Genomic DNA, 72,089 nt, shown 5'->3' with positions numbered 1-72,089 from the left:
GATCTTGAAAAGGTCAACAAACTTGTCCTCAACGACCCCACGTATGAAGTGATATCTCACCTCAATGTGTTTCCTCTTTGCATGGAAGATTGGATTCTTGGCTAACTAAATAGCACTCATAGAATTCGAATGCACTGTAGGGATAGCATCAATACCAAGGTCAGCAACCAAACGACCCAACCAAATGGCCTCCTTGCAAGCCTCAGTGGTTGCAACATACTCTGCCTCTGCAGTAGAGAGGGCCGTGCATTTCTGCACCCTGGATATCTAAGAAACAACACCTCTAGCATAGGTGAATACATAGCCGGAAGTGGACTTCCTACTATCTGCATGTCTTGCATAATCAGAGTCAGTGTACCCCACGACTCCTGTATCGTGGCTGCCATAGCATATACACATATCTGCAGTGCCCTTCAGGTACCTCATGATACCCTTCATGGCATCCCAATGCTTTTGGCCAGGTGTAGCCATATAGCGTGCCACAACACTAACTATAAAGGCAATATCTAGACGAGTGGCTATCATGGCATACATAAGACTACCCACTACGGATGCATAGGGAATCTTGGCCATCTTGACTCTCTGCTCATCTGTCTGCAGACAATTAGCTTGTGATACTTTCACATAAGAAGGCAATGGATAGCCAATAGGCTTTACGTCCTGCATGCGGAAGCACTCAAGGACTTTATGAATGTACTCCCTTTGTGACAAATAGAGGAGTCCTTGATGCCTGTCACGTCTAATGTGCATACCAAGTATGTGAGAGGCATGTCCCAGATCTTTCATCTCAAAGATCTTCTTGAGCTGAGCCTTAAGAGCATCTAGCTCATCATGAGCTTTCTTTGCTATCAACATATAATCCACATAGAGTACCAAAATCAATAAAGAACCATCACGGGCTTTCTTCGTTTAAAGACACGAATCCATAGCACTCCTCCTGTAGCCCTATGAGTGCATAAATGCATCAAACTTATGATACCACTCCCTAGGTGCCTGCTTCAAGCCATAATGATTTTTCTTCAGTTTGCACACTAGGTGCTCCCTGCCAGGTTCTGCAAAGCCCTTAGGCTGCTCCATATAAATCTCATCATGCAAGTCCCCATGTAAGAAAGCTGTCTTGACATCCATCTAGTATAAATCCAAGTCAAGCTGAGCAACCAAAGCCAAGACTAAGCGCAGGGTGGTCATCTTAACCACAAGAGAAAAGACCTCATCAAAGTCCACACCATGCTCCTACTTAAAACCCTTTGCTACCAATCTAGCCTTGTACGCTGGCTTGGGGTGTCCAGGGGTACTTTTCAGCTTGTACATTCACTTGCATGGCAAAGCCTTCTTGCCCATAGGCAAGGAAACCAAATTCCAAGTCTCATTCTTATGCAAGGAGTCTATCTCAGACTACATAGCCCTCTTCCAAGAGTGACTGTCACCCCTGCGCATAGCCTCATCATAAGTGAAAGGCTCTCCTGCATCTGTAACCAAGACATAATGCATCGAGGTCTGAAATGGATCAGGTAGACATTTGTCTCTAGTAGACCGTCTCATGGCAGGCTCTGTTGCCTGCCCAGCTACTTGTCCAACACCCTGGCCATGAGCATCTGATGCAGCTGTAGGCTGTCCAACTGGCTGTGCGGGAGCCCTTGGCTCTTCCTAAAATATGACCTTGCGGATCTCAACAACTCTCTCAGGTTGCCTATGCATCTTGTCTTCATGGAAGACTACATCATGACTGCGGATGACTTTCCACGCCTGTGGATCCCAGAGATGGTAACCCATCTTGCCTGCATTCCCATAACCAAGGAAAATGCATTTGACACTCTTAGATCCAGCTTACTTCTCTTGTCCCTGGGCACATGGCAAAATGCCTCACATCCAAAGACATAGAGATGCGCATAAGAGGGAGGTTTTTTAGTCCATACCTCCTCTGCAACCTGGAAATCCAAACCACTAGAAGGTGATCTGTTTATGACATGCACAACTGTACTAACTACCTCAGCCCAAAAGCTCTATGGTAGGCCTGCATGGCTAAGCATACTGCGTACATGCTCCTGGATGGTTCTATTCATCCGCTCAGCCAAACCATTTTGGTGGGGGTGTAGGGGGCAGTCAACTGACGCTTAATACCCCTCTCATCACATAACTGCTCAAAAGCACGTGAGACATACTCACCCCCATTATCTGTCCTTAGGCATTTTAGCCTATAGCCAGACTGGTTCTCAACCAATGCAAGCCATCTTTGAAACACAGTCAAGACATCGGAGTTCAGCTTAATGGGATAAGCCCAAACTTTCCGTGAAAAATCATCTATGAAAGTAACAAAATACTTGGCACCACCCATAGATTGACAAGGCATGGGCCCACAGACATCCGAATGTACCAATGCCAAGGGCTCACTCATACGTGGCCTACCAGACTTCTATGCGTAGACCTAGTCTGCCTGCTATAAAGACAATGCTCACATGAATCAAAACATGCATAATCAAGGGATGTTAAGTACTACAAACCAGAAAGCATTTTCATTCCCTTCAAAGACATATGGCCCAAATAGGCATGCCAAAGAGATACATGTGGGATAGAACTCACAGACAAAACATGATCAAGGGAAGAAGCGGATAGAATCAAGGGATAGAGGCTGCTAGCCTTGGCACCTCTCGCAATCACAAGTCTGCCATGAGTGATCCTCCATGCAGAGTCTCCAAAAGATACATGATAACCTGTGTCATCAAGCAATCTAGCTGACATGAGACTGCGTGTCAAAGCAGGTACATGACGTACATCCTGCATAACAAAATTGCTGCCAGAAGGAAACTGCAGCCTAACATCACCAATGCCCACAATATCAAGAGAGCTGTCATCACCCAAGTACACAGAACCCGAAACAGTACGATATGAATGAAACCACTCTCGGCAAGGTGTCACATGAAAAGATGCACCTGAGTCTAAGAGCCAACACTGTGCATGCATAGAGTGTATCTCTGTCATGTGCGAAGCACTAGAAGAAGCTGCAAGGATATAATCATCATCAACATCCTCACGCTACATAACATTGATCTCTTCAATTTTAACACTGGACTTTGCAGGCACTATGCTGCGATCTGAAGACTTATCCTGCACTTTGTCTTTACCCTTATCTTTGCACCTTTCATTGCGTAGTTCATGACATTGTGGCCTAATATGGCCCTTTTTTCCACAATGGTGACAAGTGACATCTGCATTCCTGCCATGGGATTTGCTATGTGACTTCCCACGAGACTTGGACCGAGATTTCTGAGAATCCCGTCCACGGCCACTGCCACTGCCATGCTTTCCATATCCATCATTCTTGCCTCTAACTGTCATAGCATGCAACACACGAGAGGCATCCAAATTCTTATGGTTAACCTCTTCCTGCAAAAGAGCACTCTCAACATCAGATAATTTCAAGGTAGCAGTAGAGGCACATAATGCAGTGCGGAATACATCCCATGACTCATTAAGAGTACCAAGCAAGAAAAGAGGAGTGACATCCTCTGCAAAAGTGATGTCTTGCGAAGTCAAGTTCTTGAGTATAGCATGGAACTGGCTCAAGTGAGCAGACATAGTCACATTCTCCTTCATGCGCAGATCCATAAGCTGCTTCCAATACATCTGACTCGCTGGACTTTTCTTGTCATAGAGATTCTTGATTTTATCCCAGAACTGTCATGCACTCTGTTCTTCCTCAAATACATTGTAATGAACTTGTTTTGTGAGAGATAATACAATAGTGGACTTGCATAACTTATCAAGCTCAAGCCATTCCTCATCTGCCATAGTTGTAGGCGGATGCCCGCTCAACCTCAATGGTTTGATCTGCAATTTCTGCACCAACACCTGCCAAATCTGACTCTTCCAATAAGATTAATTCGTACCATCAAGCTTAGTGATGTTGAAAATATCATGATCAGTGGATGAACTCGCCATAATGCAGGCTGGAAGACTGCAGACAGTTCAAGACTACTTGTTGTTTACTGTAGAGAATGACAAAAAAATCACCAAAATCGAGAGAAAATGGCGAGGAAAGTGTAACCAAAGCTGCTGCCCACCAAGTACTAGTGAAATACATCATGTCAGAATATTTCAGCATGAAAAATCCATGTCAGTCCGGAGTTATATGCTTATTGTAATAAATGATAGCAGGGTACTGTGAGAGTCAATTGCTGACTAAATCACTGCACCAAGTCAATAAATGACAACCAAGACATGACCAGCCATAAACGGGCATAAATCACCACCAAACAGTCATCAAGACCCTGAGCAAACACCCAAACATGTCACCAAAGCATCCTCAGTGAGTAGGCATACCCCCTGGACAGTAGGGCAAAGTATACATTACACTGGCAAGACCTGACACTAGTAGGTGTATGCTCACAAGAGTGCAAAGCCCAAGCTCAGGTCAAAAGAAACTCCAAGATATCAGTGCATGAACCATGCAACATTTAAGTGTAAGGGATCCCAAAGTCTCAAGTATCTGCAAAATGCTCAAATAGCATAAACCTCTTGCTCAATGTCGGTCAAGCATACAAGATGCTCCTGTTGGCACAAAAGGTGGACAAACGAGCTCAACAGCTCAATCAAACCAAGTCAAAGTACCAAAGATAGGTAACCAAGACAATGCCTCAATAGCATCCCAAGAGCATGACGGCTACACGGCAACTGTAGGTAGCATCCATGAGCAAGGCATACATCCCAATAAAGATATATGGCAACCAAAGTGACATCCAATAAAAAATTTCAGAATAGCAAATGAGAATCCAAGCCAAGTCTTCAAAGAGCACTAAAGCTCAACAGGTACATGGTACACTATGCCAAGACAAATACATCAAGCCGTAGGCGTCGAGTAAGTATGTACCCAAAGAGCATATATCTGCCAAAGCACTGACCACTGTCAAGCACACACTGATGTCAATAAGTGGACGCTGAAATAAGCTCAAGCTTCCAAAAGCATCCGGATCCAATGACAAGCTCGAAGTTGTCCCTCGATGATCAATACATCATAGCATAACCCAAGACATACACCCCAAATCAATAGGCATATGTCAAAGCATGAAAGATAGCTTCAGCCCAAGAGTATTTAGCATGCATTTATTGTTATAAACTGAGTATTTTTGGCCCCACAATCAGGCCAAAATCATAGCATTACATGTAGCTTCAATCCCCCAATCAATCGAGATGCAATAAGCATCAAACCGGTTATGTAGTCAAACCAATGCCTAATCTCAAAGGATCAATGCCAAGTATCAATACATGAGCAAGAAGCTCGGAATGTAGCTCGAACAAGTGCTGAATGCCAAGCTGGAGCTGGAGCTAAAGTGGCTGTCCAAAAAACAGGCACATATTTGTGTGTTGTTGCTACTCCTGCTGGTCCACGTGGCAGATCTAGAGAGGTTGGAGGGCTCAGACATGAGCCAAAGAGGCCTAGGTAACAAGCCTCTAGCAGCCCACAACCAGTGGCAAGGAGATATGAAGGTTGGAAGCTTCAATGGTGGCTGCCCTGTTTGCCTAGATCTGTGGACTAAGATAAATCTCTAAAAAAATGAAGCAATACCTCAATGTGAATGCCTTGATGGTGCCTCAATAGGCCGGGAAGAAGCTCAAGAAGCCAGGGAGTGACGGGAGCTCAAGAGAATGAGCTATGGCTGCCGGAAAGAAGGAGACCCAATGCGAGTGGGGAGTCGATGGGAAACTGAGAATGCCACGAGCCAAGTTCAAGAGTCGAGAAGCCGTGCTCTGATACCAATTGAAAGGTGAGAAGGGTCGAAGCTTGCACGTGAGAGCTATGGCGAGAGAGCAAGAGCAAGAAAGAGAGATACAAGAAATGGGAACTCCAACATTCACAATGTGTGACCGGGTCTTCCTTTATTCAAACTATCACTAAAAGAATAAAGAATAAAGTGACGGTGACGGGCGTCCGCCACCTGCAATGTGCAGTGGCGGTGACTGTCAGTGTAGTAATACACAGGCGACTAGGCGGAGGCACCTTTACCCCCAACACTTTATCCAAAGACTGAAAAATGTATTTTAATTAGATACTCTTTAAAGCAGAAAGGATATCATTGTTATAACCTTGTCTGTCAATCGGTGAGTTCAAAGTGAGCATAGATGTTATTTTTTATGAGATGAGAAGTTGGTATGCATCTAGTGGTGACATATTGGATGATGATGATCATGATCATGAGAGTTGTGTGCAGAAAGAAAAGTAAGAATCAAGGAGCCTTAGTGGACTAGAAACATCATCTGATATTATATTTACAATCAGCCCTTTGTTTGGGAGACCAAGGAGTAGTCCCCCATCTTTAGGTGCATCTACTAGTATCGCAAGTGGAGACAAAGGGAAGAAGAAAGTATCAGATATGGTAATGATGCATCTGCTAGTTATTGGGGATAAAGGCACTTATACCTAGCCACCCATGTATTAGTTACATTAACAACACTTGCACATCTGTACACTATAGGTGGTGGGTGCCCATCACTGCCACTTTATTCTTTATTCTTTTATGGAAATTTGAAGAAGGGAAGGCTAGTCACACCTTGTGACTATTGGAGTTCCCACATCTTGTGTCTCTCTCTTACTCTTGGTCCTTCCACCATAGCTCTTTCTTTCACTTGAGTGCTTCCACTCATAGCTCACTCCCTTCAACTGGTATTAGAGCCATTGCACTCAAACTGATACTATCTTAGCTTATATTCAAATACCTTCAATAGTTCACAATCATTGGCAACCATAGCTTCAACCTTCAAGATATGACTTGATCTTCCATTGCTCCAACACTTACTAGAGTCCCATGAAGCTTGTTCCAAGGCTTCATGTGGCTTGCCTGAGTATCTTAGAGTGCCTCTAAAGCTTCACCATCACTAGCATAAGCAATTCTAGGAGGGGATGTTTATGCTTATTGTCCCTACTCTTCATCCTAGCGCACTCAATTGCCTTCTCACCTCCTAGACACTCCTCTGAAGGCTCCCCATTAGTGTTGACCACCCGTGGCACTAATGCACTACATTTGGTACTAGCTTTGAGTTCCCCTTCACTCCTATTTATTGTCATTAACAATAGATCTACTATTACAGGTTTGTAATAGGGCCTCTTTTATAGCTTGGAGCTCATATATGTATTCATTCATTCCTCTATGCCATCACATTGATGATGGGATGCTATGGTAATGTTTTATAATGCTATTGGCCTTGTTTGAGCTTGCATTTAGCTCAGTTTATCATATATTTTCATTGCTGGAATATTTTAGGGTAGCAAGCATTTGACAATCAGAGCTTATGCCTATTTTCACTTGATGCTATTGGGGTTATCTATTGGATGTATTGATATCTATGATGGATGCTACATGATTGGTTGTGCTCATAATATGTTATTGAGTTGATTTTGAAGCTCAAATAAATTGACATTGGCTTTCACTCATTGTTATGGATGCTTCATTGAGTATTACTACTCAGAGTTTTGTAGGCTATTCAGGTCAGCTACTTTTGGATGTATGCTCTATGGATCTTGGATGTATGGACGACATCCCCATGATGTTTTGAGCTTTGCTTACTCATTTGACATTCAACTCCTATTTCAGTGGGAGCTATTTGGATTTATGTATTGAGCCACCTTTGACACTTGGATGTACTACAGAGCATCTAGTTTCTGCCATTGAGCTTGAGCTTATTATAGTGAGATAGTGGGATTGAGTGTGACATGTACATAGTTTTATTTTGGGCAAGCACCTATCTCTATCACGCTATTTTCAATTATGTATTCATCTTATATGGCTATGTATTGAGCTCTGTTTTCATTGGTTAATCAATTTTGCCTTTGGTAGGTCTCTTTCGTTATTTGTGAGACCTACTATATGCATGATGATCCTACGTATGGGATGTATCTCGATTTGACACATTGACCTTTGACAGTTCTAGATCTAGTTATATAATCACTCACTAATGGCTGTAGTTCTATCCTAGCAGTTATAGTTTGCACCTTGTTAGTGATGGATCATACTTGGCTTTGAATTCTTACTACTGTACTCTATTTTTTGCATGTTTTAATTGTAGTTTACTACACTATTTTAGTCATCTCTTGATAGTCTTTTACTTTCAGTTTGTGGACAACCCATTACTTTGTTAGTATCTCTTGTCTCCCACTTGATTTGGTAACGATTTTGGGATTGATTTGTAGGAAATTAGAGCATCCTATTTTTCCCTTCTATACACTTGCTTGGTCTCATTATGGTTGGTGGTTCTCACAAGAGTGATATCTTCCATATTAAGAAATTGGATAGGACCAACTAGAGCTATTAGAAGACCAATATATGATAGGTTTTAGTGCAGAAATTACACGTTAGGTCACTAAAAAATGAGGGTGTCAAACTTGAAAATATATGATAGGTTTTAGTGCAGAAATTTTAGGTTAGACCACTCAAAAATGAGGGTGTCAAACTTGAAAACATTGCGGCTAAGGATTGGGATGAATTGCATGAGCTATGCAAGTCAACAATCATTAGAGTTCACTATGATGTTGTAATTGAAAATCAAATTTCATATGAGCTTTGGATACTGATTAAGAATCTTTATACCAAGAAGGTTTTGTATCTTAAATGCATTGGTTGAAATAGTTGATGGATCTTCCCATGAAGGAAGGGACTTCTATGTTTTCACATTTAAATGAGGTTCACTCCATCATCATCCATCTAGCTTCACAAGAGATTAAGTTCAAGGATCCTTTGCATCCTTTATTTCTGCTTGATACTCTAGAGTTCTGGGAACTTTCCATAAAGCTTTATGTGCTAAGGATGGATTGAAATTGCGAGATGTTGAGAGTGCTCTCTTGATAGAAGAGCTGAATCAAATGAATGTAGATGCTTCTCGTACATCACATGCATTGATTGTTAGAGGATGGCAGAATGGAAATGGCCATAGTAGAGACTCTCAAAGGTCTCAATCTAGGACACATGGATAGTCTTGCAGTAAGTCATGTGGCCGTAAGTCCTATCTTACTTGTCATTATTGTGGGAAAGAAAGTCATATTCAGCCACATTGCCATAAAATACATGAAGAAAAGTGCAAGGAAAAGGAAAAGGAAAAGTGTAAGAAAAGAATAATGATCGCAACATTGTGCCTAGCAAGTTTAGCATCAAGATTGAGAAGACTAATGTGGTGTAGCCTAATGTATCCAATAATCTCATATTGGCTGCCCCTTCCTTCGATGCTTCATAGCTAACTGATGCTTTGTCATGATATACTTAGTGTTGGTTGATACATTCAGGGGCTTCCTTTGTGGCCTCTCATAGAGAGTGGTTTCACTCATAGCATAGTATGATTGGATCTATCCATTTGGATAATGACCTGACATAGGAGAAGGTTGGTATTAGTGATGTCCAACTCCAGATTGTGGTTCTGGAAATATATATACACTTCATGATGTACCTCATGTATCAACTCTCACAAAGAGCCTTATCTCTACTAGGACCTTGGATGATGCAGGTTATTGCATGTGATGCTAAGTCTAGTATCATCTGTCCGTTTCTTATATCTGGAACAGTTGACTATGTTTTGGCTATTGCTACAATTCCACATATATCGCTTTGGCATCGTCACCTTGGGTACATGTCTTTGAAAGGAATGAAAATACTTACTAGTTTGCAATATCTTCCATCCCTAGACTATAAGTGTTGATGCAGGTTATTGCATGTGATGCTAAGTCTAGTATCCTCTGTCCATTTCTTATATCTTGGTCAGTTGACTATGTTTTGGCTATGGCTACAATTCCACATATATCTCTTTGGCATCGTCACCTTGGATACATGTCTTTGAAAGGAATATAAATACTTACTAGTTTGCAATATCTTCCACCCCTAGACTATAAGTGTTTTGAGTCTTGTGATCATTGTTTATGTGGTAGGTAGACACGCAGTATGCATACAAAGTCTGGCATGAAGCACATGGGTGAGCCTTTGGCTCTTGTTCATTTGGATGTATGTGGTCCCATGCCCTATTAATCGCTAGGTAGTGGAAAGTACTTTGTTACCTTCATTGATGATTACTCACATAAGGTTTAGGCTTACCCTATTAAGTAAAAATCGGATATACTATCTATCTTTTAGCATTGGCTTACTCTTGTTGAGAACTAGTCTAGGTATAGACTAAAAATCTTAAGGTCAAATAATGTAAGTGAGTACATCTCAAAATCTTTTAAGTAGTTCTGTGATGAGTAGGGTATTAAGTGCCAATTGACTACCCCTTACTACACCCCTCCCCAGAATGGTATTGCCATATGCATGAATAGGATGATTCAAGAGGGATTTTGCAGTATGCTTAGCGAGGTATGTACCACCGTACACTTCATTAACATGTCCCCTTACACTACTATTGATTGGCATGTTACACAGGACGTATGGACTAGGTAACCTCCATCATATGCTCATTTGTACATCTTTGGTTGTGAGCCATTCTACCATGTTTCCAAGGACAAGCACAATAAGTTGTATCCTAAGTCCATGAAATGTATATTTCTTGTAAAACTATCATTAAAAAAGTATGCCTTGTTGAAATTGAGATTTACTTTGTTTGGGTGTAAACAATAGTACGAGGCATAGAAGTGAGCATGTGATATGGACCCACTACTACTCCCAATATCTCTCTTGATAAAACATGTTAGACACATGAATTCCAAATAGTTATAGCATCATCAATGAGTTTGATATAGGATGTGGACTGTTGAGAAATGAAAAATGATGTATGCTCCAAGAAGAGATCTCCTAAATCCCATATGCACAGTGAGGAGAATGGAACAACCCAACTACTATAAAGCATTGTACTTGAGTATCACTTTTAGTGTGAGTAATGCAATATCATGATGCTTTATAATTTCAGTCATAGTGTCATTGTTATTGTTAGTCTCTTACAAAATATTTTGTTTATGAGTCCAAGCTTCCATCTTGGAACGTAATTCACTTGTGTAATAGTTGGTCTATTCATTGTCCATGTCACTATGAATCTGGTTTTCATCTTCCAATCTCCATAGCTACCATGCTCTAGATCCACAAACTTTAACATGGTATCAGAGCTCAGTTGAGCATGGTTCAACTCTCCTCTCACTCCTCTCAGTCTACTCAACCTCATGTCAGCTCAGTTTGAATGCATGACTTCAGTCCTCACTTGAATCTCACACTCACTGTTTGGCAGCTATAGCCAGACTCAACTTGCAGCACTTGGATCCTTCATAACTATCTCCATAGACCATATCTCAACTCGATTTCTTCTAGAGAGTTGCTCTACAATTCAAGACGCTTCATCCCATCACAAAAATTGAGCTGACTGATGTATGGAGCAACCAACATGATTTTTTCGTCGATGTTATTTTGCACCACCAAATTCCTATCGTATGGCCTGATCTAACTCTACATGCGACGATTCACCCTGTGCATATAGGGCTTTTGAAGGCCTATACATAAGCTATCTCCCACATAAATATTGTAGCAAATGATCCACTTTAGCTCCTACTATAAGCAAAAAACCAGATCTGCAGGTAACTCTAAAGCAGGGACTCCATAGCCTTGAACTTCAAGCTCAAAAATCTCTCCAATTTCTTATCGTTCTTAGTTAATTGGAGTTCCTATCATTCAGATCTAATCAATTCTAGTAGGAGCAACTTCAAGAAGAAGATCTAGAGAAACTCACCTAAATTCAAGAAGACCACGTAAAATCAAGCAACATCAAGCCTGAAATCAAGCTAGTATCGCTTGATACTAACCTAGTGTTTCTTGGCACATGTGTTTCTTGACACATCCAAGAACAATTCATTTGATGGTTTTACTTTAGTTCTTGCAATGACAAACGTGAATATTTTTAATGTGGAATGCCCAACTAATTAAATCTCTTGTAAGCTTCAATCTCATTGTAATGCAAAAGGACTTGTGGGACCTGTTTGAGGATGATACAGATAGTAAGAAGGAAGATGATGAAGATGGGTTCGTTGAAGAAAACCAACTAGCTCAAGAAAAAGGAGTGGAAAAATATGAACAACAAGACTCTAGGAATCATTGTCTGGGGACTAAGTGATGATGTGCTACATCATATCTCTAGCATCAGAGATGCTAGAATTGCTTGAGAGGAACTTGACAGGATGTTTGGTACCCAAGCAAAGAACTCGAAGGTAAAGTTAATCATGCAGTTTTATAAGCTAGATATAAAAGACAGTGCTTCCATGAACATACACATTAACAAGTTCAAGAGCCTAAAACCCCAGCTTGTAACTCTTAAGAAGAATATTAATGAAGATGAAGCAATAGCCATACTGTTTGCAAGTGTAAATAAGGATCCATATGAGAATCTTGTGTCCTCCCTAATGTTCCAAGTTTCTCACTTAAAGATATTGAGCACTCTCTTCTTGATGAAGAGAATAAATAGAAGAACAAGAATGAAAAAGATGGTGTAACATCATCTAGGGAAAATCTCTTATACACCAAAGGAGGTGCTGGATCCAAAGGAAGTGGCTGAGGATTCAACTCCGACAAAGATCCAATGACATGCCATTATTGTGGTAAAACTAGCCATATAGCCAATGAATGTTTCCACCGTAAAAGAGCACAACCAATGCAGAATGGTAACCACCAGAATTAGTTCATGAATGAAAGAGAAGAAGAAGAAGAAGAAGAAGAAGAAGAAGAAGAAGAAGAAAAAGAAGAAGAAGATGCTTCTTCCATCAACAATAACTTTGACAGATTGGTTTGAAGAAGCTATCTTTTCCATAGTGGATTTTTGTTTCCCTTAGTGGATTTTCTTTGTAAAACAAAACCCTTACCAAAGATGTAAAGTTTTACGCTTTAACTTGACTAGGCTGCCTATGAGCTAGTCTCCTGGTCATGTTATCATGTAGGGGGGGAAAATCCAACAAGTGTAGGAACTCATCATTTGAGGGGGGGTGTTGAAAGATGACAAATGATGTATGCTCCAGGAAGAGATCTCCTAAATCCCATATGCACAATGAGGAGAATGAAACAACCCAACTACTATAAATCATTGTACTTGACTATCACTTTTAGTGTGAGTAATGCAATATCATGATGCTTTGTACTTTTAGTTTAGTGTCATTGTTATTGTTAGTCTCTTACACAAGATTGTGTTTATGAGTCCAAGCTTCCATCTTGGAACCTAATTTAGTTGTGTAACAGCTGATATATTCATTGTCCATGTCAATATGAATCTGGTCTTCATCTTCCAACCTCCATAACACAACCCAAACCAAACTTTTGAATAATATCTTCAATGAACTTTGTTTGATGTAGTAATAAAACACCCTATTCTCAATAGCATTGAATCTAAATACCAAGAAATGAGTGTATGTCTCCAAGATCCACCATATCAAATACAGAAGACAAAACCTTCTTTACTTGTTGAAGAAAGTTGAGATTGTTAAAAACAAGTATGGCATCATCCACATATAGGGCAAGAATAATAAAAATTTCATTGCAATGCTTGACATATAAGTTAGGATGATCTGAAGAACAAGAGATAAAACCTTGTTTTGTAAGAAAGAGATCAATCTTTTGATACCAAGCTCGTGAAGATTGTTTGAAACCATAGAGTTCTTGATGAAGTTTGCAGGCAAGATTTTCCTTATGTTTGACTACAAATCCCTCTGGTTTCTCCATGCATATCTCTTCCTTTAAATTTCCATTAAGAAAAGTAGTTCTAACATCTATTTGGTAGACCTCCAAATCAAACTCAACAATATAAAGCTAACAAAGCCCAAATACTGGTAATACAAAAAAATAGGTGAGAAAGTTTCTTGATAATCAACTCTTGCAATTTTTGAGAAACCTTTGGCAACTAGCCTTGCTTTGAATTTGTCAAATGTTCCATCTACTTTTGTTTTAGTCTTATAAACCCACTTGCATTTAGTAGTAGTATGTCCAAGTGGTAACTCAGTTAGAACCCATGTACCTTTAGAGAGGAGAGATTCATACTCAGCTTCCATAGCCTCATGCCATTGTTCCTTTTGTGGGGGTGACATGGCATTACTATAAGAGATATGGTCTTCACAAATAGTGAGAGAATTCTCTCAAGAATATCAACATCATAAACATGAGAGGTAGCATGCTCATTATCAATTGAAAGATTAACACCAAGGTCATCATTAGCAATAATAGGCGCAGGTTGTGAATCCTGACTTGAAGAGTCAATATTATCCTATAAAGGAGGTTCATCATCATATAGAAAAGGAAAAGCAATGAATAATGCTTTGTATCATCAATGTCCTATAGTGACCACGTCCTCTTAACATCCTCTTGAGACCATGTGCTGCCCATAAGTTGCTAATTGAAAATTGCATCACAACTTATTATTACCTTAACTTGGAGAATGGATCATAAAACTTGTAATCCTTAGAAAAATTTGAGTATCCAACTAAAATAACTTTCAGACCAAGAGGATCAAGTTTTCTACGAGTCTCTTTGGGTATATGAATATAAACAATACATCCAAACTAGGTTTGAAAATATGAAAAAAGGAATTTCACTTGTCCAAGCAATAATCGATATTTTACCAAAAGGAGTAGTCGTGAGAATATGATTTTGCACAAATACTACTGTTAAGACTACTTTGGCCCAGAAACATCAAGATAAACTAGAATGAATGAGCATACATCACATGGGTCATGTTTTTACGTTCAATAATACCATTCTATCGAGGAGAGTTGGGAACAATAATATATCATGATAAATACCTTGATTATTACAATAATCATCAAAAAAACTTTGCAATGATAATGGTGGGGAATACATTTTCAATGATTTTGTCGTAAAATACCGATCTTGAGATTTCGATGGAGGAAAAGGTCCACAAATATCAGTGTTGTGAATAAGATCAATCAAATCTCTTGAATGAGTTGTGGTAAAAATGGAAAAGGGTTTACGAAAATGTTTTCTGAGTGCACAATATTCACAAATACCCATGTGAGGACGAGCTTTGAATTCCATACCTTGAACAAGGTCATGCTGATAAAGATCAACAAGCTTAGAAAAATCAAAGTGAACAAAGCAATGATGCCATATTTTGCTATTAAGATTGCCATGAGCTGTAACAACATTTGCAGCATCTTCATTTAAAGATAACTCAATATCATTTTAAGGAGCAACATCTATGATTTGGCTATCTTTCTCAATGCGACAGATGGTATGGTCAAAACTGACAAAGAGACCAAGATCCCCAAGTCTTGTGCATTGACAGAAGATACTGTTGTAGATCTAAGATATTTAAAACTCTACATAGAATTTTTGTTGAAGAAAAGTACCGAGATATAAATCATCTATACCTTTGACTTTACTGGTTATGTCATGAGCAGCAAGATAAACCAATTTCTTGATAGGAATTGAATGATAATTATGTAACCCTTGGGACTAATATGCCATGTTTTGATAGCACCCGAAATCAATAATAAAAAGAGATCCATCACAAACATGAAGTATCCTTTCCAAAGATATAGAACAACCCACACAATTTGCTTCTTCAACAATGTTATCATATATAACAACATATTCTCTAGTACGATCTAAATCAAAACACCTCTTGAAACATAGATAGGTTGGATTATCACTCTTTTTGTATAGCCATTAAGGAGAATAATCTCTAGATAAACATGTTTTTTTATTTATAATACCATATTCTTCATCATATTATTTTGTCTAGCAATCACTTGTAGTGTGACCTTTTTTTTTTGCAATAAGAACAATGTCTATTTAGGAAACTTGAGACGAGATAAACTACCACCACGATGACTCATATGTGTAAAGTGTGGAAAGGGATGCCTTCAAGCAAGTAAAGCTTGGTCGATTTGTTCTGACTATGTGTCCTCTTGTGAAATCATAGTTTTTCCTTGATTTATGTGTCATCATTCATGTCGTTGTGAATATTCAATCAAAGATATACAAGCTTTAATCAAAATTGATCCCATATTATTAGATAACATGGTAACAATATTATCATAAGCATGATCCTTTACAATGTCAAGAAGTTGTATAACCAATTGCTTTCGTGGAATGACATCACTAACAACAACAATTTGATTAATAATGTTCTTGAATTGATATGTGTTGTTATAGAAGTTCCAATGTTGTATTGTAACTCAGTGAGCTGATTACCAATATAAAGTATTCCTGTAATAGATTTCTTCTCAAATTTTGCTATCAACTAATCCCATATAGCTTGTTAGGTTGAAAGATTACATACATCAAGCATCATAGAATCTTAAAGAGCTGAAAGAATGTACCAACGAGTTGCTTTGTCGTGTTGTCTGACCTAGTCATTATAAGCAGTTTGTCATTCTTCAAAGTAGGTTTCCTTCAGTTACAAAAGTATTATTATGAGCGTGACCAATTGGTTGAGGTGGACATTCATAATTATCAAGAACAATATCATGCAAGTCATTGCCTTCAAGAATTAGCAATATCTTTACTTTCTATCCAAGGAATCCTTATCCTTGAAAGTGAGGGACAAAACATTGTCTAGAAGGAGATCCATTGACGACTATAGAATTTGATGGCTAAGAGAATACATACAATATGAGATCACAAAATTTGCACACCATATACGAAATGGTGAACAAAAGTGCAGCACAACAAGTCATACCCAGAAGCCATGCTATAAAGAAAGACGTTTAGTTCAAAAAGCATATGCCAAAATAAAGTGGCCTAAGATAGACGAAATGTGGGAAAGAATAAAGTGGCCCAAAATAGACGAAATGTGGGTGTGAATAAAGCAATCCAAAATAGATGAAATGTGTGTGAGAAACGGAACCTCAAAAGTGAGTAATCGTGATGAAACATGTATCGTAAAAGTATGTATGAAAAGCTATTGTCATGTTTGTTTCCCTATTTCAAGTCCAATTTACTTGAATTGACATAACTTTTAACATATAACTCCAAATTGAGCACGGATTTGCTAGGAAGAAAGCTTGTGAGTCCTTGAGAAATCTTGTGACATAGAACTCCAAATTGAGCATGGTGTTCTTGAGAAAGGTGTTTTCTTAAGAGTTTTCCAAATATAACCTTTTAGGGTGTCCAAGCAAGGCATATCTACAATTCAACATATCTACAATATAAAGGATAATCAAGTGAACTTCTTCTATGCTTAAAATTCAAAACATAAGATGCTCATAACATGCACAATATATCAAATTTAATCATGAAAAGAACATGAATCAAGAATTCAAGAGATACTACATGGATACACTTTCTGATTGTCTTCTTTAAGGAATTGGTTATAGCTGATCGTGATAGCTTTGATACCATATTGAGATGTAGAGAGAGAAGATATGTAGAGACACGAGTAGAGAGAGAGAGAGAGAGAGAGAGAGAGAGAGAGAGAGAGAGAGAGAGAGAGAGAGAGAGAGAGAGAGAGAGAGAGAGAGAGAGAGAGAGAGAGAGAGAGAGAGAGAGAGAGAGAGCATGTACACTCCCAAAGACTATATCATATTGATCACAATCTACATATATATAGGTGAGACCTAGTTTAGATAGGGTGAGCTGTATATGGCTCCAACATTACATTTCCTACAAAATTAGCATGTGCATACCCAAAGGTAGATGCATCCTTCCTTCCAAAGCATATGTACATAGCTCTAGTGTCACTCAAGTATCTCATGATACTTTCCACTACTTCTCAATTCTTTTTGCTAGGGTTCCACAAACATGCTTACCACTCCTAATACATAGGCAATATTTAGATTTGTGGAAACTATAGCATATATCAAGCTGCTAACCACCAATGCATAATGTAGCATGGAAATTTTAGCATTTTCATTAGGAAAAAAATGAACTCACAAATGGGCCCTTAAAAATAATATAGTTTAAGATGTGGGCCTTTTGGATTGTCCAATAGGAAGGCTAGATGTTGAGATCCATGGAGGGTGAATATTTTCTCTCCAAATCTTGGGTTTTTTATTAAAAAAAGGGGTAGTGGGGGATTAAAAAAAGGGAGAATGAATAGTACATAAAATTTGAGTTTCTCTCACCTGGTATTTCCCCCCTTTTTTTCGGAGAATTTTTAATTTTGATTTTTCCCCTCTTATGAAATTAGTTTGACCCAAAAGTTGAGCAATAGACCACTTTCCCTCTCTCCTCTATAGTCATGAATTTTCGTCTCCATTGAAGCTCCCTACTACTGAGAGTAATTAGGGTTTTGAGCATTCTACTTACCTCTGCACTTTCTTCTCCACGGAGCTCCAGATTTTGGGCAAAACATAGGTGCCCATCTCTCTTTGCATTTTCTCTTGTTTGCTATTTTTTCAATAGGATTTGATGTCGTTTCTTACTATTGTTGTTGTTTTATTGCAGAGGTTGTTTGGGACAAGAGACAGAGATGCTCATCTCTCTCTCCTTTCTTTTCCCCCTCTCTCTATGTGTTGTTTCTCTTTTATGTTGTGTTTTCAATAGAATTTGATGTTGGTTCTAATTGTTGTTTTCTTGTTGCAGAGTTTATTTGGAGCAAGAGGCAAAGGTGTTAATCTCTCTCTATTTGTTTTTTTTTTGCGGATATCACAATGTTAGTTCTAACCCTTGTTGTTGTTTTGTTGTAGATATCATTTTGGGTGACATTGCATAAGTGCTTATCTCTCTCTCCCTCTCTCTTTCTCTATCTATGTTTCCTCTTTTCTACTATTTTTTCAGTATACCTTCATGTAAATACTAACTCTCGCAAAATTGTCTTTTGCAGAGATCAATTTGGGCAAGATTGGATAGGTGCTCATTTCTTTCTCTCTCCCGCGTACTCACACAAACTCTCTCTTTCTTCCTCTCTGCATTATCCCTTTTCTACTATCTTTACAATAGGGTTTGATGCTAGTTCTAACTTAAGGATCAATTGTTGTTGCAGCACTTAACACAAGGTAGAGCAGAGATTCTGTAGCTCAATTTACAAGTAAATCTACCATATTTTGTGGTGCTAAAATTTATTCATTTAATTAGTGACTTTTACATTTTATGGGATTGATGTTTTCTTATGTCCATCATTTGCAATGGGTTTTGATTAGCAATGATTCAATCTTATCTTCAACAAATTAGCTTATAGGTAAATAGGTCCTATTTTGTATTGCTTCTATTCATGCATTTATCTAGATATTTTTTGCTAAAAGGGATTCATGCAATTATTTTTGTTAAAACGGATTCATGCAAGTGCTTTTTGGTACATGCATGTATTGTACAAGGTTTAGGGGAAGCATATAATTCTCCATCAACTATTTTGATGTGGTGAGTGATTCCTTTGTGTCAGATGATATGGATCTGCTAGAAATCGATGGTCCTATGTGTCCATTTGGATCTCCATGCCAATTGGCAATGATCCATGAAACTCTTGTATCATATCATCCATATAACACACGATGTGTTGAGTCTTAGAATATCTCAGGTGTCAATCCAATGTGCCTATTAAGATTTGCATGCCATGTGGCTGCTATTCTTGTAACAACTACTCTATAATACCCACATTTCATACAATGTATTGAGTCAAATCACACTCCTCTTCCTTATAATAAAATTTATTTTGGTGAAATTCTCTGAGTATTCTTGTGCTATTCTTTTCATTATATTTCATGTAAATGGTATGATTAAAGTGATGTCTTGAAATTAAATCTATACTTTGTGTTGATGTATATATCCACATGCATTTCGATATTGATGTTTATGTCTGTTTACAAAAGTGTAAACATCTCTTAATGCCATGTTGATTTGTATGACATATTGGTAATTACTGAATAGACTTAAAATGCTTATTATTTAGGGGTTAATACATACTTCTTTACATCTAATGCATAGGTTATAATGCCTGAGAGAAGAACAAGCATTCTCTCGATAGAAGTATGTAACAGAATGTGTGGGTACATATGCGTCCAAGTATGAAGGGAGCTTTCAAGGTGAAAGCATCTGCAATTGCAGATGTATTAAAGCACTGGAAGGGTAAAATTTTAGCTCTCAGACAAAGGAATGTTGACTCTCACCTTATAAAGAGGCGTTTGTACAACATGTATTCATGCAAAAACAGATACACATTGCGCCCACTGTGCCCTTTCAATGAAACATTGCAAACAGTAAGTATTTGCAACTCATTGAGAATGAGAACTTTCATGATACCTATGTAACAACTTGTCTTGTATTTACAGAAGTATACCCTTCGAATTGCTGTGAATGGCAAAATGTTGAGAGTTTCACTGGTTCTTTTAAGTGTTACCACCTCGAAATTGGTAGATTTCTCTTTGAGGGGCATACAACTAAGCAACTCGTAGAGGACCTTGTTTTTTTCTATGACTCCAAGTATATATTATCCAAGGGGAGTCGAGAATATGGAACCCTTGAGTCTATGCACATATCGAATCTCAATAGCATAGAATGGCCATTGTGTAGCAGTGACATTTTGCACATGTGTAGCACAAAAATTTCAATAGACATATTGAATTCTATGAAGCCAACCACCGGCTCAAAGAATGTACATCTAAGCTGGTTCATACCAATTGCAAGTTTTGCACACATGTTCAAGGAATATAAGGGTTTGAGATGTACCAAAAGCATGTACATCATAAAAAATACATAAGACGATTATGTAACAAGGATTTTAGGCAAAACCTGGATATAAAAAATAACTCACAGTCATGACACAGTGGAGTGTCGAGTCACAACAAGGGACATGGCTTTGAGGTAAAAATTTTCTCTCTTAGTTGACTATTATCTTACTTTGGTATGAATTGGCTAACTTTCCTTTCCAATTACAGGTACTTTGTCACACGACAAACTTTATGCCTAGTGTTCAAGTATCGTAGATGGAGGATGCTCAAGGGTAAATGGTTGTGCCTTGATCAAGACATGCGTGAAAGTGTAGCTATGGATGTTACTGTCATTTGTGAGGGCCATGAGCTTGTTGCAAATGGAGAATGATTGGCCCTTGAGTATAATGCGCCAGGAAATTACAATGTTAATGCAGAATCCACATCTATTTTAAACTAGATGGTAGGAAAATTCGAACTCGAGCTGAGGATACTGTTACCAGCGGAAAGTGTGTGGCTCCACATATTTTAGAAATTGTAGAGTCTCCCTAAAAATCCCAACACCACAAGTTGTAATATCCAACACTTGCAAATTTTTGGAATTTTTTAGCCAATAGAATATTGTCACTTACAAACTTGTAATATTTAAAAATTATGGTATTTATGCAAAATCATACACTTGTTATACACTTTCCACATCAACACATTTACATATGCATGTAAACTTTACAAAGATGTAGGTAAAGCCATAACTAAATATCGTATGCGAACAACCCTTAATGGTTTACAACTTAAGGTTTTTAAGGTAGAACTAGTTTAGTTCTTGTTTCATTGTTTCATTTCACACTTTCTCTCTTCATCTCTTTATATCCACCACATCCCTCCTACTTGCTACGATGGATGCTCGCGCACACTTTGATGAGTGGATCCACGAGACTATCTTTGCCAGCCAGGGTAACGAGATATTCCAGGTTTTCTCTAAGAACTTCAACCTTGAAAGCGTGCTCTCATCGCTAGATCTCCCCCTTTAGATTTTGGAAGGATTTGTGAGCACCATTGCTACATGCACATACTCCATTGAGGATCCAACATGACTTGGGTGCCTCTGGAACATCTCATGGTATTTCAAGTAGGGAAGAATCACCAAAAAGTGGTGAATAGGTGTCTGGCCTATGTAGATCCTTCACATAGAGTATGCACTGTTTCCATGGGAAGTGCACTAGGTACACCACCTTTGGATCTTGTCGAGTGTGATTGTGCATTGGCAATTTACCTCCTTGCATTGGATACACCCCTAGAGGAGGAGAGTGATGAAGATACAACTCCACAGGTTGTTTCTATCACATACATGAGAGAAGAACCGATTGAAGAGCTCATACATGTTGAAGAGGAACATCGAGTGGTGACAGAGCAAGGGTTGGCTCTCATGGTGCCATCTTCTTCAGAACAGCCATAAGTCGACAAACCCAACCTTGCCTTCTTGACACTCATTGAAGTAGATGGTGTACAATACTTACTTCTATCAGATGTACTGCAATACTTGGAAATGAAGGCAAAAGAGTTGTTTTCTATCCTAGGTAGGGATTCAATGGAAGACCTAATCGATTATGATTACATGGATGTGCATCCAATAATGGCAGAGATTGGAAGATATGATGGCACAAGCTTAGATACTGTGAGTGCAATCATAGCATCACAGGAGCATATTACCTCGATTGAAGAACATTACCTTGTGCCTGATGCTGAATTTGAAGCACTACAGCATGATTTTTTCGGACCAAGGGCCTAGCTTCCTAGCAAGGAGTTTGTAGATCCCTCTACTCAAAGAGGTGCCTCCTTGACACACGAGGAAATGAAGATACAAGATGATCTAGAGAAGGTGAGATTTCTAACTACCATATATTTTTATGCAATGAAACTTGATGATAGGGTGTATGGGGTCCCCCGAAGTCCACCGGTGAAATCTTGGCAAAAAATGATGCCTGTAGCTGTCCTATCCGAAGTCTGGCGTCTGGGGCGTGGTGTCTGAAGTCTGGCGTCTTCGGACAAGGCAGCTGTAGGCATCATTTTTTGCCAAGATTTCACTGGTGGACTCCGAGGGACCTGACGCACCCTACCATCAAGGTTCATCACTTTTTGATAACTCTAGGTTAGTCGCTAAATATATTGTTTGATTTGACTTTGTCATTCAGGACATATTGTATATAGATGAGTTTGCATCAAGGCAAGAGGAGCTCAACATGCGGATCGACATAAGGATTCAGCTCTTAAAGAGTATATTAGTAACCTTGTTATAGATTTGGTGGTCTTCCGTAAGAAGTGCTCACCGGGAGGGCAAGAAATAATCATAAAAATTCGAGCTTTGACTAAGTTTGGACCTTTTCGAGCGATACTTGTGACATCTAGCTTGGAGAAGGTGGTGCTAATCAAGCGGTCAAAGCTTCTTTACTTGTTTGATCAAACGAGTGGTGGAGCAATGTGTGTGCTTGCGACATTAGGCGACATTGTGTAAGTGTGATAATAATGTGTGGTACGTGAATGACACATTCGCATATATTAACATAATTCAACGCGTAGTATTGTACTTGCGATTGTGCATAAGCAATAACGTAACTTGTATCCATACGTATTACTACTTTTGATGCATTCGTACGTTAAACAAAAATTAAGAGTTATGCATTTCAAGAAACAAAACAAAACAACTTTACTCAATTATTTGAATTCAGTACACATCGCATGAGATATTATGTATATATAAATAAATATTCCAATGTGGCAGAGTATACAAAATTTTTTGGGCTTCCAAGATGTGGCGCTGTAACACTCATTACAAACCTTGCATCATTAATTTAGTAAACTATGGCAGGGCCCCCTTGCTGTGTCGAAGCCGAATGATAAAGTACATGTCTTTATCTGTGATTGTAACATGCTTTGCATGGATGGCTGCAAGTTGTGTATCATCGAACAAGTTTGTAGGGCCTCCATGGCTGCAACAGTCCACCTTCCTGCTGGTGGGCCATCCCGCACTCGTGCCCAAAATCTTCCCATCTCTTTCAGCTCCAAGTCTTGCATGAATTCTCGAACAACTTTATGAAAAAAAAATTTCGGGATGAGAAGCTTGTATCCGCGTTGGATTCTCCTTATCTCTCGAAGGGCGACAATGCCCGGTTTCCATCTCCTCTTCTTCTATGGTGGTCCTTGTGCTCTATGAGGAGCACCTATTGCTACACTAGAGGAGGCTCCACCTTGTGCTCCATGTGGCGGGCCTTGGTGTGATGTCTTTCGAGGGCCAAAACGACGACATGCTTGCTTGGTCTGTGCCATGCAAGCTCAAGGAGGACAAGACGGAGAAGAGACAAAGGTTGGGGATATGAAAATGGAGAAAGCAAAGAAATCAAGATGTGAAAATGAGAAGAAGAATGAACTTTTAACCCATTTAAACCCCAAAATTGGGTTAATGCAACTTCATACGCCCTGTCCATCGTGTGGTTGTAAATCCATAACCTTCTTTCGAAATGCGACGAAACTTCACACGTGTACTCGTTAGGTGGCCAAGAGCCCTTTTTTTTTGGAAAAAAAGTGTCTGTAGACCCCTGGTTCGAAGTCTGGCATCTGGAGTGGCATTCCGATACAATTTAGTATTTTAAAAATTATCTCACACCAAAATTATGGATGGATTGATAATTGAGAAATCAACATTGCGACTACTGGCCCTTAGAAACTTCGCACCACATGAACTATACAGAGGCATTAGGAGTAAAGTCTACAAAAAGAAAATGTAAATTTTTGCATGTTATTCCTATTGAAATTGACAGTGCTAACAAAAACTGTAAGTAAGACTTGAAAATATAGCGAAGATGCACAGTCAAAGTTGAGAGAGAAGGACAAGTGTAAAATTTAATTCATATTTTAAGGGCACATACAATAGTTTTGCACTGGGGCATAGTCATATGTCCAATGCACGAGGATAACACTATGCCAAAAAAGATAACATTGCAAACTGTGTTCATTCCATTGGAACGAATGCATCCTTCACTGCTTGAAGATTTCTTACAAGTTGGAAGTCCTTGGGAGTTACAGTGATGCGATTCGCATGTATTGCACAACGTTGAGTATCAGTCATCAAGTAAACTAAAAAGGCCTCTGCAGCACACTGTAGAGCATGAAGACATTCTTTTGTGAAGCGATTAGGTCTATCTTGACCTTGTGCCAAAAACCACCTCCTGCTTTCTTTGTGGTAGAGGTCTTGCACAATCTCGCGAACAAGTCTCAAGAAGCTCGCCTTCGGAATGATGAGATTAAAAGAGTGTTGACACTTTCTAAATTCTCTCAAGGCCACTGTACATGGCTTCCACTTGCGTTTCTTGTGGGGATGCTGAGGAGGACCCTTGTAAGGGCAACTTGAGGAAGGTGGATTAGGTTGAGAAGGGGGTCCATCTGAGCTAGTAGATGCTCCATGGGGCTGAACACGATATGGGGCTCTGAGCACAAGCTTATTTGCAACTACCTTAGACCTAGCCATTTTTCCTGCACAAGAGATGTGAGAACTCAATGAATAAGATAGAAAGTGAAACCCTCTTTTATATGACCCTAAACTGTGAGACTCATTCACATTGATGCACACTCTCTCTTTCTCTCTTAAACTATGAATTTCATTCATACTGACTCACATTGTTCATCTTACTATCTTAGCTCTTTTTGAACCCATTTGCTACCTTGTCGAAGCCTCGTTTCTAGCCACTTGGCATAATTTTCTTTGGCACTTGAGGCTTCATAACACACTCTTTTAGTGACACGGCGTGATTCCATCATGTCTGCAGCCGATTCATCAGCACTTTCATTTGCTCTCTTTTTGTGAGAGTTTAGCTTCATTCGCTACTATAATCCTATACCACCAAGATAGCAATTGGATCATTGGATTGCTACCATTCACCCCTCCACCATGATTAGTTTTTCTTTGGTATGCACCACGTGCTATTCAATATGAATTTCCATCCCTTGTGTGGACCAAATTCTAATCCTTCCCGGCACATATCACACATGAGTAAAACTATGCTCAATAGTTTGTACAATTCATACAATTTTAAAATATTAACTTAGTACGCACCATGTAATGTGCGATAGAGCTTTTGCCCCATGCTTTCACCATGTTTTCGTAGAAGCTATGCACAACATTGATAAATTTTTGCTTATCTTCATTGTTAAACACCATCTTGCAAAGTAAGGTGTAACGTGTCCGCTTGTCCACTTGTGGGACATGTCTTAGCAGCCCATCGGGAGGGGAGTCTAGAAAGCGCCACCTGGCACTCGCAAGGAATGTCACAGGGTTTGCGATCTAGGTCTTCCCAAGTCTGCCCCGAAGCGGAAGTATCTGACCGTTCCCACTTAGGACTGACCTGAAGTCACGATTTCTTTCCTATCAGCCAAGTCTCTAGGAAGTAGCTAGCATCGAGCTCCAGACGAATCACTTTGTGTAGAAACAACATAGTTGAAGCGGATTTATGCTGCACTTGGTTCATGGAGAATGGGAAACGAGAGAGATGCGAAGCTCAACCTCTTTGCCCATAAGGCATAGTCCCATTCCACTCCCCTAAAATAGAATAAATCTGGATTCTAACTCAACTGACTCTAGGTCTTCACAGTATCGTTATCACGTCTTTTGAGAAAAGTTCCCAGCTAACCGGGACCACCCTTCCGTAGGATGGTCAGACCCAAGTCACGTCCACCGCACTTTCCTCGGGTTGCTTAGTTATCTAATTACCTACCACATTATGTTTGACATGCAAAAGCAGCTTCCTTAATTAATCAATTTAAACACAGGTTCCTTCACGCAACTTAGGCACTTACATAAAAAAAACAATGTCAAGCAAGTTTCTTTTCCAAAATATTTGACCTTTATTTATCATAGTCTTGGAATACATCAAGTATCTTGCCCGAAGGCTATCCCAGCAAATCAAGAGGATTGTTGCTCCAAGTTTCACCCATAGACTACTACATGGGCCTCGAGATCCCATCTCGAGTCACGTCGGTCTCTTGTGCGGGATTCAGAGGCAAGGAATTTATGGCCAGAGCCTCCCCTGACACCCAGCATCCTCCTGCTCCAAGCAGCACCCATTGAGAGACCTCTCGCGGCAAGTTCGGTCTATGTACCCAGCGCGGTTAACAACCCCCTTGGATAGGGCCATGTAGGCAGTCAGAGGTAACTGAACCTGCCTCTCCCTCCAGGCTATTAACTTGAAGCATTAAGTGTTTGGCCTTGAATTAGTTCCTTGAGAAAAGAAGTTCAAACAATGTACTTGATTGAGGAGTCTCTTTCAAGTTGAGAGGCCTACATGGTGAGAATAACCACAAAAAAGTGTGCCTTCAAGATAGTCTGAAACAAATATGGGTAAGGAAGAATAGAGATCATATGAGAGCATACATGTTGGTTGTGTACCCAAAAGAGATAAACTCCCTTCAATTAGTTATTGACTCCTCCTAGGTCTTTTTTTCCTCCTTCAGTGTGAACAACAACTAGCCTACTACTTCACTCTTCTCCTCTCCTCTCTCTCCTCTCTATTCTCCTCTTGCGTGTAATTTTAATTTGTGCAATTGGGTTGTCAATTTGTGGTTTAAGGATCTATTCAACAACATTGATATTAGAGTAGAGGTTTAATTGGTGGAGTCATCATTATTAGTCCATGGGTTCCATACATGCATAAGAATCATAATCATCAAAAATTCCTTCTTTTATCTACTAATTCAAGTCTTTATCCCTCACTTTGTGATTCCAAACTTCTCTCTCATATTTAACTCGGGATTGCACTCCTCTTTCCAAGACAAACAAACATCCTTTACATTCATAAAATCAAAGGCTTATCTCAAGCCTAGTAATCAAGTTTATATGGGGGGGATTGATTTCATATCTATCCACATAGAAGGGGGAGGTATAAAGTCCCTTTCAATTTTAATTTTTTTTAATAAAAAAAGTGAGAGCAACCAATGTAGATGTACTCTATGTGATTTAGCCAAATAGGGAGGGGTTTATCATTTTCAAACCCTTCCCTACAACCATCAATACTCGTGCCATCAAACTATTTCTAAATACACAACCTTTTACATAGAGGGTGCGGGAATTATAAGTACTGTGTGATGCAATTTAAAACTTTCACAAATATTCCTATGATCTTTTTAAAACAAAGCATTCAATCATAGTAAATTTTCAATACAATTAAGACTACCCTATGCGAGTTTATACTTATTGTACCCATATCATGCGAAAATGAAGAAGGTGAATTTGATGGAACCTGAACTGCCGCAGGAGGGGTATTATCGGCTTTTCTGCTTTGGGTGGGGACTCCTCCTACATGTGCCCCTCTTACTCCCGCGTGTGCTCCTCTCATGTGGCGCTCTGGGGCCATCGAAATCGGGGCTTGGGCAGGTGGAGGGTGTGCTAAAATTCCCTACAACTAGCAGTCCTTCCCTCTCACAAGCGAACTCCCTTCGCAGACGAATTGCGTCCCTTACGCGATTCCGCGGGTGAAGCACCCTTAAGAAGGCTCTTTATGGGAGCTTCTAGAAGCTTCTTGAAAGCTTCTTTCTTTCCTTTTTGGTTTCTAATAGGGGGCGCCGTGCTGATGAAGACATGATGATGATGATGATGAGGGAGGCGGCGATTCAGGCGGGGCAGGGGGGTTGCTGTCAGGCAGAGGGGAAGGTGGCATTGTAGATCACGGGGGGGGGGGGGGGGGAGGGGCATTTCCTGACGACGAGGGGGGGGGGAGGCACTGCCTTTTATAGTGGGGGAGGGGGTGGTTTACGAGGGGGGAGAGAGCCGTTCAACGGCCGCCACCCCTCCACCTGGGGGGTGCATGGCCCCCTCTCCACTCATACTCCCTCTCTCTCTCTCTCCCCCCGCCATGCTGTCGGTAGGGGGGAGAGAGAGAGAGGTAAAAAAATTTAAAAATTTTTGAAAAAAAGGGGGGGTTCTCATGGGGGAGGCACGGGGGGGGGGGAGATATTACATCCTCTCCCCCTTAGAGGAATCGAGATGTCATCATCTTGAGAAGATCTGGGGGTATTGTTGGTTGAGAGTATTTTCATCCATCCAGGTGGCATCCTCTTCTGGATAATCTTTCCACTGGATGAGGTATTCTCTCAGGGTTCTTGATCTCAAATGCCTCTCCCTAACATCTAGGATTCTATCATGCCGTAGCTCAAGGACTCCTTGGCTAGGCATTACAATTTTCTGTTCATCAAGTACATGACTCGGATTAGTTAGATACTTTTTCAATAGGCTAATGTGGAATACATTATAAATCTTTAGAGTTGCGGGCAGCTGTAGTTTGTAAGCATTAGGCCTTAGGCACTTGATGATCTTACAAGGTCCACAATACCTCAGACTTAGCTTATTGTACTCTCCCAAGGACAGTGAACTCTTTTTAGGGCGTACACGGATGAAGACCATATCACCTTTGACGAAGGATCTGTCTTGCCGTTTTAAGTCAGTGTAAGCCTTTTGTCTATCCTTGGCAGCTTGAATGTCTTGTCTTATTGATTTGATTTGATCATCCATGTCTTCCAACATCTGTCTTGAAGCTTCTACCCTCAAAGTTGGATCCGAGAAGTTCAAGGGGGTACGACAATCATCCCCATACAATGCTTGGAAAGGGGTCATCTGAATACTTTGTTGGTAAGAAGCATTGTAGGCAAACTCAACCAGTGGTAAGTATTGAATCCACTTTTTGGGTTCGCGACAACAGTATGCCCTAAGCATATCTTCAATGACTTGATTGACTCGTTCTGTTTGACCATTAGTTTGGGGATGGTAAGCTGTACTGAAACAGAGTTGAGTTCCAATAGCCTCAAAGATAGCCCTCCAGAAGTGTGATGTAAAAAGAGAGTCACAATCACTAATGATTCTTCTAGGTAACCCATGAAGTTTGAATATTTCCTTGATGAATAATCTTGCGATGTTTGAAGCTTTATAGTTCGTCTTGACATGGATGAGATGTGCGACCTTGGTGAGCATATCTACTACAACCAAAATAGAGTTATATCCTCCCTGAACTTGGGGTAAGCCAACAATGAAGTCCATACTAATGAACTCCCATTTCATTTGTGGAATGTTAAGTGGTTGCAATTTCCCAAGCATTTTAACATGCTCTGCCTTAATGCGTTGACAAGACAAACATTCCGTGACATATTTGAGTATGTCTCCCTTGAGCCTTTCTCAATAATAGCTCTTTTTGATCGTAATAAGGGTCTTGGCATAACCAGGATACCCTGAGAAAGGGGAGTCATGGGCTTCCCAAAGTAATTTCTGCTTGAGAGATTGGCTTGGAGGGATACATAATCTTGTCCTAAAGTAGACAAGCCCACTACTGATGGAGAATTCTTGATACTTCGTGTTTAGCTTCGGGTCTTGATCCTTGGTGGGGATCTCCCTTAGCATTTTCTGATAAATTGGGTCATGATATGCCTCTTCTTTTGCTAGCTCAAGAATCAGGTTATTTGGCATTGATACCTTTGTGGCTAGAGACCTTGCTGTCGATGGATCTTGCAAAATGAGAGAATTTAGAAATGCCTTGTGACTAAGTGCATCGGCAACTACATTCTCTTTTCCAGGCCTATACTTGATTTCAAAATTATATTCTTTCAGCACTTCGATCCATCAATATTGCCTCATATTGAGCTCATTCTGAGTGAAAATCCATTTAAGACTCTTGTGGTCCGTTGTGGGAGCTTTCACTCAACTGCCAAGACCCACAGACCGCTTATTGTTTCAAGCGTTCCAAGTGAGCTCTAATGGCTACCTCTCACATAGCCGACGTGCCATCAATCCTACGAGTGTAGTGAGCTTACCTTGATGCCGATATGAGTTGCCTTCTCTCTCTTGCACACTCTGGTAGCTCCACGATCCTAGATGCTAGCTCAAGCATCCTCAAGCCTCCTCCATCTCCAAGCTCCATCCACCATAGCCGCACACTCAAGAGAAGAGAAGAGGAGAGGAGAGAAGAGGAGATGGTGAAGAGCTTCACCCTCTTGATCCCTCACTCCCACTCACTCACTCCCTCACACTCTCACACTTCCTCTCTCAAGAGCACACACAAGCAAGAAGAGGAGAAGAAGAGAAAAATAGAAGAGCTCTTGTTGGGCACACACCAAAGAATAAGCTTCCATTCACTTTTTGAGCTTTATATATACAAACCTAAAATCCCACGGGCACCCATCCCTTTTTACATGACTAGCCATTGTGGCAAGGTCCCTTTTTCTAATTCCCTCTTTTTGCTTCATGCCCTAGGCCTATATTCGACTATTCTTTTACAAGTGGCCTAGGAGGGAGCCTGGCACTCTTTTAGAAGATTTTTTGGAGTTTTTGAGGCGCCTTTTATTTAAAACTACGCTTTTGGCCCCGGCTTAGCTTTAGAGGCCGCGTGTGTGTCTTTGCTCCTTTTCCATCTTCTTTCCGCCTTTTCATTCATTCTTCTACCTTCTCGGCTTGGGGTTAACATTACCCCCTCCGAGATGGGTGCCAGTCCCATGGCACTCTTGTCAACTGTTGGTGTTTAAGAGGCAGTTGGAGAAGCAATCATGTAAGGGCAGGGCAACGTGTAAACTCAAGTGCTCGTGGAAGCGTGGTAGTAAGGTTGATTGGAGAAGTCAAACGGATAGCAAGTGGTTGACGAGGGCCTCCGAAGTTGGTGGTTGGTCGCTTTGGTGATGCTTGAAAGGACAGGGTGCGATGCTCCACCTAAGGAGGGGGTGTCTATTTTATTGTATAGTGCATTGTGCCCGTGCTAGTGGAATGGGGAGTTGGGTCTAACCACATGGTAGCCTGGGTGATATCCCACGCTTGGGGGCCCCATTCGTGCCAGAGGTGCAGTGCGAGTAGCTTAGGGTGACATGTCTAACCATAGGCGAGTGGACCTCCCTAGGTATGTCTTGCTCTTGATGGGCCCTAAGCGTGAAGTGGGGGAGCAAAAGGGCTAGGGGGTTAGGGGTGGAGCCAGCCAACCGAAGCCACCGGGTACGCCTAACTTGAGGACCCATCGGTGTAGTGATTGTGCTTTATGTGGTGCTAAGGGCTTGTGTAAGTAAGTTTTTTGGTTATTCCATGTGTAATGTTCCGCTTGCTCTTCCTTTTTTTTTTTGGTATTACACTAGTAGAACGACAGCCTGTACCTACTCTTCCTTGTCTGATAAAGGCAAAGAAGGGGGTCGGATGGATTTGCTCAAAAGTTGATGGCTTTGCATGTACCCCTTGAGGTTCATGCGGACATGGAGGGAGGTGGTGGAGAGGAAGGGATGGTTGCACCTAGTGGACTGGCTGTCGTTCATATCCTCTAGGAGAGCTAGGCAAAAGGAGGGAAGAAGGCTAGCTCTCATCATTAAACACACCATGGTGCAGCTGTCAATGGCATTAGGGTCAAAAAGGAGGGGAGGCAAGCCACGCTCTTGTGGAATCGGGTCCTGCTTGAGTAGTAGCTTAAGTAGCCTAAGATAATTACAGGTAGTTATGAAGGCTGGATAGGGGCATGAAGAGAAGTCTACGAGAAAGCGCGTCATGGAATCATTTAGGCTTCCCGAGTCAAAAAGGAGGGCATGCTTGAAGGAGGCGGCATTGGAGTTGTAGATGATGGGGAAATCATGACGCCCATGGAGGGTAGCAACAAAATCCACACCTACCCTACAAGGATACGCCATGAATGTGGGGTCATTTCTCTCATAGGGTAGGGTGTTGCAAAATGCCATCCAAGCGAGCATGCTAATATCGCATATTCGCCTCCTAAATAGGGGTTGGCAATTGTAGCCCTGTACAGTATGTGGTATTTCAAACACCTTGTCTTGCCAAAACTCTGCTTCCTCCATGCCCCACAAAGTGGGGGTCTTCTCCCTTTCTTCCAGCCATTTTTGTCCCAGTCGGCCGCCAGTCGTGATCACCTCCTCCATCACCTTGATCGGTAGGACCCTTCGCAGGTTGTTAGGCATGAGGAAGCTGAAGGTGAAAGGGTCATTTTCGTTTTCTTGCATTCCCAAATCACCAGCTCCGTGTGAAATCCAGTAGGGAGGTCATCGGGGCACGATGGGAGGGGTGTGGATGGCCACACGACTGGTTTGACTCTTAACTACCTCTTGGTTTCTTCAACTAAATTTCTCAGTCTCTCCCTTAACGCGGTTTGTCTTTCTGAAGGCGGATCAATCTGTTGCTATTCTTGAACATGCGGCGAGGGGGGTTGTGGGATTATCTCTTCGCTGGTTCTCCTCATGGTGAATTCAAGGGCAGCCTCCTCCACCTGCCGGTCTTCTAGTTGCGCTCCTTCCTCAAAGCCCAGTGCGTCCACTTCTTGGGGGGTTAGGCCGGCCAGTAGCAGGTACTTTTGTTACTCTTCTAAGATTAGCCTAGCCTCCGCAGGTTGGGGTGGCATCTATAGCCCCACATGCAGGGCCTGCGTGCTATGCTCAGTTTTTTTGCACCACCTCCAACGACTTCTTTCCCTTTGGCCGGGTCATATCCAATAATGTGTTGAGGAAGGCCTGTTGCTGGGCACTGAAGGTTGTCTGGGCAGCGTCTGCTTTACTTTTTGCAAGGATTTTTTCTTTCTCCACCAAAGCAAGGCACCATGCCAGTGTCTTCACCCATTTCTCATTCTGCGCGGCCTATTCCTCTACTCTTTTGTTCATTCCTTCCATGCTCTCCCCCTGCTTCTGTGCTAGGGTTACGAGCTTCTGTTCCTGGGCTTTGAGTTCTCTGCTCATATTCTCGTGCTCTTTCCTTCACAGGTGCAGTTGATCGGTCATAGACTCTCGATCTCCCTTTGTTGCTGCTCCCTCTCTTGCTTTCTTTCCTCCTCTTGGCATTTAGTTCCTCCATCATTTGCTTTATGTTGGTGGTTTTTGCCTCCAATTCCCCATGTTGCATCAAGAGGAGCTTGTATTCCCGCTGCATCTGCACCAATTCTTGATTTTCATCCTTGAGCCGCTGTTTGTAGCTTTCTTTCATGTCTTCCTTGGCCTTTAATTCCTGCTTGAGGTCAAAGATTTATCGTTTTTGCATGGCTATTGTGAAGATTTTCTCAAGCTGGAAGGCGGCTACTAACTCCTTTTCCACCACCAACTCAGCCACAGCCATCCTCTTTTCCTCCTTTGCCCTCTCCAATTGGGAGAGCAACTCGATGATGTACTCGTCGTAACTGGTTGGTGGCTTCATTGTTGTGTGGGTTGGGGTGGTCGAGGCTTCCACTCTCGGATGCTTCTGGTCCTGTCTCGACTTAGCATCTGCGGTTGGTCTCTTTTGCCTCGTGGCCATGGTTTCTGTGCTCTTTCCCTAGGCCATTTCTTTACTGATAAAATATTGCATCCAAGCCATGAAGTTGGAAACCTCCATGCTGGTGGGGATGCTAGGGGTAAGGATGGTTGGTTCGGTGGAGGGTGGGGATAGGATGGAGGAGGGCCTTGCCTTTGCCTTCAAGGACAGCGAGCGGTGCGAATTCTAGTACCTGCATGCTAGAGCTAGGCCCTTCTTCCCTCAACTAGCTCCAGGCTCCCGGATCATCAGCCCTGCACTGCTGCTCAATGGACCGACGTGTAGCTTCGGCCAAGTCCTCCTCCTCCTTCCTTCTTAGTTCCTCTTCTTCCTCCGCAGCTCTTCTTTGCCTTTCTTTTTCAGCTTTCCTGTACTCTTCCTCTAGTTTCTCCTTTTCTTCCCGCTCTTCTCTTTTTCTCTTCTCAGCCTCCTATTTTTACGCCTTTTTAGCCCTCTTGACTTGTTCTTTTGTTTCTTCTTCTTCCAGTTTCTTCTTCTTCTCCCTCTCCTCCGCCTCTTTGAGGGATTGTCTTTTTTCCTTTTCCAAATCCTCTTTCTCCTTCCTGTGGTCTTCATCTGGCTTCTTTTTCTTCTGCGTTGTCTTCTTCTTGGGTTCCTTAACCTGTTTTTTGCTTGATTGCTCTTCTTGCCCCTGCCCTTCCTTATCAGTCTCGGTCCTATCACTGGACCTCTCTTGGTCCTGATGAGGGGGTGACCTGTCGGACATTTCTCCTTCCCCTTCTTCTGCATCTTGCGTCTCTTTCACTGCCTCCTGGATGAGCACAGTCAAAATGCTTCCATAGGCAATGAACGAGGCCTTGGATGAGGCCTTCTTTCTTTCCGTGGCCCTAGAAGCTGGAGACTCTCCTCCTGCGGGTGTGCTTCCTAAAGCCAGTGCTTTAGCCGCCTGGTCGATAGTTTTGCGCACATAGCCATTCCAGTCAATTTCATGCAGGTTATGAGCCGCTACGTTCTCCAGCACAGGCACACTAATTTGGTGCATCAAGGCGTTATAGCGCTGGCTAGAGAAGAGCGTGTGTACTAGTTTTTCCTGCAATCTAGTTTTCGCATCAGGGATGTCCTGGATGTTGATGCCGTCATTTGTCAGCACGTCCTCCTTTCTCATCTTTAGCATGGCGTACACATTCCTCTTTTGCTTCTTCTCTATTTTTGGCTCCAGTCCCAACGCCTTCTCCACCAAGGCAGGGGTTAAGCGAACCTGCACCTATTTGGCATTTTATTCCCTTCCTATTGTGACAGTGTCGTACTCATTGTCGGGGTTGTAAGACCCGAGAAACTCCACACACTTTGTGTAGTCAGGTTCTTGCGCAAATTTTTCAAAGTACTTGGTGAAGTTGCATTTTTCAAGGACTCTCCTGGCCGCTTCCTCCTTGGCCACCAAACCTTCTATGTTGTGAATGGTTCGGAACTTTAGTTGGTTGTAGGCGCGGCTCTTCAGAGTGATGCTGTACTGCGCTCTTTCCTCTTTCGTGAACGGAAGTCGGTGGGCATGGTCTTGCTACGACATCTTTTGTTCCTGTCATAAACCCCAATTTCCAAACCCCAGTTTCCATCAGTGCTTTCAAATTAACAATTTGCAAGAAAATTCATAGACTAAAAAGGAAAGACTCTATGTGTTTATTGAATGAAAGCATTAAAATCCTATCCAATGTGGAGTCTTCCCTTTCAGCTTTAACTTTTTTTCCTTTATTTCAAAGTTATCTTGACATTTTACTACCTCCCTCGTTGTCTACGTGCTTATGCGTTTTGCTTGATTTTCATTGGTTTTAATTGATCTCTTGATTCACCTCACTCCCCTTCCCTTCCCAGCTTGAGAAGAATCCTTACTAGGATTGAAGGTTTTGGAGGTTGAGGACCTTCGGTAATGGGTCTTAGGAGTCACCGGCGTAGGAACCAAGTGTAGAAATCAGGGTTGTACTCTAGCTGAGCTGCGCAATCGAGATCAAAAGGGTGAGTGCCAACATGTGTTATGTAAGTGAGAACATCTATTAGGAAGTCACCGGAGGCACTGCGGCTAGCAATGTGTATCTCTTCCTCAGTCAGTAGGTGAACGAGGTAAGGGTGTCCCTTGATGTGCTCTTCTAGGGGGTGGATGCGAAGAGTGGTTAACACTCTATACGAGGTTGGCGCGATATAAGTGGGATCGTACTCTGCTGTTTTGATTGCATAGCATTGCTCCGTGTTGGTCACATGACTCGGCATCCCTCTACTTCCCATTGCAACCTAAGAGTGTACCAGTGCCACAAGAATGGGGATTCAGTCCCAGCAAGTTGGGATAATTTTGCAATTTCTTGGTCGGTGATGGCAAAAGTGGTTCACTGATCGTATGATGTTATGAGGCACTGTTTGAGGGCTTGCTTGTTAGAGACCTCGATGTTGAGCAATACAACAGCGGAATTTGCTGCCTTTGCGAAGGCAAGTTCAAACATCTCCCAAGAACAAGGCATCGTGCTAATTTTGGTTGCAAGAGGCTCGGGCAACAAGCCTAAGTCCAAGTGATCATAGCTTAGAGCTAGCTCTCTGAAGGTGGCATCGAGCCGTCTAATGCAATCAACCATGTCATCCCCTATATCTTCGGCTAGATCTGAGGCCAGTGTCAAAAATGATTTCCGCTCGTAGGAGGGTTTAAGACGTGCTGGTGGTTGGGACTTGATAGCACTAGAGCCTTTGATAGTGGATAGTTGTGGTTGCAGGTGTGCCTTAGGTTGCGGTTGGGATTCCTTTCTTAGGGCTAGAAAGCAACAGCTACTTCTAGTGGATTGCTACCTTCAAAGTGGATCATTGTAGCCAGATGGGATCTAATGGGTGATGGGTCATGCAACGGTGTCTGTCGTTTGGGCCGGTAGGCTTGTTCGACTCTCTCAGGCATATGTGTGGATGGGCTTGATGGATGTGGGCCTGGGGAGCACTGCGGTTTATGGTTTTTGAGGTTTGATGGGGCTGGGGGTGATCAAGCTTGGAGGTAGCATACGAGTGGTGGTCTTGGCCATGTGGGCTTTAGGGATCCATAACCAGGCAAAAAAATTCCCCTCATAGTAGCCTTGTGCATGCAGGAGGGCTTTAGGGACCCACCTTTGCCTGATCATGCATTGATTTCTGTAACTGCGCCTTGTTGTCCTAGGTTTAGAGCTTTGGGTCTTATGAGGTTGTGTGAGACAACTCCTAGGTGGTGGTTGCGACTGTTTAGGCCTCCATTGGAAACTAGGCTATTGAGCCTTAGCTTTTGTTACCACGAGCAGCGGTTCTTGAGAGGTAGTGGGTGGTGGCCGAGCACTACCCTTCTCCTTAGATTCGGATGCTAATAGTTCTATTGGTGGCCGTGGGGGTTGTTCCATCGCGCAATCCTTGCTAAAAGGTGTATCAATGCGGATGTTGCCTATGGCGAGGTGAATGCGCTACAACTCATAATCGACGTGGCAACGAGCTTGCTTCTTGAAGGTTCGCCCTAGTAGCGTCTTCGTGCCTATGTCCTTGGTGTTTGGCAGCACGTAGAAGATCATTACAGTTTCAGTCCCAATAGAAACGATGGCCCTGCACTTACCGAGAAGTGCATAGGAGCGGCCTCCATATGGATTTAATCTGGCATTAGTGGGTTGTAGTGGTGGTTTGCCAAGTTGGGTCAAATGATCGTGAGTCAAGACATTGAAGTCCACTCCCTCGTCAATTAAGGCATTGAAGACGCATGTTCGCTTGGTAGTGACCGTGATGTGTAGGTATGCAGGTTCCACGATTTCCTCATCCTCATCATCGATTTCGGTGATGGTGGCTACTCGGACATTGACTGGTGGTTCCAGCATTGGTGGTTCATGCAAAGGATGTGTGGGGGGATAGTATTTCTTGATACGACTACCATTGAAGAAGCCTATTCCTTCGCAGGCTAGAGTCTCGAGCTCGACGTTGCCCATTCGGCTGATCGCACGGACTCTGAAAGATCCAAGCCCCCAAAACTTCATTTTTTGCTTGTGTCCCTTAACTGAGTATAGGAGCACTAGGTCGCCTTGTTCGAAGTTACGTTGCTTGACATGCTTGTCAAACTAGCTCTTGCATCGTGCCTTCTCACATATGAGTGCATGAGTGGCTAGAAGGCGACTCTCCGAGAGGCATTCGAGCTCTACTAGGCGTTGCGTCCATGCCTCCTTTCCTTCCCATCGCTCCTGAAGTACAACTCGTAGGCTAGGCACGGAGAATTCTATGGGGAGAATTGCTTTGGTTCTGTAGGTCAACCTAAAGGGGGTCTGTCTAACGGCCGTTTTGTAAGCTGTGCAGTAAGCCCACAAGGCCGCCATCAGCTTGTTATCTCAGTCGCTGCGTGAGGCTGAGACTACCTTAGTTAGGACATTGACAAGAATCTTATTTGTGGATTCTACCTGGCCATTTGCTTGAGGGTAGTATGGAGAGGATTTCCGATGGATAATTAGGAAGGTGGATAGGAGACGAGTTATCACTTCATTGATGAAGTGTGTCCCCTAGTCACACTGACTAGTTCGATGGGGCATCCAAATCATGAGATCACCTGCTCGCACAAGAACTTGGCAGTCGTTTGAGCGTCGTTCTTTCGGGTTGCTCTCGCGTCTGCCCACTTTGTTAGGTAGTCTGTGGCCACAATGATGTATTTGGCCTAAGAATACTGTGCAGCGGGGCTGATGGGTCCCATGAAGTCGATTCTCCATTTTTCAAAGGGTTGTCGTACAATGATTGGGGTCAACTCCATTTGATCCTTGCGAATCGAGACCTTTGTCCGTTGACATTTGTCACAATACTTAACAAATCGTGCGGCATCACGAAACAGCATTGGCCACCATAGTTGAGACTGTAACACCTTGCGGGCCATTGTGTCTCCGCTAAAAGTGTCCACTAGCAATCCAACTGTGTGCCTCTGAGAGCATGTCGTGCATCTCATGTTCACACACGCATTTGCGCAACAATCCATCTTGCCCTAAGCGATATAGCTGGCCTGCTATCAACTGGTAGGGTTGGATTTTGAGAATAAGTCGCCTCAGTCTTGCCTTCTCTATTGGTCGTTTAGGCAGTCCGTGCTCAAGCACTTGGACTATGTCATTTGACCAATATGGCGTTAGATCGGCCTTGAATAAATCCCTCCCGCTTTAAAGAGGTGGGCGTCTGGCAATTCATTGGTAATGCCTTCTCTAGCGGATTCTCCTGTGGGGATGCGTGATATATGATCAGGCATGTAGTGTTGTTTTCCCTTCTGTACAACCACGGAGAAGTCAAACTCCAAAAGCAGAAAGAGCCACCGAGCTATGCATCTATAGCGCAAGGTTTGTTCACTAGGTATAGCAAGGCTTAACGATCTACAAAGAAGGTAAAGGGTGTAGGCAATAGATAATGCCGGAACTTCTTCACCAGAAACACCATGGCCAAGCCCTCTCTTTCCGTCGTCGAGTAATTCATTTCCGTCTCCGTGAGTTGTTTGCTAGCAAAGCTCACTGGATAATCTAGGTTGTGCTTGCCAGGTTGGCACAACACTACCCCCACAGCAATTTTAGAAGCATCAATATGCACATGGAAGGTTATGGCCCAATCCAGGGCTTGTAGGATTGATGCTGTGGTTAGAGCCTTCTTCAACTCTTCATATGCTCGTTGGCATGCTTCAATCCATTCAAAGACAATCAGCAGCTTGTATAAAGATCTAGCTATCAATGCGTCATTCAACACAAACCGTCGATAGTATCCCATATGGCCTAAGAAGCATTGAACTCCCTTGTAGTTGGTTGGGGGTGGAAGGTTGACAATAGCCCTGACCTTTGAGAAGTCATTGTCAATGCCGTTCTTCGATACCACATGGCCGAGGATGCATCCATGCTTCACCCAAAACTGGCATTTCAAGGGGTTCAAGGAGAGACAATATAGGTGACACCGGTCAAAGACTGCATGGAGTTTGTTCAAGTGTTCCATCCAGGTCAAGTGAACGTAGAGGTCATCAACAAAGACTTCTAACCCCTTGTGAAGCATGTCTTTAAATATGGTGCACATGAGACGTTGAAAGGTGACAGGGGCATTAGTCAACCCAAAAGGCATGACTATGTACGCAAAGACGCCCCACTCAGTGGCGAAGGCAGTCTTATGCATGTCGGCAGGATGCACGTGCACTTGATTGTGTCCTGAGAAGCTGTCCAGAAAACTGTAGGCCTCCTTGCTTGCCACTCTTTCAAGCATGTGCCCGGTGTATGGCAATGGATAATTATCCCTCTTAGTAGCAGCATTCACCTTCTTGTAATTGACACACACTCTAATTTTTCTGTTTTTCTTCATCACAATGACTATGGGTGATACCCAGTCCGTGTGCTCAATTTCGTAAATGAATCCTGCTTTCATCAGCTTATCAATCTCTTCCTTGACAGCATGAGCGTGCTTAGGATTCATTGGGTACGGTCGCTGCTTCATCGGCGCTGCATCTGGTGTCATGGGTTTAAGCTCTTCCAAGGACCATGCGAATATGTCTACATACTCTTGCAAGAGAGCGACAAGACTTGCTTCTTCTTCCTCGGTCAAGTCATCGGCAATGAAGATTGGTCGGGGTGTCTCCCCTTCCCGGGCTAAGTTCACCTCTTTGACCCTGGCTGGTCCCTTGATTGGTTTGCTCATTTGCCCTTGTCGTTTGGCACCCATCAAGATCACTACCCTATCTCCTTTCTTGAATTTCATAAATCATTTAGGAAGGTCCCATGGTTTTCGTTGTTCATCTATTCGGGTGTCCCTGGGTTGGTTCGCCCTTCCTTGCTTCAATCGTCTGTGCCTCAGGTGGATAGGTAAGTCCCCAGTTGTGCGTCAAGTATTGGGCGGCCTAGGTATTTCTAGATCGCTATCGGAGCTCACCACTGACTTAGAGTCGAACTCACTGTCTAGAAGAGGGGGTCTCCCCTGGTGGTCGCAGTTCAGATGGTGATTCTGCCCTAAGCAGTGGTGTCACTCCTGGTTGAGCTAGGCCTGCTTGCTCAAGGTCTATGGCTCCTATGTGTTCTAACCAGGCGCGATCACAATTTATGTGCATGAGTCCTCGCTCTGTCTTGTAGGCACTTCTTTTTTGCGGCTTGGAATCCACCCGTATTTGTTCTATTTCATGTCCCTCCGTGTCGCATTCTACCGAATCCATCTCACCCTCACTTCCATCACTGAAGGGTTGGCAGTCTTCATACTCTCGTTAGAATCCTCTGCGCCACACTACTCATCGTACCGTAGGGCTTTGTACATCTCTTGTCGTCGATCTGGGACTAAGGCCCAGTTGTACATAAGGTTCAAGTCATGCACCCTGGTCCATTGCCACTTGGATTTGCCTAAGAGATCCTGGAGTGGTTTGAGGTTTGCTACTGAATTGTCAGCCAGCTTGTTTATTAAGTATTCCAGGGCCTCCTGGAGTTCTCTCTTGTTGCCTGGCACTTGGAAGGTGATGGGCTTAGGTCTCCCAAGAAGGGTTCCTTCCATCATGCAAACTGAAATAGAGGGCGTGCTGTCGATCGTGCCCATCATCTTGATGGCTTGCTCATGCGCCTCTTGATCCAAGAATGGCAAGTCGACTGTAGCAAGGACATGCATCCAATCTCGCTCATCCTTTGGGCATGGGATATACTTGGTCAAGGGCCCATAAGACTTCTTGACCTGACTGTCTCCCTCGAGCATGGAGGAGGTGGCATCCAAGTTGACTAGTGAGGTCTTCCAAGTGTCCATCTCTACCCTCACAGCTTTCGTCCTGTTGCCTAAGAATATCAAGCCATTACCCCAATCTTCAATAACTTTGGCATTGCATATCCAGGGCCGGCCTAACAGGACATCGTAGTCCACCCCCTTCATGACTATAAAGTTGACAGAGAACTGGACACCTGCGATTTTCACTGGCTAGTTTTTAAGTACCCCGAATGGCCTCACCCTCATGCCGTTTGCTAATGTGACATTAAACCAAGCAGTCTCAATAGGTGGGTTTCCCCAGGTCTGTAGTACTGCATGGCTTAGCATACTAACCTCGGCTCCCATGTCTACGATCCCATTTCTTGTTGTGTTTCCTAAGGCTAGGACTGGTAACACTGCATGCATCTCGGTGCCTTCCCAGAAAGCATTAACATGCAAGGATTTTGGCACAGAGTGTAGCGTTAGACTCGATATTTGTGTTTCTACGTCCTGATCCTGTAGATCCATCGCCTATTCTCGTGATTTCTCGACCCACTGCTTGAGGTTTTGCCATAGGGTGGGATGTTGCTTAAGCAGGTCTCCTAGGCTTAACGTCACTGGGGTGGTCACTAGCGTGGTAAGGAGGTTGTCAGCTGCTCGTCCCTCTCCTATGCCGAATTGTCTTGGCCAATGGTGGTGACTGATTTGTGGGCCTGTAGCATCAAGGCTTGCCCTAAGGGGTATTGTCTGCGGTGTGGTTGCATCTCCTGACTTTGGTTGAGGGGGTGAGACTGCCATGTTCATGCTAATAATATCCTCGCTCTCGTCCTCTAGGATGGGCTCAGCGTCCCTTAAGTGCTCTTGGGCCTCTTTTACCCAGTCCTTCACTTTCTCTATGGCCTCGAGTTGGCACTTTAGATGCGGGTACTCCCCTACCTTGGCACTTCCCTTTTCGATCGTCTTGGGGGCTGAAGTTTCTGTCTCTGCATCCTCGACTTTCTTTCCAACAGGCAGAGTTGTAGCACTCTCAGTTTTTAGTGCGATCTTAGCCTCCAGCCTCCTCTTCCTTCGCCTACGGCTCTTCTTCCCTGTCGAGGCTGCATCGAGGTTGCTGGGTCCCGGTAGTGATATGCCGGCTTGCTTTGTGTGGGCACAAGTCATGACCCGCAACGGGATGGGTGTGGCCTCCCCATTAAGGTTCTCGACACCAAATAACCCCAATGGGACAGATGGTACTTCGCTTGAATTTGCAGAAGGTTTATCGCTTTGGGAAATCGACAAAGAGATGGGTGATTCCACACTCAACACACCTTAGGTCAACTTTGTCTCTGTTCTGCTACTCCCTCTCGGGGCAACGTGATGAGACATGGCATGGGTGACCACAAGTCCAACAGATGATTGGATCCTACATCTGCCCTCCTAGGCCTCTACCTCGTCCTCTCCCTAATGCCATCACTGGCACTGGTAGATAGTCCATAAGGACGGCGTTGCCCTCGTCATCATGAGAGACATAAGGGTATAATTTAGTCTCTTCCTCATTTGGCTCTTCCACATAGTGGACTGGAGCATCACTCGATGGATGGGTCACATAGGGACCGGGGGGCCTAGGTATACTTGTAGGGTTTATGTCCATCCTGGGGACAGGCGGCTTAATGCCGTTAGGCACAGGAAAGGCCTATGGGGCTCCCCTTCCGAAAGTGGCTGCGGTCTGTTCGCTAGGTAAGGCTGACCATATGGTTGGGAGTACGGAAGTCTCCTAGGCAATCTGCAGTGCATAATGTCATGACCAAACCTACTGCAATTAGCACAAGGTCTCGACCGAGGGTCTTGACACTCGGCCGGTAAATGATTTCCGCCATAGTACACACATTGGACGTGTGGCTGCATTGGTCATCTCCACAGGTCTTGTCACTTGACTATCTCCATCTTGATATCAGTCAAGTCATCTCGGTGGCCTTCCCCTTATCTTGGGATGATGGGACTGGTCGCTCACCAGAGGCTGATGCTCTTTCCAAACCTCGCGAGATGGTTTCTTCTGAGTTGGGGCTCCTAGAGCTCCTCTCTTTTAGTTGATCGTAAACTCTGATAGCTTCCTCAAAAACCCTAGCTAGCGTGTCTCGCTGCAAGCTCGAGTTGGCTACCAAAGCCTTATACAGTTCCTCGTTTTGAATTCCGCTGATGAACACAGTTGAAACTGCTCTTTCAGTCCGTCGTTCACCTATAGGGATTTTCTTGAAGAGGCTCCTTACGTGGGTTATGTAATCGCGAATGTCCTCCTTCTCTTTCTACTTGACATTCATCAGTTGTACTAGTAGATTATCGAAGTATCCAGGCTCGGCAAATCTCTTAATGAAGAGATTCTTGAGGTTATTGAAGTTTTCCCGCTCTGCGGTGTCTAAGCTTGTATACCAAGTCCTATCCTTGTCACCTAAGCAGAGGCCGAACACTTGAGAACACCGAGTCAGTTCGCTGAGGCCGTTGGCTTCGCAAACTTGCTCGAACTGCTCTACAAAGCTGTATGAGTCATCATGGGGTTGGTACTTGTCGAGTTTCTTTGTGACTATTGGGATTTTAGACTAGCTCTTAGAGCCTTGGGTTGCTCCTAATCCTGCCAGTAGTGAGGTTGCCAATGCTGTGTTATCTAACAATCGCTTCATAATAAGTTCACTCAGCATTAAGTCTCCTTCTAGGGTTCTCTCGTGATCCATTTGGTTTCTGCCAGCTAAGTTCAGCACTCGCTGTATCTCACGCAACTCCGTGCTTTTCCTTTGACTCCTGGCCTACTGGTCTCTATTGTATGTGGCTATGCCTTGCAATGTCTTATGGGCTAGCTTCCTCTCTTCTTCTAAGTCTGCGATGATAGCATATGCTGTCCAACCGTGGTGGTCATACTGGGCGTGCACATCATAGCTACTAACCAGTTGCTGAATAGCCTCTGGGAAGACGCCCAAGTCGAGTTCCTCATTAGACCTGCGGTCCAAGCTTTCCTCTGCCGTAGTCGAGTTCTCGTGCTTCGCCAAGCTATCGATTAGGTTGAGTGGGTTTGTCAAATCCCCTTTGTTTGCGCCGCTTGCTTGGTCCTACTTTGTGTGTTGATGGTTTGTCTCTGTCTGTGGGTTCTCTCCTATTCGTGGGTTCCTTGAGTGGCTTATCTGAGTGAGTTCCTTGACTTATTAAATACAGTCCTCAAGTTATTTCGACTCCGTGCATGTGTTCTTTCTAGTGCACTTGTGTTCAATCAAGCTTTCAATTTTTCTTAAGTGCACTTCAAGTGCGGAAATTCAAGGTGAGTGTGGCAAACAGTCTCTAAGCGTCTCATGCACCCTCGGGTATGATAGGCTTTGTAGATCAATTCTCTGGCTGTCTAGATAGGATTTAGGGTCTTTTGATTATGTTGCCTTGCCGTTTTTGGGCTCGATCAGAGTTTTATGGCTCAGCGGATTGCCTCTAGGTCTTTGGGGTTCTAGTATCGCAACAGCCCACTTAAACTGTTAAGCGGCTATGCCTTACGATTTTGTTTACTCGGTGCACTAGAATCAGGCTCTGAACATCAGGAGGGCTTATGACAGGTTGTGTTGCTGAGCTCTAGTTGGGTCAGGTCAAATTTCTGAGAAATTGAGCTAGACACACGCTCGGCCCAATTGGTCCGAATTGTAGGGGTCCAGCGAGTGACTCGGACGAGCCGAATCGCACTTGTCCGAGTGCAAAGAGTTTTTCGCAGGCCAAGGTCCGAGTGGAGTAACTCAAACGGGCCGAGTCAAATGTTGGGCCAAGGGCTGAGTCAGGTCTTGGGTCGAGTGGACTTCGGGCCGAGTGTCGGTTTGGTCAAAGGGCCGAGTGGCATAACTCGAACGGGCCGAGTCGAATGTTGGACCGAGGGCTGATTAGGATTTCCGGGTCGAGGTCCAAATGGGCGGATCCGAGGGCCGAGTCTAGGATTTGGCCTAACAAGGGCTGTTCGGACGGGCTGAACACGGCGCGACAAATGCCACGTGATGACGATTTCGATTGAATCTCCCGAGTCAGGCAATCATCCCAAGCACAAACTTCCAGATCCTGGCTAAGGCACCAAGGGAAGTGATTGGTATACCTGGGGTGAGCGGTAGGCTCTCCGATGACGAGATCGAATCGAATCTTTGCAGGGGCTCTCACTCTCACTCTCTCTCACACACACACACACACTCTCTCTCTCTCTGTGCAACGGTTGCAAATGAGCTCTCCCTTGGCCTCCTGGATCTTAAACCCCTTCCCGAGAAGGGCTTTGACACTTTCAATCACTCACTTGCCTACATTAAGCATCCCAAGCCAGCTTTTTGCCATTTTTTGCATGATTTATGCCCTGTTTTGCCCTGTTTGCAACAGTAAACCCTACCTTTCCCGATTCGATTTCCTAATCCTATCCTGTACTAAATGCAACGAGAATCGAAAGCAACAAACTGAAATGATTTCTCCATGTTTTCCAATCATCAAACAAACTAACTAACCCAAAATACTTACTTGTTTTGAAGATCAAAACACCCAACCTTCCTACCTACCTTAAGGTTCGTTTGGGGGAGAATCCCTTACTTTGATGCTCGATATGGAGTGCACAAGCGCTCGAGCTTGAATCTATTGGTCTTGGAAACGGAACCAAAATGTGGGAGCTTTCACTCAACCGCTAATACCCACGGACCGCTTATTGTTTCAAGCATTGCAAGCGAGCTCTAATGGCTACCTCTCACATAGCCGATGCGCCATCGATCCTACGAGTGTAGTGAGCTTACCTTGATGCTGATATGAGTTGCCTTCTCTCTTGCGCACTCTGGTAGCTCCACGATCCTAGATGCTAGCTCAAGCATCCTCAAGCCTCCTCAATCTCAAAGCTCCATCCACCATAGCCGCGCGTTCAAGAGAAGAAAATAGAAGAGAAGAGAAGAGAAGAGAAGAGGAGATGGTGAAGAGCTTCACCCTCTTGATCCCTCACTCCCACTCACTCACTCTCTCACACTCTCACACCCTCTCTCAAGAGCATACACAAGCAAGAAGAGGAGAAGAAGAGAAGAGCTCTTGTTGGGCACACACAAAAGAATGAGCTTCCATTTACTTTTTGAACTTTATATACAAACCCTAAAACCCCATGGGCACCCATCCCTTTTTACATGACCAGCCATTGAGGCAAGGTTACTTTTTCTAATTCCCTCTTTTTGCTTCATGCCCTAGGCCTATATTCGACTATTCTTTTACAAGTGGCATAGGAGGGAGCCTGGTGCTCTTTTACAAGAGTTTTTGGAGTTTTTGAGGTGCCTTTTATTCAAAACTATGCTTTTGGCCCCGGCTTAGCTTTAGAGGCCGCCTACGTGTCTTTGCTCCTTTTCCATCCTCTTTTTGCTTTTTCATTCATCCTTCTTCCTTCTTGGCTTGGGGTTAACATCCGTTACTAAGGAAAATTTGTTACCTAGCAAGTAATGTCTCTAAAGTTTGAGAGCATGGATGACAACCAATAGGTCCAGGTCGTGGGTAGCATAATTCCTTTCATGGCTCTTCAATTTTCTTGAAGAATATGCTACGGAATGACCTTGCATAAGTACACATCCTAAAGCAAGTGAGCTATCATCAGTTACTACTTTAAACTCCTTACTAAGATTAGGAAGTTTCAAGATGGGTGCTGATACTAAGCTTTGCTTTAGTTTGTCAAAGCTGGTCTGTTCAGCAGGTGACCATGCAATTGCTACTTGCTTCTTTAGTAGATCAGTTAGAGATGTTGCAACCAAGGCATAATCTTTGATGAAAATCCTGTACCACCCTATCAACCCAAGAAAACTACGTATTTCTTTGACAAAAGTTGGTGTTGGCCATTCTAAAACGTCTCTGACCTTAGTTTGGATCTACTGAAATTCCTTCTGCTAATACAATGAATCCCAGATATTCAATCTGTCGCTTGAAAAATGTGCACTTCTTCTTCCTGGCATAAAGCTTGTGTGCTCTCATTGTTTCAAGAATAATGCGAAGCTGGGGTTCACGATCTTTTCCTTGTTTTGAGTAGACTAGAGTATCATAAAAAAAGACGAGTACGAAATCATCAAGATAGGGCCTAAAGATATCATGCATTAATCTGTTGAAGGTAGCAGGAGCATTCGTCAGCCCGAATGACATCACTAGGAATTCGAAGTGTCCATACCTTGTACTGAATGCAGTCTTCGGGATATCTTCTTCTTTGATCCTTATCTGGTAATATCCAAAACTGAGATCTATCTTTGAGAAGATCTTCGCCCCTTGAAGATGGTTAAGTAATTCATCTATTCTTGGAATGGGGTATTTATTTTTTATGGTTGCTTGATTCAATCCTCTGTAGTCAATGCATAGGCGAAGCGTTCGATCTTTCTTCTTTTGGAACAACACTGGAGCTCACCATGGTGAATTGCTAGGATGGATGTAGCCTTGATCTAATAGTTGCTTGAGTTGCTCTTTCAGTTTGATAGCTTTCGGAATGGACATCTTATATGGCCACTTTGCAACCGGTGCAGCTCCTGGCACAAGTTTGATTTCATGGTCGACTTCCCTTTGGGGAGGAAGTTCCATCAGATCTTCAGGGAATACGTCTGCGTATTCCTTTAACCATGAAGGTTCTTCTCCGAATTCCTGATTCTGATCTAGCTTATTCAGTTTAATCAGATAGACAGATAGACCCTTTTGCACTCCTTTTATTATCCGTGTTGCTTTTGCCAACTGTTTTTTTGGCTTACCAGCCTCACCTTGAGTCATGACTAGTTCCCCTTCAGAATTTTGGAAGGAGACTTGGCCCTTCCCACAGCGGATGTGGGTATCATTGGGTATTAGCCAATCCATTCCGAGTAAACATTCATGGACACCTAGGTTCATTATCCTGAATCTCACAAAAGTTGGCTTCCCACCCAGTAGGAATTTCACATTAGCAGTTTGCCTAGTACAAGTGACCTCATGACCATTTGCTAATTCCACAAGTAAGATAGGTGCATCTATTGTGGCTATCCCTAATCTTTTTGTACAGATTGGTGAGATGAAGGAATGTGTACTGCCATAGTTAATCAGGGTTTGAAGCTTTTACCTTGATATTCTGATGGAGTTTGAATCACCAAGAATTGGTGATTTGGACCCTTCTTGTGAAGAGTGGCATGAACCATTGCCCTCTCAATGTCAACATCCATGGATGGATCTTCTTCATTGTCCAGCTCCTTGTTGGAGACATTGGAGGTTCTCCCTTTGGCCATAACGGTGGTTCCTTGGCCATGAGCAGCTCTATTTTGACCTTGGAATTGCCCCTGGCGATGTCCTCTGCCAAGCTTGGGATACTCCCTCTTGAAGTGTCCGGGCTCGTTGCAATGGAAGCAACGTGGGTTACAATCATTGCTTAGTGTTGGAACAAAGTTGTTAATAGCATTGACCGTAGCTTTCTTTCTTTGGCCCTGATTCTGACCCTGCGCTCTCTTAGTCTGAGCCTTAGACATGCCCTTATTGTGATCTTTGTATGGCCAAATCCTGTTGTTCCTTGGTTTGGTCCGCACCTCGTGTATTATTGGAGCAGCTCGAATGAGTGTATCTTGTAGGTCCATTGGGTGCATTGATTCCAATCGAGTGTTTATGGGTGGATTCAACCCAATACACAATTTTGACACCTATTGTGTCATATCCATTGGGGGTGCATACTTTAGGAGTGAAATGGACTTCGAATAATATGCTTCAAAGGATAATCCTAGATGCTTCAAGTCATAGAATGTATTCATCTTTTGTGTGCGGTAGGCAGGTGGCAGATACCTCCCTCTCACAGCTTCCTTAAGCTTATCCCAAGTGATTGTCCCCTACGAGATTGCTCAAAGTCTCGCTTCACCTGTTAGCTTAAGTTTGGTGAGCATGGCTTGGTTAGCAGGTGCAATTCCCGCTGCCTCAAAATTGTCCTCCATGGACTCAATCCAGATCTTGGCATCGGCTTGAATAGTCCTTCCCTTGCCATCAAACTCGGGTGGCTTAATTTGTTTGAGAAGGAATTTCTTCTCTTGAACCACAATTGGAATTAGTGTAGGAGTCGAATTTGGAACCTGCGCTTGGGGTTGCGTCTAAACAAAAATATTCTTTACATTAACATCTTATCATACGTTCTCATATTACGTTAATATGACTAGCACAACTTTTTAGCTAAGTGATTTAATCACTTAACACCTTAGTTAACATTTATGATCAAGGTAGATAATTGTTAAAAGCCTTATTTATTCATGAGGGCATAACCCTTTGAGCACATTTATTTGGATAAGTAGGATAGGCTGATTGATACATCAGTTTGGGAAAAATAGGATTGTGTTACAATTGACTACAGGGATGGAATAATAATATGGAGTGGGGTCATGGATTTTCACGAAACGGTAAGTCATAGGAAGCTTGGGGTATCCCTTCCTTTGATACCCATTCTTCTCATAGCACCCTAACACTTTGATTCTGTCTCAGCAGAGATCACCCGGGTCACTTCTTCATAGACATACTTGTTCTGCTTGACTTGCCGACTGCTAACGTGCAAAGGTGTGTTTACGTGAGCTTTGACAAAGATGAATAGCTTCACGATCTTTAAATCCTCCATCCACTTGATTCTCTTCAAGTTGGTTTAAAGGTACGCGAGTCGGTGGGCTGCTATGTAGTATATTCCTGAGGCTCCCATCCATCTCCGCTCCACATAAAAGGGCGAAGGATTATAGATGCGGTCCAAAATATCCATCATGCCAAGCCTCTGACGATAATTCGAAGCATGCATTGTAGTCATGAACATGACTTGGAACACCAAGAACTTGCTCCATGCTTCGTGACTCTACAAACCCAGCATCCATAAGTGAGTAAAGAAATGTTTTCAATAGAAAACATTGCTCTGTTGCACTCACCCTCCCCTGTTTATCCCCTTATTTCCTTTATTTTCCTCCATTAAGTTCCCTTACCACCTTTAGATCTCGTTGGTTCGCTCTAATACCAACTGTAACGTGTCTGCTTGTCCACTTGTGGGACAGGTCTTAGCAGCCCATCGTGAGGGGAGTCTAAAAAGCACCACTTGGAACTCGCAAGGAATGTCATAGGGTTTGCAATCTAGGTCTTTCCGAGTCTGCCTCGAAGCGGAAGTATCAGGCCGTTCCTACTTAGGACCGACCTGAAGTCAGGGTTTCTTTCCTATCAGCCAAGTCTCTAGGAAGTAGCTAGGGCCGAGCTCCAGATGAATCACTTTGCATAGAAACAACAGAGTCAAAGCAGATTTATGCTGCACTTACTTTATGGAGAATGGGAAACGAGAGGGATGTGAAGCTCAACCTCTTTGCCCATAAGGCATAGTCCCATTCCGCTCCCCTAAAACAGTATAAATCGGGATTCTAACTCAACTGACTCTAGGTCTTCACAGTATCGTTATCACGTCTTTTGAGAAAATTTCCCAGCTAACCGGGACCACCCTTTCCTAGGACGGACCCAAGTCACGTCCACCGCACTTTCCTCGGGTTGCTTAGTTATCTAATTACCTACCACATTATGTTTGACATGCAAAAGCAGCTTCCTTAATTAATCAATTCAAACACAGGTTCCTTCACGCAACTTAGGCACTGACATTAAAAAAAACAATGTCAAGCAAGTTTCTTTTTCAAAATATTTGACCTTTATTTATCATAGTCTTAGAATACATCAAGTATCTTGCCCGAAGGCTATCCCAGCAATCAACAGGATTGCTGCTCCAAGTGTCGCCCGTAGGCTAGTACACGTGTCTCAAGATCTCATCTTGAGTCACGTCGGCCTCTTGTGCGGGATCCGAAGGCAAGGAATTTATGGCCAGAGCCTCCCTTGGCACCCAAGTGTCCTCCTACTCCAAGCAGCACCCACTGAGAGACCTCTCGCGGCGGGTTCGGTCCATGTACTCGGCATGGCTAACAACCCCCGTGGATAGGGCCAGGCGGGCAGTCAGAGGTAACTGAACCTGCCTCTCCCTCTAGGCTATTAACCTGAAGCATTAAGTGTTTGGCCTTGAATTAGTTTCTTGAGCAAAGAAGTTCAAACAATGTACCTTAGTGTACAATCACAATCATTTCAAAGGTTGTTCGTACGACCAACTTCTAAGGTGTGATTCCTTCTTCCTGAATACTCCCAGCATTCGATCCTAGATTGTTCGCGACTTGGAGAGATTCCAAGGGCTTGGGAAGATAGGTTGCTTGTTTCCCCTTTTTCTTTGGGTTAGGGTTTTTAGGTAGTTCAAGCTCTCAAGTAGTCTAAGCTAAGGGCAAACAATCCATAGTGGCCTACTTGATTGAGGAGTCTCTTTCAAGTTGAGAGGCCTACATGGTGAGAAGAACCACAAAAAAGTGTTCCTTCAAGATAGTCCCAAACAAATATGGGTAAGGAAGAATAGAGATCATATGAGAGCATACATGTTGGTTGTGTACCTAGAAGAGATGAACTCCCTTCAATTAGTTATTGACTCCTCCTAGGTCTTCTTTTCCTCCTTCAATGTGAACAACAACTAGCCTACTACTTCACTCTTCTCCTCTCCTCTCTCTTCTCTCTATTCTCCTCTTGTGTGCAATTTTAATTTGTGCAACTGGGTCGTCAATTTGTGGTTTAAGGATCTATTCAACAACATTGATATTAGAGTAGAGGTTTAATTGGTGGAGTCATCATTATTAGTCCATGGGTTCCATACATTCATAAGAATCATCATCATAAAAAATTCCTTCTTTTATCTACCAATTCAAGTCTTTATCCCTCACTTTGTGGTTCCAAACTTCTCTCTCATATTTAACTCATGATTGCACTCCTCTTCCCAAGACAAACAAACATCCTTTACATTCATAAAATCAAAGGCTTATCTCAAGCCTAGTAATCAAGTTTATATGGGGGGATTGATTCATCTCTATCCACATAGAAGGGGGAGGTATAAAGTCCCTTTCAATTTTAAAAATATTTTTTTAATAAAAAAGTGAGAGCAACCAATGTAGATGTACTCTATGTGATTTAGCCAAATAGGGAGGGGTTTATCATTTTCAAACCCTTCCGTACAACCATCAATACTTGTGCCATCAAGCTATTTCTAAATACACAACCTTTCACATAGAGGGTGTGGGAATTATAAGTACCGTGTGATGCGATTTAAAACTTTCCCGAACATTCCTATGATCTTTTTAAAATAAAGCATTCAATCATAGTAAATTTTCAATACGATTAAGACTACCCTATGCGATTTTATACTTATTGTACCCATATCATGCGGAAATGAAGAAGGTGAATTTGATGGAACCTGAACTTCCGCAGGAGGGGTATTATTGGCTTTCGTGCTTCAGGTGGGGACTGCTACATGTGCCCCTCTTATTCCCGGGTGTGCTCCTCTCGTGTGGCGCCATCGCAATTGGGGCTTGGGCAGGTGGAGGGTGTGCTAAAATTCCTTGCAACTTGCTGTCCTTCCCTCCTGCACAAGGGAACTCCCTTCGCAGATGAATTGCATCCCTTACGCGATTCCGCGGGTGAAGCACCCTTAAGAAGGCTCTTTATGGGAACTTCTAGAAGCTTCTTGAAAGCTTTTTTTTTCCTTTTTGGTTTTTGACAGAGGGGGGTTCGTGCTGATGAAGACGTGATGATGATGATGATGATGAGGGAGGCGGCGATTCAGGCAGGGCGAGGGGGTTGCTATCAGCTAGAGGGGAGTGGCATTGCAGATCACCGGGGGGGGGGGGGGGGGGGCTACCTTTTATAGTGGGAGAGGGGGTGGTTTACGAGGGGGGAGAGACAACTGTTTAACGACCGCCACCCCTCCATCTGGGGGGTGCATGGCCCCCTCTCCACTCATACTCCCTCTCTCTCTCTCTCTCCCTGCTATGCTATCGGCAGGGGAAAAGAGAGAGAGAGGTAAAAAAAATTGATTAAAAAATTTGAAAAAAAGGGGGGGGGGTTCTCATGGGGGAGGCACGGGAGGGGAGATATTACATAAGGGAGCCAATTTGTTAAGACTTATCCAAACCTTAGCTTTGGGCAATCTTGTTTTTTCTCCATTACTTTGATCAGGAACTGCAAAATATAACTTTTTCCACCCATCTAGTCCTGCGGCCTATGAACCATGACATTCCCTTCCTCATTGATGGGTACTGAGAGAAACTTCCTAGCCTTTGCTCCTCCAAAGCAAGGCTTTTTTGGCAAGTTACCAGATTTTCCTGATCTCTTCTCATCTTTTTCAATCGTCACTTGATGCTTGTGTAGCCCAATTTCTGATAGCACTCGCTCCACATTCCTACACGTTGTAATGGCTTCTTTTTCTGGTTGCATCCTATAAGCAAAGCAAATGTATTCATATACAAGTTTCTCCATGATTTTGACAAAATCATGCAATAAACAAATGTGAATACGATCCAAGGGAATGTTGAAGATGGGCTTCCAAGAGGGATCTTCTCTATTGCATGTCGGTGCAGCACTTGTCACCTTTCGCCAGTTCTTATTTCCGTCCTTTCCTTCCACCCTCTCTGCCAAGCAATATAGGCATGGATTCTTTGTATTTGCACCATTGGAGATTCCACACATGCATTTTAAAGTTTTCAAGTCTCCTGCAAGATGCCATTCAACCAAGTATTGACCATACCCTTCAACCGAGAGCATCTCACCATGTTCCTGATGATTGATGATGCTTGGAATGCTTGTGTGTATAAAGAATAGCTGCAACATCTCAAATGTTTCCTTAGGAACTTCAAATGCAGCAAGCCACTACACATGGCACTCAGATTGAACACTAAAGTTCCCCGGGTTGTTCTTGTCGAATTGTAAAGCTCTATTCATCAGAGTTACACTAACTCTTTCAAGCTTTACTCCTTTGATGGCCTCACTTTCATCTAATTTTATAACAATCTGCAATTTACCATTACATTCCTCAACAGACATATTGTAGTACATTACCATTGCCGACTCCACCTTGTTCAAATCTAAATAGTAATTATTGAGTTCAGTGAACTTCACCTCATATGCATTTTTGGTCCCAACCTTTAGTGTTTCCACACATTGAACATGCATGGGATCTCCTATCAACTCCAAAACCTTTGTATTAAGTTGCCGTTGGGCCTCTATTAACTTTGAAGGTTTCCAGTTGTGCCTTTGCCTCCTCATATGAGATACCAATGTCATGGATAGTGTCTTGCATTGAAATAATTTGATTATTTTGTTGAATTATAGTGTCATTCAGTTGTACCACTTGTCCTATGAGCTGATGTATATGAAGTTGATGTGTAGCGATCACGTCATGGCAATTTTTTATGGTTGCTTGGCAAGTTGTAAATACTTTGAACGCCTGATCATTGAGCCGCCTAGTATAACCAAGTAACCCATTTTCACCCTCGCACACATACTTCAGCAAATTTGTGATTCCTAAGAAAGTTGGAGGTCTATTGTTTAAGGGGTCAATTGGGTAGATTCCCCTATCAACCCACAAATCCACATGTTTCAATCCCATTTGCCTATAACTCTGCAAAACCGAAGGGTTGACACTGGTACATTGGGTTCTTTTGAATAATGGGGCATATTCAATCTCTACCTCAATATGCAGCTCCTTCTTTCATGCATTCATATTACTATTAATAGAAACGGGGAGCCTACTTGGTTGTCACAAGAGGTAGAGTGGAGATGCACAGAGAGGCACACAAAGGTGCCAAGGGAAAGGAGGGTGTAAGTAATTCACTTTGTTAATGAAGGTTGCATAAACACAGAGAAGAGGTCACAATAGAGCCATGAGAGAGTATAGATATGGGGGGAAATAGCTCAGAGGGTAGGGATGTCCAAGACTTTTCGTATTTAGATATTTCTATTTTGCCTCCAAAAACATCTCCAAAAAATATGAAATTTGACCAGTTGGTTTGTTTTTTGACCAAAAGCTAGGATATAAAAAATCCCCAAAATATCTTAAAAGAAACTTCCGAAATTTCATTTTCCTTGTGCTCGATTAAAGATCAATTACCTTGTATCTACTAATCATTTTGCATTGAAAATGAAGCACCACACTCCCATAACTAACTCCTTTTTTAATATAAAATTTTGTTGAAAAAGACTTCTTGAATGAGGAGAGAGAAGGAATCTGAGTATATCTTTGTAGATAATATAAAAAAGGCAAAACGAGATTGCAAAAGTGGAGAGAGAGGAGGATTATTTTACTATTCTTCTCTCCTCTTTTCCTTGTTTTAAGAAGGAGAGAGGGGGGGCTAAAAGGCCCATTTGTGAGTTCATTTTTTTCTTAATGCCTTATCTAATTTAGGGATGTGATCTTCATTAAGTTTCAAATATGGAGGAAATGGAGTATTGATAGCCTTCACCCTCTCCATATTGAAACACTCAAGTGCCTTCTTGATATACTCCTTTTGAAACAAATAGAGAATTCTCTCTTCTCTATTTTACATAATATGCAGTCCAAGAATGTGTCCTATATTTCTCAAGCCTTTCAAGTCAAATGTTTCCTACAACCTTTCCTTCAATGTATCTAGCATATTTATGAGTGAATTTCTAGCAATGAACATGTCCTACACATAAGCATCAAGATCATAAGTCTATCATCCATAACCTTCCATGTGTATAAGCAGTAATTGGTCTCACTACTAGTGTATCCTTGAGACCTCAAGAAGGCATCAAACTTATGGTACTACTCCTTGGGAGCTTGTTTCAATCCATATAAGAGCTTATGGAGCTTGCATACCAACTATTCCTTGCCTTCTCCACAACAAAGGCCTCTACATGTTACAAATAAATATCCTGATGCAAGAAACTTATTGTGATATCCATCGATATAAACTCCATGTCCCTAATGCTACTTTATACGTAGGCAATGCATCACATGGATTCATTTCAATCTTGTAAACCCATTTTCATGGTAAGGTATGCTTGCTCTCAAGCAAAGGAATCAACTTCTAAGTAGCATTCTTGACAAATCCTCTCTCTCTCTCTCTCTCTCTCCAAAAAAACTTCAAAAAAATTACATAATTCTCTTCTACTTTCCACCTACATTTTATTTACAAACTATTTGAAACCAAGCATAGACATGAAAAGTCAAGAAAAAAAAAGGCTTGCAACTCTTACATCAAAGTTTAATGATTTGAAAATGACTAGATAAGGAAACTCTCAAGTGTAAGTATATTCTAGTAGCTTCAATGTAAGCCTCAATAAATGGATAATCAGTATTTGCATTTTAGGTTTGCGATAGTATACACATCAAAATATGGATAGGTATTTGCATGAACAAATATTGACCCATATATTGGTGCATGTTACAACACTTATACTAATGTGTATACAAACATTTCAAAAAAAATTTACATGTTGAAAACCAACATCATTATTCCCTTCATCCCTTATAGTCATATTCCATTTATACAAAGGTATAAATATACAAGCAGACATAAAAGAAGTTACCTATGGTAAGTGAGCCCACTTGTGGTCTCAAATGATCTAGCTGCTACAATGTCTCACCTTATAATATAAGGGAATGATGATTAGCCTTATACATAGCCCAATAGAATCCATTTATGAACTACAAGACCACCCATTATAGATGCATCTATATGCCTAGTTATGCATATGCCAAATGGCTTGTGTCTAAACGCACTTGTATAGTATGCATAGTAAGCACACAAATTTTTACTAGACTTTAAGTATGTATATGAATATAAAAATAAACTTACTACTTAATAAAAAATAAAATGCAATAAGCTATTGGTTGCAAAATTATAATTGTAATTATGCAAATAACAAATCTCTAGTTTTAATCATTAGTTATTAATACAGGCAATGTTTTAGAAACATTAACAATGAAACACAAAATTAAGGAGATGGTTTAAAAAAGGCTATTGAATTATATCTTTCAAATTTTACATACATTTTAAAGCCAGATTTAACTCCAAAAATATTGTGCAAAATTTGTCAAAATAGAGGTACAATATAGCAAGCTAGATTTAGCTTGCCTTAACAAAAAAGGAGACATAATAAAATCTAAAAATATGTAAGAAGCATCCTCAACTCGTAAGCATCACTAATGCAGTGCAATTCTCTCCCCAAGAAGGACATATCATGGAGGAGGATTAGAATCTCCCAAAGATGAAGTATGCATCATGAGCGGAGTAAGTGCATTCCACCCTTATATGCAATGAATTGTTGAACCTACAAGTGCACTGCAAAGGAGTATTGTGCCTATCACAAGATATACCAAGACATGTGCTTCTCTCATTCCTAAACCAAGCCCAAAAATAAATGGGAAGCCAAAACTAAAAAATTAAAATATAGTAAAGGCTCCACAAAAGCATGCTATAGTAAAGACTCCATAAAAGCTTGCCATAGAGCACATAGTAATATTGCAATCTAGACCACATTTATGAGTGTATTTAATACCATGGGTAAGTATACTTTATGTACAATGTCAAACAGGTCCATAAACACAATCTTGCTACAAATAACATTGCTACTCTATAGGTAGCAAATCCTACACACAATAACACCTAAATACTAAACCTAAATCCTAAAAGAAGATTGAGAAAACTATTAATATGCTCATTTTGGAAAAAAAAGAAGGGATGAAATAAAAATACATTGCCGTTGGCTTGTTTTTTTCTTTGGTCTTCTCTTCCACTTCCTTTCCCTTCCTTTCTCTACACAAAAACAAAGACAAAGAAAGAGAAATTCAAGATAATCAAAATCAAAAAGTATGCTATAAACTTACAGTAGGCAATACACATTAGAACTAATTTGGTTGCAACGTGCCACATTACATCTAGGAAATATCTGGAGTTGCTTTCATAATATTTGAGCTACTATGTGATTATGCATGAGCTTTCACATCCCTATCACAATGACATATAGTATCATGAATATCATCAGTAGTGCTTGAGTTGCAAGAACATGAGAAGATTCCATGTTTGACATCTTACTACTAAGTTGCTAGATAACCTTTTAACCATGCAAAGTCATGGATAGCATGCACCTAGTTTCTTAAGTGGCTAAGGACTAGATCTAGTGACCAAAGAACCATGTGTTTTCAAGAAACTTGAGAACTATAGGACGATTGATGACCCCCTATAATTTTGTTGAGCACTCCACATTGGTATTTAAGGTTAAGACCTACAATTAGTAGGAGGACCACATAAGATGTTGGGTTGTGCTTTGGCAAGAAAGGACCACATTGGTTTAGGAGTCTAGATACAGCAGGAAGATTCAACTAATTACTTCTTGAGCATGAAAGACTATTTTTGAGGCTAGGTATATAGATGGTTTGATAGTCAAGCCATTGAATTTGACCTAGAATGAAAACACTACAATTAAGGACTATGCGGCAAGTGTGTGAGGTAGGTATAAGAGAATAAAAGGTGTAGAGAAACCAATTCTCAAGGATGTAATAATTGGATCCATAAACGATCTTAAAGGGTGAGGAAATCGACAAAGCGTTAGCGAGAAGCATTGAGTTTTGGTAAGAAAAACATTAGTGAGGCACTTGGGGAGTATGTAAAAAGTCACTAGCTTTTGAAATGAAAGGTAGAGCGTGAACTTCTGGCATCATCAACCCTCAAACCGACAAGGACAAATGGAGTCTATTTATTACACAAAGTTAGACGACATTAAGAAGAAATGGATGAGGACCTTTGAGAGCCTCAAACCTAGACCCTACACATATGAATCCTTATTCAGTAGGAATAATAAGCCTTGAAAAAAGTAACACGACCTCCCCTCTTATCATTTTGTCGCACGCGTTACGGATACAGCAAGATTAACATGCGTTATGGCTGGATATTGAATTGCGTTACATACTGGAAACAGATTAACTTGAAAGAAGCTGTTCGCACACGGACAAGGATGCATGCACGTCTCAGAATCCCTGATTTTCAGTAACGCACGATTTGTGCACTCGTGAAGGGAGATTTGGCACGTGGATCCGGATCGCCATGCCAATATCGCCTGCAATATGTATACAACCCCCGTGGGGAGAATTAGCAACTGATCTCTGTTGTACCGTAAAAGCTAGCTAGCGACGATTGTAATTCGCTATTACTTCCAGAGCGGCATTGTGGGCGCACATGCATGATAGCGGCCGTCAGCTCCAGCAGCTCGTAGTTGCCCATCCAGATGTTTCGTCTCTGCCGCCTCCACCAATCCGCTTTCGCAACATCATTAGGAATGACCCTCCTTATACACCATTAGGACGGACGCATACATCGAACCTCCTGCAGAAGAACCTCTTTACAGACATGGCCTAGGTCGTGACTCTGGTATATGACCTATTAAAAATCATCAGCTGAGCGGGGCGGTCATCCCAAACGAGCTATTACAACGCATGATAGAGATCGCCAAAGATGTCGTAGCTTGCTTTATCCATGATGCTCCCAAATGGAGGTGGCAGAGAAGATACATGTGGGTGGGCAACTACGAGTTGTGGAGGTGATGCTGTCAAAGTGTTGGCAGTCGTAGGTAGGATTTTATGTGCTTATTCGCTTGTGTGATCGTTTATTTTGTTGCTTTATAGCTTAGATTTTTTATGAGTACTTTCTAGGGTTTTTTGTAATCCTCAATTTTCCTTACTTGACACACTTGATCTTAATGGTCGAGATTGGTATTTATTTTGATAGATTCATGCTAGATATTTTGATTAGAGTTGTTGGACGTCATGGATCAGGTATATCTTCTTGCAGTTCTCTTAGTACAATCACAAGAAGATGCAAGAAGATGGGTTCACAAGCACCTCATGTTACACTGCTTGTTGGATTTGTTGCACTGCACTCGAGGGCCGTTTATTGTTCTTTCACATTTGCTACCATGCCATGGGATGGGTTGATACCGGTATATGTACTATAGCTAAGAACTGCATGGCATGCAACCTACTATAACTATATGCAACCAATCTTAGATTTCATGATCATGATGATAGGGCACCTTTATTGAGCACACATTGTTTCTTTTTGTAGACATCATTTGGGGATATTCAGTCACCGAGTTAGAAACCTTGAGATGAGTGGGAGAGGTGAAATGAGAGATTAAGGGTCATGTAATACTCTATTAATTGTTAGGAGATGGGTTATTCTCTTTAGTCGACAACAGAAGGACCACCTTTTCCTAATATGTAGATTGTAAGTTTCGGGCCAATGGAATGAAGAGCAACTACTTTTCTTTCAGTGGGTGATGAGAGGTGAGGTTAAGGATCCTAAATCTAGTTAAGGAATTGTGCATCTATATTGTACTATGATGCACGGGGCCTCTAGCTAGATAGGCATAAATTCGTTTTTAGGCATGTAACCTTTTTGTACGTTGCATCAATTATTTAATTGCACAACATTGTTTCCACCTTGCATTTTCACAAAAGCATGATTTTTTGAGGTTATTGTCCATCAAGAAAGGAAAATTTTGGTAGGTGCACTACATGAACATGTATAGGAGATTCTAAAGATGTTTTTTGGTAGGTGCACTACATAAATAGCCATAGAAGATTGTAAAGATATTTAGGATTGGAAATTTATTTGGCATGGTTTAATGAGATTTCTTTGCCTTTGAGATTAGCTCCAAACAAATGTGAAAGAATTGCAAAAGGCATTGGATAAAAAATGACATCAAAACTTTTAGTGGATAATCTTGGTCACAACATACTCTAATGTCTTGAAGATTATTGGGCATGAGAACCTACACCAGATCTCAAAGTATATTGAAAAAAAGGGAGAAATACATTTTATTATCTATCTTTAAAAAAGAAAAATATGAAAAAACAAAGACGTTGTGGAAAAAGGAAGCAGTGTATTTGTTAAGGCATGTCTACATATTCTAATCGTGACTATTGGAGAGTTATCATCATGGTTTTGTCATTTCAGAGCTACCTTGATGGCTTTAAGACTCAACCTGACTGAATTCATATCTACTCTAGTCTCCTTAAGTATGCTAAAAAAAAAACTATTCTCATGTGGAAAGCAGCTTATTTGTTGGAGCCATATGTGGCATCCTTCAAGGAATAGCATTAGCACTATTGTTAACAAAATCAAGAAGCAGATTCTTTAGAGCTACAAATGGAGATTTTCAATGAAAAGGATCATCATGTGTAGTCACAATTAATGGTGAAGTTAGCTTTTGCAATAGCTTCATAAAAGCTTATCTTGATTGTATTGTTGGTTGTTGTTTTTGTGAAGGAGAGCACTAGATTCTAGAAGAGAAGCCAATGTATTTGGAGTTAGCATTGCCAAGACCTCATCAATCAGCCTTTACTACAAAAAGAATTTACCTAAAATCTAGTGGGAATTGAGTAACTATTATGAGCATGGAAAGTGCTCTTTGAGAGCAAGGAGATTTCTCTCACAACTTATGAGAGAAGAAATTGAAAGAGCCTCACACTTAAACCCACATGACCCTCTGTGGAAAAGCAGAGTGGAAGCAAGGATTGAAGTGTGCACAAGAGGGAGAGAAGAGCTCACAAGTACAAGAATGAGTCTTGCTTATTCGGTTGCTCATGAAAGTACAACTTGGGTCACTCTCACTTAAAGGTTGATATAGACCCTTGGGTTGTTTATATAGCCCCAACTAGCTAGGGTTAGTGTTTCCCCTTCCACTAAGGATCATTCACACCTACTTGCCCTTATCCACTCCTGCATAAGGAGGGTTCCTATGCCTATACTCTGAACACCCCCTCCCAATGCCAAGTGGCATTGGAATACAAAGCATAAGAGAATGCCCCTCCTTAACTCAAATTAGGATGCTTATATAGAATAGGCTTACAAGAATAGTTATAGGTAGAAGGGATATAGGACTCAAAAGAGTCGATCATTTGTGGATTGGGAGGCAAAATTGGCCTCCAATTCCTTAGGTACTTCTGGAACACTGGGACACTTACTGGTGATATGCCCAATCTTTTTGCATTTATTGCACTTCATTTTTTCGGGATAATTACTTACAATATCCCCTTTTTTATGACAGAAGGAGCACTTTGTAGAAGTTGTATGGACTAACACTTGCTCACAGGAAGTAAATGCTGAAGAGACTTCGTTATGGTTCCTCTTCTCTTCATCTAGGCATGTTATTAGTAAGGGGAGTAACAAGGGTTGGAAAGACCTTCTTTACAGACTTCAAAAGGATGGCAATGGCATCTTCATCATGAATTGGTGCTTGAATGGAGGCCAACTATGCCATGAGCCCCTTTATATGTGAAATAAAATTACTTAGATCTTCTCCTTGTGTATACTCCAAGCTAAAAAATTCAATCTTTTAAAAAATCTTGGGGTTCTTCCCTGTAGCAGCATAGAGCCTTTCAAGCTCATCCCACTTCTCCTTGGCAGTGGAGAGTTAGTTAATATGATGAATTAAGGATTCATCCAAATGAAGATAATGATGGCCTAAGCTCTTTCATCATCTTCTACATCAAGGGGATTTGATGGTCAATAACTTTGGTCCCTTTTATGAAGGGCCAATAGCCATGTTCCATCATTTTATATTTTACGAGGACTTGCCAGGGATGGAAATATTTTCCATTAAACTTGTGAATTTGAGGCCTTACATCTGCATAGGCCATGGCCATTATAGGAAGGTCTTACTTATTGCCTTAGGTAATGGCAATGTCTAGTCCTTTACAAGTGGCCAAGTACGAACCAAATAACAGAATTGATAGCCCTACAAATGATAACCAACTTTAAAGCTGTAAGGATGAAAAAGGTTGGAAATCATACATGTGTAATATCTCAAGGTAAGATTTTGGCGGTCCTGTCCTTCGAACAATTGATTTAAGTTTCACTATTTTCCTAGGTTTCAATGAGGCGGACTTCTTGCTCCTCCTCACCTTGTGGTTTAGTGTACAAACATTTGGTTGAGCAAGGTTGATTAATGACTTCGAAACTTGGTGATGAGTCCGAAGAGATTTCAATCACATCAATATTCATGTTTCGACATAAGGCAGTAGCACTAATGTCGCTAAATGCCTTTTTAGTGCTTAGAAGCACTCATCTCAAAATTGAGATGTTTAGGTATTTACCTTGTCAAGCTTAGTGAGATACTTGACTAATTGCCGGTGTTGAGAGCATGCTTGAAGATGTTGAAAAAATAAGAATTCACTTTATAGCATGTGATTTAGTGATTAAAATCACTATTAATGATTTCCAGATTGAAAAAAAAATGGAAAATAGGAAGCTTGAAGCTTCTCGGCTATGGCTGCCAGAAACCCACAATTAGGGTTTTGCTTACAGCAGCCATTAGAGGAGGAATTAGTTCAAACCCTCTTAGAGGGGGATGGCCCACTAGGGGACACAAAACCCCATGGTAGCTACCAACATTGCATCTTTGTCAGCACTCACAACAGCTTGAGATGTGCCGCTTGCAAATATGTGCCAATTTCAAGAAAAACGTAATGCTGCCCTCCACGTTGCCTAATCCCCGCCTTTGATATGCCACACTGAATCACCCTAAGTTGGGGAGAAGATGTCCAGAAGGAATCAAGAGCTGAAATTCTCTCCCCAAGTCCTCCAACAGAGGTGGGTCAAGCTATGGTGGAAAGGAAGGTAAATGAGAGGGCAAGAGTTCTTCTTGTGTAGTTAGGAGTGTAAAGAGGCTGAGGGGAGCTAAAGGATCAGAGATATGGCTCTGATATCATGTGGAAAAGTAAAGTGGAAGCAAGGATTGAAGTGTGCATAAGAGGGAGAGAAGAGCTCACAAGTACAAGAACAAGTCTTGCTTATTCAATTGCTCATGAAAGTACAACCTGGATCACTCTCACTCAAAGGTTGATGTAGACCCTGGGCTATTTATATAGCCTCAATTGGCTAGGATTAGGGTTTTCCCTTTCCCTCAGGATCATTCACACCTACCTGCCCTTATCCACTCCTGCATATGGAGGGCTCATATGCATATACTCTCAACACCCTCTGCGCTTCTAAATAAAGCCATGTCCATGTATGTAGTTGAATGAACTATGTGCTCATGCATTCAATGTTGGATTGAAAAGACACACGAGAAAACATGACATACAAAGTAATCACCCAATGTATACATGAGAATATATGAATACATTGGAGGGGTTGTGCCTATATATTATGCTTTCACTACCTATTGCATTGTACTTAAAAATCCTTGATTAATTTTTGGGTCCTTTAGCACTCATAAACTCACCTCTCAACTAGTGATGGAAATCCACTCAACCCCCCACACTCTCAAACTCTCATGATGTATATGGTAATTTGCATAAACCTTAGTTCAAGTTGTTGACCTTACATGGCCCTCTAGTCACCTATCCTCCTTCCCTTCTCATTCCAAGGGTATCTAACTTGTGGTATATAACCCAAGGTGATGTGTGCAAAGGGGTGTGTGCTCATTGAATATGTTCTCTCATATGCACATGCATCTAGGGTTATTGAGTATAGCTTCAATGGGCCTCTTGCCGCATAGTGCATTGTAAAGATACATATAAGTGCGTGAACCCAATGGCACAAAACTATATTAAGAAGTTGGGGTATAAGAAGCCGCAATATAGTGCCCAAAAACAATGTGAAATGTACTGCATGTATCTCTCTGTTACCATAATGCGCATGAGTTTAAAATTGAGAAAACATACCTCTCCCTCATGTAGCCCTGGTTTTTAGCATCTAGCTCATTTTTTCACTTGTATAAGAATGCAAATTTGATAAGAAATGTTACACAGATACGAGGAAACGCAAAACAAAACTACATGTTTGAACTCCTAGTAGTTATAAGTTCGGCATCCAAAGAAAAAAATCAACAACCTTAACTCTATACAAGGTTTCAAAAACCTCACAATCCATTGCAAGTTAGGGGTCTCTAGGGTTTTCTGGAAAAAGCATAACATATTCAACCCAACCCCTAGCCTACAAATATTCATGTGCAGTATTTTATTTATATAATGAAGACTTATGAATCATCAAATCCCTTTTTAGGTCCTTTGGTCTTCCCTTCATTTGTTCAAACATTTTGGGCCCAAATGACATGGTCCCTCTAGTGCACTAGCTTGTCTCATTCCTTTCTTCCTCATAGGGCTCTATTTCTCTCAAGATAATCATGATTCCAAAGGAGAGAAAGCAAGGGCCAAGGCACACCCATCCCACCATCATACACTTTCCTTTTTTGCATCCCCACTTGAACCTACTATGTATCCTCTTTAATTCCCCAAAATTTGGACTCTCTATCCAAAATCTAACCCCCTCCCCCAACTCATAATCAACCAAAGGACCCATCATTCAAAACTTCTGAAGCATAAAAGATTTTCCTCTTTATCTTTGTACCAAGATCACTCCATGGGAAATCTTACCTAACCTAGCCACATCTTACAAGTTACCATGCCTTATCTTCATTCCATTGCTACATCTCGGATTCAATAACACTTCAAATTTACAAGACTAACAAAGACGTAAAGGAAAGCAAGATCAGTGACACATTAGAAAAGTTTGTGAGCTCATGATGGCTCCAAAGTGAAGGAATGTTGGGGATGGACAAGAGGTGGTATGGGTACGTGATGTGCCTATTGCACCAACTCAAGCCCACTTGCAAACCCCTATGTAATTTTTTTAAAAGAACTTTTGATACATAAATACTAGCTACACATGATTGCCATATCCTCAAGTAGTTCCCCATATCTTTTTTCTAAATCATCCAAAGGAACTTGATTTCATTCTTAACAGTCTCTAAATCTAGCTCATCCATTTCTTCTTCTTTGAATTCCTCAAAAAATTTCTCATATTTTTATGTCTCTATGTTGCCTTGGCTTCTTTCACCCTATTTATATTAGTTTTGGATTTCTCTTTCGTGCCTTTTGCACATTTTCCCTCAATTTTTATCTATTTCAAACTTGAGATCCTTCTCGGGGAAGCTACTATATTTATATCCTTCAAGGCCTATTTATAAATATCCTTATCTGTGAATTTTTGTCGAATAAAATATAATCCTTTTTTATTCAATCTATAAATAACCCCTTTATGTTACACCTTTTTGTATGTAAAAAATGTATAAAAATAATATATTAAAAATGCCTTATTTTGAACCCATGTGATGCACGCATATATTTATGTGTAACTTACCCGAGAGATCCTTTGAGTTCTAATCTCTCCACTCAAAACATCATCTTTCAAAGAATTTCTTCTCTAATCATATATAAGAGCTTCTAATGAGCTTTCAAAATCAATCAATGAGGTTTCTACACTCTTTTTATTGTCTAAATTTTTATCTAGCTTAGCAACATAATCAATTAGATGTACTGAGAAATCCTGACTCATCTCAACCTGAAAACCATAGTCAATCACAAACTAATATTCTCTAGGACTCTCAACTCTATATAAGCCAATATCAACATTAAACAAAGTCACTCAAGACTCAAAATACCTCCAAAATTGCTCATAACATTGAGGGGTCTTTCTTAGACTCTGCTTATCACACAAAGTAGTGTCTAGCAACTTGATCATCAATTAAAGAATACTCAAACGAGTTGTCTGTACCATCAACCACATCCAAAGAGTGGGCAACACGTGTCAGCATCATCACATCTTGCTTTTAGATATAGATTCTAATCCTCTAGCTTAGTTTCCTTATACTCAACTTCACTAGACAACAATCTAGGGTTTCTAATCTCATGTTGAACTTCAGAAATTCCAAAAATCCCTAGGATTTCATTGGGAATTTTTCCTATTTCTCTCTCACAATGCTCATATCTCTCACACAATTTTTCTTCTAAGGGTCTCGGCTTTAAGCCCTCCTGCTTATGCAATCTTTCAAACTCATCCCCAAAATAAATGTTGTTGGTTTCAAATGCATTTTTAATGCCCATTTGACAAGCATGTAAGTCACAATAACTTCTCAATTCACAGAATTCAAAATCACATTCAATAAGCTCTTTCTCATTCTCAAAATCCCTCCTCCCTAGGGTATACTGTTTTCCTCAAGAAAACCCATCCTCATCCTTTAAGGATTTTATCTCAAAGACATATGAGTCAACAATCCACAAGGATGTAAATGCAAATCATTATCTCTAGCACTTGACTCACAAGAACATTCATAGAAGGCTCTTCAACATTAGCAATATCAAATAGACTTTTTATACTCCCTTAGCTTCTTTCTTTTCTCCTACTCCTAATGTGTGATAGGAGACATGTTAGTTAGAATCTAGCTTGATCTCAAATTCATCATATTCCTCCTTCTCTTCTTTATAACTTTCTATGTCCTCTTGCTCATTCTCATCCTCCTCACTTTCTTTAGTCTCAATAGGCTTCTTGGTCATCATATCAAAGCTTTTAGGTAGACCTTGTCTATCATAGATAGTGATTGTGCATTTTCCCTAGACTTGAATAGCTCATTAACCATGGTCTTCCTAGAAGTAGAGAAAATACCTCTACTCCATCGGGCATCACATGACAACTTATATTTATGGGTACATCATATACGTTAACTTCAATGTCTTTATGACCCCTAGACACTTAATTTGAGCATGCTAGGCAACCTTGATCATAATTGTGATCCTTCAATCATTTAGATGTCAAATTTCTAAATAGAGGCTTGTGTAATGACACACATTTATGCCCCTCCATCAATATAGGCTTCTCTTATATCCTCATCTTTGTATCAAACATTCACAATAGGACAAATATTGAGCAACTCCTCTACACTCAAGATCCTCATTGTCCCGCCTTGGTCATTCGCAATAGCAAAAATATTAAGCAAATCTCTACACTCAAGATCCTTACTATCCCTCTCTTTTTTCATTTTCATTAGGGTTAACCAGCCTCTTCGACTCTCCCCTCATCTTAGGAAATAGATCCATTAGATAAGTAAAGAAAATGTTGGCTTTCCTACCCAACAAGTTCTTTTGTATATCATAATCCTCCTCTCCCTACCCTTAAGGTAAGTCTATTGCATGGCAACATTTCCTAGGAGCTCTAATCCTTGCCTCACCTTTCTAGGAGCTCTCAATCCCTCACCAACCTTGCTAGTTATTCCTCTCTACAACTCTTCTTCTCTTGGTAGGACATGCTATATCAAACCTTTTGTTGACAGCTAGAATGCAAATCAATACAATCTTCCCTTTCTCTTCTACTATAGGATCCCTACAACTTAAAAGTTCATGAATTTCAATCAAAAAATCATTCTACCTATTAGGTAGATCCTTGGGAAGTGGATACATTTCACCTCCTACCCTTCTAGCCTATGTACAGTTTGGACTTACATAACCTACCTCACCATAGTTGAAACATGGTGGAAGCCATCTAGAAAACCCTCTATCATCCCCCCTATGAACTTCTCCTCACATTGGTAAACTATTAGGTCCTATATCTCCTCTTTCCCATTGTTTATCCCTCAAGGTTGCTAATCTCATATTTTACATTTTCCCAGCTATCTAATCTTCAATTTTAGGAGCAGTTGATTTGCCTATCTAGTCAACATTTGGTACTTATGGTGGCCACCATTATCCTCTAATGAAGGTTTGTGAGCATCCATTATATTGCCCAATAAATATATGAGTAAATGATTTAATTACTAGCCTATCTATTTTTTGATTTCTATTGCACTTATGGTTTGTTGCTTGAAGAAAAGAAAACAAGAATCATAAGATAATTAAATATATTGCTATCTATGTTTACCTTCATACTTTGTCTTATTTTTTATAAGCATTGTTTGCTATAACAATAGTTTAGTGGGTCAGAGTGAAAGTATCCAAGTTGTCGCTTGGCTTATATGTAGATATGGATCTATATGTATATATGTCTGTCTATATGTATATATTGTGGAGATAATTCGTGTCTAAATTTTAAAAACAAAGAGGTTCTTTAGTATTACATGATTTTAGTATGTGCCTATGGAATGAGTTATTCAATTATTTATGTGACGTATCAAGAGTAAGTTAGTGAATAACACAATGTAAGTGACTAGATCCTATGATGGATATGTAAGTGACAAAAATTAAATTATCAGAGACAATTACTAGTATGTTAGGACTTATTTTGATTGAAACAATTTCTACAAGGGAATGGGCTGATAGGGACAGTTGGTTCTAATGAAAAATATCAACATCGCTATTAACATCACTAATAGTGATGCAAATAGTGATGTCGGTCTGAGAAAAATAGTGCTGAAAACTTGAGTGTGGCATTTCTCGAAACCATTTTCGCAAAAGAGAATGGAAGGAGAGTGAGAGAGCCCAAATCTTTGAAAGGGAGAGGAATAGAAAGAAAGACAGTGAGGAAGGGAGGGAGGGAGAGGGAGAGCTCATCACCGCCTCCATCGCCATTACTACCATATACAAAGAATAAGGAGAAGGGTGCAAATGAGAAGGGAGGGAAGCCGTAGAAGGGAGATGCAAAGGGTTTCATCTTCAAGCCTTTGAGCTAGGTACATTGCCTTTTCTTGCTTTATTTTCTTCCTTTCTTTCTTAAGTTTTGTTTGTCGAGAAATGCATTGAGAGAGAGGAAGAGAAGGAAGGGAGAATGAAGAAGGGAGGGAGAGAAAGAGAGAAAGAGGAGAAGGAAAAAAAAGAGGGAGGGGAAGGAAGGGGAAGAGAGAAAGAGAGAGATGTTAGGAGGGAGGGAGAAACAAAGAGAGAGGAAGGGAAGGAAACAAAGAAAGAGACAGAGAGAGAGAGAGAAAGAGAGGTTGGAAGAGAAATAGAGAGAGAGGAGGGATAAAAATAGAGAGGGGGAGAGAGAAATGAAGGGTGAGGTAAAGAGAGGAAGGAGAGTGAAAAGGAGAGAGAGCAAGGGAGAGACAAATAAAAACATAGATAGAAAGAGAAAAAAAGAGATTGAGAGAAAGAGAGATATAGAGAGATGGAAAGAGAGAGAAAAGGAGAGATGGAGGGAAAAACAAAAATACAGAGTGAGAGAGAAATAGAGAAAAAATGAGAGAATGAGAGAGAGGTGAAAGAGAGAAAAGTAGAGGGAGAGGGGGAGAAAGAGAGGAAGAGAGGAAGGGAGACATTGCTTCCCCTCTTTTTTTAAGTTTCTTATTTTCTATATTTACTTTTGTTGGTAGAGTGATGCATTGAGGGAGAGGGGGGGAGGGAGGGAGAGGAAGAGAGAAAGAAGTAGAGAAAGAAAAATGGGGAGAGAAGGGCTTCATGAAAAATAGAGAGATGGAGAGAGAAAAAGAGAGGGATGGTAAGCGAGAAGTAGAGAGAGAGAGAGAGAGAGAGAGAGAGAGAGAGAGAGAGAGAGAGAGAGAGAGAGAGAGAGAAGGATGGGGAGAGAAATAGAGAGGGAGGAGATATAAAAATAAAGAGGGGGAGAGAAAATGAAGGGAGAGAAATAGAGAGATGGAGGGAGGGAGTGGAAAGGGAGAAGAGATAAAAATAGAGAGGGGGAGAGAGAAGGATTGGAGAGAGAGAGAGAGAGAGAGGGAGAGAGAGAGGAGAGATAAACAAAGAGAGAGAGAGAGAGAGAGAGAGAGAGAGAGAGAGAGAGAGAGAGAGAGAGAGAGAGAGAGAGAGTGAGAGAGAGAGAGAAAGAGAAAGAGAAGAAAGGGGGAGAGAAAGGAAGGGAGTGGGAGGGAGGGAGAGAGTTATAGAGAGATGGAAGGAGATGGAAAATAAAGATAGAGGGAAAAAGAAAAAGAGAGAGAGAGAGAGAGAGGGGGAAAGAGATATGGTGGGAAAGATTAAAATTGAGAGCGAGAGAGAAATAGGGAAACAAAAAGAGAATGGGAGAGAGGGGAGAAAGAGAGAGATAGAGAGAGGGATGGAGACATTGCTTCCCATTTCTTTGTTTTTTAAGTTTCTAGTTTCCTCTCTTTACTATTGTTTGTGGAGAGATGGATGGGAAAGAGATAGAGAGGGAGGGAGACACAAATAGAGAGAGATGTGAGAAGAGAAACAATGAAGAAAACAAAAGCATATTGTCTACCATAATATAGATGAAACAGACAATGATAATGGCCATGACATTCAAGATTATAAGATGTATCTCAATTAACGTGTCCTATACCCTTGCACTCACAATGCAAGCTGGCAATTTCACGAAAGTGTCACTTTTCTATAGATCTTCTATGAGTTTCAATCAGAGATCATTGACCAAGAAAGCTAATGGTAAGAAAAGTGTATACCAATCATGCTTTATATTCAAATTGTAAGTGAATATTATATATAATAATATTATATATAATAATATTATATATAATAATATTATATGTGCCATAGAAATGTCTACAGAGAGGTGTCATTGTGTCCTAAGGGATGCACCTATTACGACTTGTAAGAAGAGTTCAAGGGTGTGCAATGAATGGAGTACCTAGCTGATAAACCCATTGGAGGAGCTGCCATTAACTATGCCCTTGATACTAGAAGAGATGGTGGGCCTTCTAGACCTTCCTCCAATATTGGAGCTCAAGATGGAGACAATGATCGATGTATTACTTCCCATGGATTCCAAGTCATCTGATCCATTGAGAGAGAAGGCATCCATACCATTATATGGTGGATACCAGGTATCTCACTCAAAGACACTACTTGTGCTCTGATGTGTATAGGCAAAGTACGGATGGAGGGATGTGAGTGTGACCCAATTATTTAAGTACGCACTATGCTTCTTTGTCTTTAACTCCATTATAAAAATAGTTTTTATGCTCTTCAAATGTGCTTGGATTTTTTTCCAGATTACTTAAATATCATATATTGCCACCTAGAAACATGATGCTCGAGTCTAATGATGATGCACA

This window comes from Lygodium microphyllum, chromosome 2, assembly GCF_053477565.2.
Source record: "Lygodium microphyllum isolate KBCC chromosome 2, Lygodium_microphyllum_v1.1.10, whole genome shotgun sequence".
Lineage (NCBI taxonomy): Eukaryota > Viridiplantae > Streptophyta > Polypodiopsida > Schizaeales > Lygodiaceae > Lygodium > Lygodium microphyllum.
Note: the sequence above shows the minus strand (reverse complement) of the source record.